This window comes from Pseudophryne corroboree, chromosome 6 (genome assembly GCF_028390025.1).
Source record: "Pseudophryne corroboree isolate aPseCor3 chromosome 6, aPseCor3.hap2, whole genome shotgun sequence".
Classification (NCBI taxonomy): domain Eukaryota; kingdom Metazoa; phylum Chordata; class Amphibia; order Anura; family Myobatrachidae; genus Pseudophryne; species Pseudophryne corroboree.
Window position 1 is genome coordinate 277,541,607 of NC_086449.1, and position 72,089 is coordinate 277,613,695.

A 72,089-nucleotide genomic window follows, 5' to 3' on the forward strand; every position below is an offset into this window, starting at 1 on the left:
AGCTTTTTGCTTATTAGTCAAACACTGAACACCAACATCCATAGAAATGTTAAATCTTTCCGAATCATTCTGCGTATGTTTCTCAGATCTGACCCTGAGCTACTCCCAAAATAGGGGAAGATTCAATTATGTGCAAGTTTTACTGTGTTTAAAGTGTTGAGACCAATGTACAGTAATTATTAATCCTGCAATGAGCATTGCGTTTGGAATAAGGTTTAGCATTTATCATTTATGTTTGCACTTTCGGAGGACGAGAGCCAAAATAGGGGCTTGAGTACTTCAGAAATGGAGATGGGAAACTCTGGCCTACACAGAGTTTTTTCAATATACTGCACAGTATAGAGAAAGGATCACCAACAACTATTGTCTTTCTTCTATAACTTACAGTAACTAACCCAGTGTGACCATGAAAACAAAAACTCACTGAATAAAATTTGGTTAGCAAATGTGGATGTTCTTAACTAAGAAAATGGTACGTGGTCTTTTATCCTGAGTGGCTGGATTATGTGGATGGTTGATAATCAAGTAGAACAATCACAAGCACTGATTGCAGTCCATTCATTCATCAGTGAGGTATCTGAACAAGACCTGCATAACATTTTCATGGTTAGAATGCTTTTAATAACAAAACAACAGTATTGGAATTGTCTGGTTGACATAAAGTTGTCGATAATTTAACTGTTCTGACTAGGGGATTATTGGGATAGAAAAACAGCTCAGAAATTTTCTGGAAGCAACCCTAATGGAGGTGGGGACTGTTGAGGTGGTAGGGTTTGTTAAGGGAGGCAGGATTTTCCTTACTCAGTGGGCCTGATTTTGAGTTAGATGCAGTTACAGCCTTCTTTGCATATTTTGCTTCAGTTGTTTAGCCATCTTTATGCTAATGCTGCTACAATGCCCTTCCATGGTATACATCCAGGTCTCCTAATGTCAAGGAATGAGATGACAACTTTCAATGTCTACAGAGGTTTCAATCATACTTTTTAAGTCTTTAGACCCCATTAGCGAGCCATTGAAACTTGCACTAGCCAATTGTTGACATTTGTTACTGCATCATTTATGTACTGCAGTACTTTTACCATAAAAAAAGTTAACTGAAACTTGTACCAGTCCTATACTAGGTGCAGATCATCCATCTGAGTATGGCCACCAATGTCAGTAATTCAGCATCTTTGCTCACAACCGCAATCAGCAACACACCTGTGTCGCTCCAATAACATGCCCATACTATGTTACATCTGCATCTGATTAGCCAACCCCCTGTAACACACTTCTTCTGACTCTGTACTGAGACTCTGTATGAACACCATTGGGATGCGTGCACAGACAAAAAATATTGCACAAAAAAATGAAAAAACACATTGAACCTTAAAGAACAAAAAAACACATTGTCCCCAACAGGAAAAAAAATAAAAACACTGTTCCAGACAGGATAAAAAAACAAGCACAATGGCCACAGATAGGAAAAGAAAAACAAGCACAATTACTCCCACAGGTTAAAAAAAAACACAATAACCCCAGAGAGTAAAAAAAGCAAACACAATGGCATCCACAGGAAAAAAAACACACTGGCCCCTGTAGGTAAAACATAAAACACAATCTCCCCCAAAAGAAAAAAAGAAAAAACACAGTGGCCCCCCAGGAAAAAACAGCAGACCCCACAGGAAAAAAAACACAGTGGGCCCCTCCACAGGAAAAAAATGAAAGCACAATGGCCCCCATTAGGAAAAAACCTCACTCCTCTACAGGAAAAAAATAAAACATACATTAAATGCTTCAGCCCTCCACAGAAAACGGACCTGTTGGTGCAGCAGGATGTGTGATAAACTGAAGAGGGGAGAGGGATTGCTCTGTTGATCCATTACTTGGACTGAGGGACCCCTTTGGAGAATGGCTCTGCACAACACCTACAGCTTCAATAGCATTTTGCCAGCAGCTGCCTTCAACTGGATGCTGGTAAACATTTCCCAGAGGCAGTACAGGCCCCAAAGCAAAGACACTCCCTGCATACATGATAGTTACAGTATGCAACCTCTGAGGTGCTTCCACTTTGAAAGTGACTCAGGGTCATGTGATACTTCTGGAGAGCAGAGAAGATACAGCAGAACATGCATATATAGTCGCACCTATAGGAAGCTACTGGGTTCCAGTGCCATAGATCACTTTGGTGATCTGACCAGTAACATGGGTGGCTCCATGTGAGAGAGAAAGAGAGAGATATAGAGGACTGGGGTACCTACAACCTGGCCAGCCCAGGGAGAATGGTCCCATGTTTCTGGTGGGCCAATTCGCCCATGGGTTTCACAAAGTAATTACTATATACATGACAATATCAACAACATTATGTCAATAGGACAATGCTGATACTTTTGTCATTGTATATATATATATACACTGTATATAAAATGCAGTGGAAAGGGAGCTGCACCTGTATGTCTAGCTGTTGTGCCCAATGTTAACAGGGTTTTGTTTTTCTACTGTACTCCCCTCATATCTCTGTTCCTCTTCTCCATGACTCTCTCTCCTCTTATCTAATTATGTGTCTCTCTGTTCCTCTTCTGCCTTCTCTCTTTCCTCCTCCTCATTATTTATCTTATTATATCTTTTTACTGTTGCAGAGATCCCCATAGAGCCCAGCTTTACTGCTTTGAGGCCACATACTTGATGGTGCTGGCTGAAGTGGAACTGCCAATGACAGATGGATTGTTATCAAAGGGCCTCACAGACCCACCATCTACAGTAGCTCTCATTACACATGTCAGGGATTGACAGTCTAGTAGAAGATATATATATACATGAAAAGCTAGATCAGAAAACCAAATAAAACCCAAGTTGCTTAATATGTCTAGGTGGAATTCCTTAACTTATTAATTAATTTATGTTTCCATTTGTAAATACCTCAAGTCTGGCTGGCAAGGTGGTAAATATCCCTTTACTGCTACAGCCAGTATCGCTTGTAACCTTTAATGAGAAATTGTGACAATAGTGTTTCTAATTCTATCACAGTTTGTTGGAAGGCACCAGGGTTGGATTACCAACAATGGACAACGTCATAAAGGCTGCCCGGCTGGCATGGAATTTGGAGGGAGTCGATCAGGGGCAGTGCTTTAATTAATTCAGTAAGGGGCTAAGTATTTATGCAGTTGCAGGGGAGGTCCCTGGAAATGAGTCTATCCAATGACACAGTGCACAATTTGCTTTATCAAGTCCCTCTTTGTAAGATAATTGCAATGGTAGGTTGTGTCTATTTGAATCTGCCCTATCCAGCAGTGGATATTTAGGGATACCATTTAAACCTTTTTCTTAATGATCACAAAATATGTGTTGCCATCAACCTCCTTGAAATGTACCAATATGAACCAGTTGTTCTTAGTATGAGCTCTTAAACAATATTGGTCCTAGCTACCATAGACCTGTGAGCAGGAGCTGGTTGGAAACTTTTAGCTTGGGGCAAAAACTCAAGCAAGTGGCCCACTCTTTTAAACCAGTGTGCCTCAATGGAAGAATTAAAAAAGAATGTTTTCTCTTTCCTAATTTGAGTATGACATCTAGAAAAATGTGTTAAGTATAAAATTAAGACTCAAAACCACCTACTATCTGACAAAGCATAGACTATTCTTATGACCTCTATTCAATACAAAGAGCAATCTAGCAAATCATAATAAAAATATGCAGAGCATTCTAGTGACAGATTTACAAATAATAGAAATTAATGACTGCACTAATACTGTATAGAGGTTTAAAAGATCTATTTAAGTGTCTTCCTCTCCAGAAATTATGTTTGTTTTGGGCTTTCAGAGCTTCTCTTCCACCGACACACATACTGTACTCATTACATATAAAAAATTATTGTATTTTTGCTTGTAAGTGTAAAATTTTTTGTTTTTTTTTAACTTACCGTAGATTTGTATAATTTACAGGGTAAATAGACTGAATTAGACATTTTTAGAAAATTTGGCTGTCTTTATGTTTGTTTCGAACTAGCTCAAAACTTCTCAACCAATTTTAATAAAACCTTCAATATTTTTTAGTCTGTATATTTTTTGGTCGCGTTTGAGAACCTCTGGTTTAAGCCATTCTTTAGAAGAAAAACTTAACAGTTTTCTGCAGAAAAGTGGATTTGGAGTTTGGTTTTCATATTATAGATCAGGGGTAGCCAACCCTGGTCCTCGAGAGCTAAAAACAGTTAACATTTTCCAGGTCTCCTCACAGAATCACAAGTGAAGTAATTACTGTAGCTCCACCTGGGGATCTTTTAAAATGAGTCAGTGAGTAATGAGTGCCCTTGTGCTCCAGCTAGGTGGTCTGGAAAACGTGAACTGTTAGTAGCTCTCGAGGACCAGGGTTGGCTTCCCCTTCTATAGCTACTGGATATACGTTAGTGAGGTTGACAAAAGACACACTTATTTTAATTTTATTTGCAATGATGCAGAAAACAAACCAAAACTTTTTCTATGGCAGATGCCATTTTAACTTTAATTTCCAATCCTGAATTCAAAATTGGCAATCAGAAAAAGTCTTTGGATGTAACACTCTAATAATGTTGCCTGCTAATTATAGCAGCTACAGGTAAAAAAAAAAATTAAATTCTGTGTATTTGCCATTGCAACATATGTGGTTAATATTTTCACAACTTAAGCATACAGTACTTACTGTATATAACCACTTCCAACAGTATGCTTACTATGAAAACATCCCTCTTCCATTTGCATTTGATGAACCATTGTTTACTGTATGGTCCTTGATAAGAAATGTTTATTGTGTATTGTTATATATTGATATCATATATACAGTATTTATGCATACTGTATTAAGTAGGTTAGCTCTATGATTCCTTTTTAAAAGATAGTATTGCACTTGATGTGTAAGACACTGGATTTGTTGCAATGGTCTGTAAGATGGATACCCATAAATACTAAATAATCCATTTTTTTTAAATGCTTATAGTAAGTATCAAGAGCTCACTAAGATTGCAGGTGACAAAACATAAATAAAAAAATTATACACATAAAAAGTAAAGGAGGACACTTTAAAGTATTGACTTACTAATTTTTCATTATTTTTCATTACCCTGAAAACCAGATCAAAGGCAATTTAAAAACAGTACAGCAAATTAATATATAAGTTTAATGAGTTAGCGTACCGTATTCACACCTAAGTGAAGTAGAGTCCACATATAAAGGTTTCTTTATAGAAACCTAGATGTGCAGGTCGTAGAGAATTCTACTGTAATTAGGGTATGCAATCCAGGGCCGGCGTTTCCATTAGGCAGCTTTAAGCAGCTGCCTATGGGCGGGGGATCTGAAGGGGTGGCTGCCTGGCATCAACAGTACTACAGTCATATTGATTAATTACTGTAGGTCACGGGCCCTAAAGAATAATGAAGAGGTGGTCCAGCTGGAGAAGAGAAGGGGGAGTACGATCACTCCACTTTCCTACCCTGCTCCTCTCTATAATGGATCCGTCGTGTCCCCCAGGGTGAAAATAGAAATGCAGTGGTGAGTAATCCGGCGACCGCACCATGGGTCTCCTCCCCCTACTTGTATTGGCCAGGTGTCGCACTGGCCTGTCCTCCCCTGCAGGCGATGTCCTCCCTACCCGCCCTCTTCCTCAGTCCCCCCACCTCTGCAGTCTGAACAGCCATAGGCATGCGCCCCCTAATCTCCGGCCCCACTCACACATGCATTGCCTGCTACTGCCGGCATGCACATGCTCATCCCCCCGTGTGCTGCGCATGGTCACGGTGGTCGGTGCCGGAGCTCTGAGCCACCTTACTCACCAGTGGTCTCGGCAACCTCCCTCCGGCAGCCATCCAGTCACAGTTCCTCGACTCCTCCTCCTGCGGCCGCGTCGCAATGGGGCTGCATGGTCACCGGAGCTCGGATTCTCCTGCTTTTGACAATCTCCTCGGCCTGTGGACATGGCAGTGGTGAGTGACTGGAGAGCCGTGTGTGTGTGTGACCCCCTCTACTCCACCTGACCATGGTGTGTGGCCCCCTGTGCCTACCTGCCTATACCCCTGTGTGTGTGACACCTCATGTGTAGCACACCATGTGCCCCCTGCCCCTATGTATTTGACACCATGTGCCCCCCACCCCCATGTATGGTGCACTGTACACCCCCTGCCCCTGTGTGTGTGTCTGTGTGTGTGTGTGACACCCTATCCCGCCACCCATGTGTGATGCACTTTGTACATCCCGCACCTCTGTGCATGTGGCGCACTGTGCCCCCCGCACACACACACACACACACACACACACACTCACACCTTGTGGGACACACTGCACCCTCTGCCTCTTTGTGTGTTACCCTGTACCAACCCCAGGGGTGAGTGTGTTTTCTGTGGAGGGGTTAAATTGGCATTTTTTTATTTTTTCCCCCACACTTCCACTCCCCACTCGTGTCCTATGTCCCTTTCCCCCAGTCGGCATCCACAGCCAGTCACAGTACATCACCCCACACCCTTTGCCTCCCCAGTCAGGGTCCATCAGCCCAAAGCCCCTGCCTTGCAGTCACAGCCTGACACCCATGATACGGAATGTCTTCACATCTGTCCCTCTGTCACAGCCCATCATCCTGGGACCTCTGCCTCACGATCACTGCCTGTACCCACACACCCTCTGCCACTGCTCATGGGCAGTCACCTCGCACAGTGTGCCACCCGCTCACACCATCTGTCCATTGGTTGCAGCCAGTTGCCTCACCCTCTGCCACTGCTCATGGGCTGTCACCTTACACAGTGTGCCACCCACTCACACCATCTGCCCACTTGTCATGGTCCAATGACCCATGACCTCAGTACCCTGGTCACAGTCTGTCACCCCAATGGCATCTGTCCACCGGGCTGTTGCCACATTGTCTCTGATACTTTTAGATGTATTTTTATGTGGATATGGCTTTTTATGTGTTTTTGGTGGATCTGACTTTGTTTTGGTGTATTTTTATGTGGAAGTGGATTATTTTAGATTTATTTTTTATATAGATCTAGCTTTTTTCAATGTGGTTTTGTATGAATCTGTCATTTTCAATATATTTTTATGTGAATTTGGCTTTTTATGTAATTTTAGTGAATCTGGGCTTTTTCTAGATATGTGCGGCGGGCCATTTTCGTGTTTTGTGTTTTGGTTCTAATTCCATATTTGTGTTTTGGTTTTGGCTTGGTTTTGCCAAAACCACCCTTTCATGTTTTGGTTTTGGTTTTGGATCCGGATGATTTTTGAAAAAAACATAAAAACAGCTAAAATCACAGAATTTGGGGGTAGTTTTGCTCCTACTGTATTATTAACCTCAATAACATTCATTTCCACTCATTTCCAGTTTTTTTTCTGAACACCTCACACCTCACAATATTGTTTTTAGGCCTAAAAGTTGCACTGAGGTGGCTGTATGACTAAGCTAAGCTAAGTGTGCAGCACAAACACCTGGCCCATCTAGGAGTGGAACTGCAGTTGCAGACATGATGTCACTATTCAAAAACTAGTCCCCAAACAGCAAATGATGCAAAGAAGAAATAGAGGTGCAATTAGGTAGCTGGATGGCTAAGCTAAGCGACACACGTGTGCGGCACAAACACCTGGCCCATCTAGGAGTGGCACTGCAGTTACACACAGGATGGCATATTTAAAAAATAGGCCCCAAACAGCACATGATGCATTGAAGAAAAAGAGGCACAATGAGGTAGCTGGATGGCCAAGCTAAGCGACACAAGTGTGCAGCACAAACACCTGGCCCATCTAGGAGTGGCACTACAGTTACAGACAGAATGGCACTTAAAAAAACTAGTCCCCAAACAGCACATCATGCAAAGAAGAAAAAGAGGTGCAAGATGGACTTGTCCTTGGGCCCTCCCACCCACCCTTATGTTGTATAAACAGGACATGCACACTTTAACAAACCAATCATTTCAGTGACAGGGTCTGCCACATGACTGCGGCTGAAATGACTGGTTTGTTTGGGGCCCCACCAAAAAAGAAGCAATCAATCTCTCCTTGCATAAACAGGCTCTACAGAGGCAAGATGTCCACCTCATCATCATCCTCTGATTCCTCACCCCTTTAACTGTGTACATCCCCCTCCTCACAGAGTATTAATTCGTCCCCACTAGAATCCACCATCACAGGTCCCTGTGTACTTTCTGGAGGCAATTGCTGGTAAAGGTCTTCCCAGAGGACTTTATAATTCATTTTGATGAACATTATCTTCTCCACGTTTAGTGGAAGTAACCTCCTACGCCGATCGCTGACAAGGTGACCGGCTGCACTAAACAATCTTTCAGAGTACACACTGGAGGGGGGCAACTTAGGTAAAATAAAGCCAGTGTGTGCAAGGGCCTCCAAATTGCCTCTTTTTCCTACCAGTATAGGTACAGACTGTCTGACATGCCTACTTGGATGCTGTCACTCATATAATCCTCCACCATTCTTTCAATGGTGACAGAATCATATGCAGTGACAGTAGACATGTCAGTAATCGTTGGCAGGTCCTTCAGTCCGGACCAGATGTCAGCTTTCGCTCCTGACTGCCCTGCATCACCGCCAGCGGGTGGGCTAGAAAATCTTATCCTTTTCCTTGCAGCCCCAGTGGGGGGAGAAATTGAAGGAGGAGCTGTTGACGGGTCACGTTCCGCTTGAGTTGACAATTTACTAACCAGCAGGTCTTTCCACCTCTGCACACTTGTGTCTGCCGGAAAGAGAGATACAACGTAGGTTTTAAACCTAGGATCGAGCACGGTGGCCAAAATGTAGTGATCTGATTTCAACAGATTGACCACCCTTGAATCCTGGCAAAGCGAATGAAGGGCTGCATCCACAAGTTCCACATACTTTGCGGAATTGCTCCATCTTAGCTCCTCCTTATATTTTTCCAGCTGCTTCTGCAAAAGCCTGATGAGGGGAATAACCTTACTCAAGCTGGCAGTGTCTGAACTGAGTTCACGTGTGGCAAGTTTGAAGTGTTGGAGAACCTTGCACAAGACGGAAATCATTCTCCACTGCGCTTGAGTCAGGTGCATTACCCCTCCTTTGCCTATATCGTAGGTGGATGTATAGGCTTGAATGGCCTTTTGCTGCTCCTCCATCCTCTTAAGCATATAGAGGGTTGAATTCCACCTCGTTACCACATCTTGCTTCAGTTGATGGTGGGGCAGGTTCAGGAGTGTTTGCTGGCGCTCCAGTCTTCGGCATGCAGTGGCAAAATGCTGACCAAATTAATTGTATGAGCAAAACATGGGACATGCTGGAATTTGCCCAGATGTAATGCACACACAATATTGGTGGCATTGTCCGATATCACAAATCCCCAGGAGAGTCTAATTTGGGTAAGCCATTCTACGATTATGTTCCTCAGTTTCCGTAAGAGGTTGTCAGCTGTGTGTCTCTTATGAAAAGTGGTGATACATAGCATAGCCTGTCTAGGAATGAGTAGGAATTTGCGAGATGCTGCTACTGGTGCTGTGGGAGGCCATACATCTACCCAGTGGGCTGTTACAGTCATATAGTCCTTAGTCTGCCCTGTTCCACTTGTCCGTGGTTAGAGAACACTGGATACAACCGCATTTTTTAGGACACTGGTGACTCTTTTTCTGACGTCTGTGTACATTTTTGGTATCGCCTGCCTAGAGAAGTGGACCCTAGATGGGATTTGATACCGGGGACCACACTATCTCCATCAAATCTTTAAGTGACTTTGAACTAATGGTGTATACCGGATGCACCTCCGACACCAACATAGCTGTCAAGGCCTCAGTTATCCGCTTTGCAAAAGGATGACTGCTGTCATATTTCATCTTCCTCACAAAGGACTGTTGGACAGTCAATTGCTTACTGGAAGTAGTACAAATGGTCTTCCGACTTCCCCTCTGGGATGATGATCGACTCCCAGCAGCAACAACAGCAGCAGCAGCAACAACAACAGCAAGCATAACACTCAAGTATCCTATGGAGGAATCCCAGTTAGGAAAGGACTCCTCAGTCTTGACAGTGACATGGCCTGCAGATCTACAGTTGTTCCGGACTGAGGAGGAAGTTGACGTTGAGGGAGCTGGTGGTGTGGCTTGCAGGAGCTTGGGTACAGGAGGAAGAAGGGATTTAGGTGTCAGTGGACTGCTTACGCTCTTACCCAAAGTTTCTGAACTTGACACTGACTTCTGATGAATTTGCAGCAGGTGACATATAAGGGAGGATGTTCCTAGGTGGTTAACATCGTTACCCCTACTTATTACAGATTGACAGAGGCAACAGATGGCTTGACACCGGTTGTCCGGATTTGTGGAGAAATAATTCCACACCGAAGAGGTGGCTTTTTTGGTAGATTGCCCAGGCATCACAATGGGCTTCTTCATCCCAAGGACAACCGGTGTCTCCCTGGTGCCTGACTTAAATATACCACCTCACCATCAGAATCCTCATCGTCAACTTCCTCCTTAGAGCCAGCAACACCCATATCATCTTCCTGGTGTACTTCTACAGTGACATCTTCAATTGAATATCAGTAACTAGACTCTGGGTGCTCCTTCCAGCACTTGCAGGGGGTGTGCAAATGGTGGAAGGAGCCACTTTTTCCCGTCCAGTGTTGGGAAGGTCAGGCATCGCTACCGCCGACACACTTGAACTGTCCTTGGGGATTTGTGATACCATCTTAGAGCGCACAGTTCTTTTCTGTGCTCTTTCCGGCTTAACTCTTTTAATTTTTCTAGTGGAAGGATGAGGGCTTCCATCGCCATGTGAAGCTGAACCACTAGCCATGAACATAGGCCAGGGCCTCAGCCATTCCTTGCCACTCCGTGTCGTAAATGGCATATTGGCAAGTTTACGTTTCTCCTCAGACAATTTAAATTTCTTTTTTTGGGTCTTTTTACTGAACTTTGGCTTTTTGTATTTTGGATTTTACACACCCTCTACTATCACATTGGGCATCGGCCTTGGCAGACGACGTTGATGGCCTTTCATCGTCTATGTCATGGCTATTGGCAGCAGCTTCAGCACTAGGAGGAAGTGGTTCTTCTTGATCTTTCCCTATTTTCTCCTAAAAATTTTTGTTCTCCATTATTTTTTGGGAGTTATATGAGGCAATATCCGTCACAGGAATGATTGGAATTACTGATGACACAGGACACTACCACTGGTCTGATGCAGCCCAACAGGTTCGTATAATTGTTATACTGTAGCAGTGGATATATAAAGCAGCAGTGTATATCGTCACTGGAATTACTGATGACACAGGACACTACCACTGGTCTAATGGAAACAGCCCAACAGGTTGTTATCATTGTTACACTGCAGCAGTGGATATATATAGCAGCAGTGTATATCGTCATTGGAATTACTGATGAAACAGGACACTACCATTGGTCTGATGCAGCCCAACAGGTTGTAATAATTGTTATACTGCAGCAGTGGATATGTGTAGCAGCAGCGTATATCGTCACTGGAATTACTGATGACACAGGACACTACCACTGGTCTGATGCAGCCCAACAGGTTCTTATAATTGTTATACTGTAGCAGTGGATATATATAGCAGCAGCGTATATCGTCACTGGAATTACTGATGACACAGGACACTACCACTGGTCTGATGCAGCCCAACAGGTTGTTATAATTGTTATACTGCAGCAGTGAATATATACAGCAGCAGTGTATATCGTCATTGGAATTATTGATGACACAGGACACTACCACTGGTCTGATGCAGCTCAACAGGTTGTTATAATTGTTATACTGCAGCAATGTATATATATAGCAGCAGCGTAAATTGTCATTGGTATTACTGATGACACAGGACACTACCATTGGTCTGATGCAGCCCAACAGGTTATTGTAATTGTTATACTGCAGCAGTGGATATATATAGCAGCAGCGTATATTGTCACTGGAATTACTGATGACACAGGACACTACCACTGGTCTGATGCAGCCCAACAGGTTGTTATAATTGTTATACTGCAGCAGTGGATATATATAGCAGCAGTGTATATCGTCATTGGAATTATTGATGACACAGGACACTACCACTGGTCTGATGCAGCCCAACAGGTTGTTATAATTGTTATACTGCAGCAGTGGATATATATATATAGTAGCAACGTATATCGTCACTGGAATTACTGATGACACAGGACACTACCACTGGTCTGATGCAGCCCAACAGGTTGTTATAATTGTTATACTGTAGCATTGGATATATATTAGAATGTAAGCTCTCACGAGTAGGGCCCTCTTCCCTCATGTGCTTATACTTTTCTTACTTTAATAATCCTCAACCGCCCAGATCCCACAGTTTTTTGACCACCTGGAACTTATCTCTATGTTTACTGGTGTAGTTATGCTTAGCTGCCCTGTACTTGTCCTATATTGTATTCAACTGTAAGTCACTGTTTTCCTATTTTTTATGTGCATTTGTACTCTGTAATCGGGCGCTGCGGAACCCTTGTGGCGCCATATAAATAAAGGATAATAATAATAATAATAATATAGCAGTAGCATATATCGTCACTCAGTGTACATGCCTGCACTAGTACATGCTTTAAACGTAAAACCTTATCTGTTACTACTATCTACAAGTCTTACTAGGTATTATCGTTATTGTAGTACTTGGGGTCAGCAGGTCACCATAATCTATATACCACTGTTGTATTTGCATTAATACTGGTGACTAACTAAATGGCATAGTGTATCAGCTCTAACCACCACCTCTACAAGCATTAACAAATGGGAAGAAGTGAATGGATGTTGAGGCTGCCCTTCACCAGTTACTCCTAGAGCCCCGTGCACCTCACATATATATACTAGGGCCTTAAGGGCTAGAGAGTTCAGTATCTTCTCATGGATCAGATTTTCCCCAACGAATTCCACATAATTTGATCATTGAGGCCCTTCGGTTTTGTTGTCTCGAGCTTGAAGATCCATCTTGCCTCCAGTTTCAACAATTTTCCATTCCTGTCACCCCCTCGCAAATTGCTGGGCACATGTGTTGTTTCACTAGGGGAAGAAACATCAAAGACAACGTGGTTCATGCTGACATCACAGGCTTTGGAACAGAGACACCGAAGAATTTCCTGAGTAAAGCACCAGGGTGCTATAAGTGCCTGAGATGCACAACCTGTAAATCTATGTTGGTGGGAACTTCCTTCAAGCATCCAAGTAAAGACCGTTCCTTCAAAATTAGCCATGTTCTGACCTGTACCACGTCCCATATTGTGTACCTCATCGTATGCCCATGTGGACTTGGCTATGTGGGAAAGACCATTAGAAATTTGCGACAACGGATGGCACTTCACCGTTCTGCCATCTCCGCGGCAATTAAGAGTGGAAGATCGGAGCAACCAGTTGCTCAACACTTTGCTGATAAACAGCACCCACTTAGTTCATTAAAACAGATGGTGATTGATCATGTGCCCAGCAATTTGAGAGGGGGTGACAGGAATGGAAAATTGTTGAAACTGGAGGCAAGATGGATCTTCTAGCTAGAGACAACAAAACTGAAGGGCCTCAATGATCAAATTATGTGGAATTCGTTGGGGAAAATCTGATCCATGAGAAGATACTGAACTCTCTAGCCCTTAAGGCCCTAGTATATATATGTGAGGTGCACGGGGCTCTAGGAGTAACTGGTGAAGGGCAGCCTCCACATCCATTCGCTTCTTCCCATTTGTTAATGCTTGTAGAGGTGGTGGTTAGAGCTGATACACTATGCCATTTAGTTAGTCACCAGTATTAATGCAAATACAACAGTGGTATATAGATTATGGTGACCTGCTGACCCCAAGTACTACAATAACGATAATGCCTAGTAAGACTTGTAGATAGTAGTAACAGATAAGGTTTTACGTTTAAAGCATGTACTAGTGCGGGCATGTATACTGAGTTTTTTTCACTATTGTCACTATTTTGCACCCTGTAGGCCCCGGCGCGTTAGCGCATTGGAAAGTGGCTACATTGCCTAGGCAACCGGGCCAGGAACCAAGCGTGATGCCATAGCAACGGGAGACCGGATACGGTGAGACGGCGTGGACGTGGCGTCACCAGCCCAGCGCCGGAAACCCCTTGGGTCCCGGAGCGGATGAGCAGCACGGGGAATACTCTGCCGCACATGTGGTGGATCACAGCTTTAAAGGTAAGAGGTTTGTCACTTTCACTTATTCACACCTTGACAAAGGGGCTGCGGGCCCCGAAACGTTGGAACAGTGATTTGCTAATACACAGAGTTTTTTTTACATAAGCCCTGGAGTGACGCTGTGTTTTGTTCGTATATATGTATATATATATATATATATATATTATCTCACCACTCGGCGGCACTCCGGACAAATAAATAGAGACTACAAGGTCATCTTGTATTAAATCAGATTTAATTTTAATTAATCCAAGATGACCTTGTAGACTCTATTTATTTGTCCGGAGTGCCGCCGAGTGGTGAGATAATATTTTGGGCTGCTGCAACACGGTCGTCACGGAGGGCACCTGGCAAGTTCTGCTGTGGGATAATTTGAGTGCCGGATCTGGTGGATGTATATATATATATATATATTGTGGGAATAACCATTTTATTAAAGTTAAGTTTTTTTTTTGCTACTATAATATTCATATATATATACATATATATATAGTTTGTAATACTTGTCTTTATTTTTACTGTGTTAATGTGTTAGGGTGCATGCTATTTAATTTAAATTATTAGTAATTTACTTACAGTAAAACATAAATTAGGTCTGATGAATTTATTATCTATTTGTCTTTAAATTACTTGCATTGCAATCAGTAATATTTTACGACTATATTCTTTAGGTTCAATTTCTTGCGAATTTTCATATGTTATCCATCTGCTTTTCTTGGTTGGCATCTGTAAGCTGAAATAAATATAACAAGCTTGTTTTCAGGAAAGCCAGGCTTCAGCAGAGATTCAGGCTTTAGTTCCCTCCATGCAAAATTTTAGAAAAGGTTGCATTATCATGCTAGACTATCCATAAACATGGCTTGTGATGTCAATGCTGTGACTGGATTTCCTGTGTATCAAAATTATTATTTTTGGTTTTAGTAGGTCTCAAAGACTCTTTGGTTTCAAACTGCTTGTATTTTAAATTTGGTTCATTCTCAAGATTGGAAGTAGGTTTACAAGAAACACCTTCAATGTCAAAAACTAGTTTTCATAATAGCCAGGCTTCAATATAATTAACGCTGTGATTGTTAACAGTGTTTTTCAGAAATGTCCAAAGAACGCCGCCATTTCACTGCCAGTAAAGAACAACAGGCAATGGCTTTATGACAGCCAGTTGGTGGTTCAGAAACACCACTTCAAAATACACAAGAAGAAGACCCAGATGAGGGACCAAGTGTCAGAGCTGCTAACTTCAGCAATGAAGAAAGTCTTGCACTGATCAATTCTGTAATTCTGTACAGTTCTTTTTTGTTTGGGCCACAGGTAACAAATGTACAGCTCAATAAATCTACTTAGGAACAGATTGTAAAAGCTGTGAAGGCCGCTGGAGGAAATTAGATGAGCATCAAAAGTTGCAAGAAAAGACTTAGAGATTGCAGACATATGACTCAATTGAAGATCAACTCAAAAATTAAGAAATTGAAGGCGTGGGAAAAGAAAACAAAGGGGTACTTCATGTTGGTTGAAGAAGAAAGTCCATTCATTAAGGAGAAGATGCAGAAAGGTGAAAGGCAAGAAAAAAAACACCCCATAAGAAAGGACAATCCACCTTGAGTGAAGTTTTACCACCAAAGAAGAGATGTAAACTTTTCTCTGCTGGCAAGGGGGATTAAACGTACAGTACACAAGCTGAAGGGCATGCCTAGGAGTCTGATATTGCCAGGCCTACTGGAGAGTCCAATATTTACAGGCCTGCTTGATTGCCCGATATTGCTAGGCCTGCTGAAGAGTCTGATATTGCCATGCCTGCTGAAGAGTCCAATATTGCCAGGCCTGCTGGCGAGTCCGATATTGCCAGGACTGCTGAAGAGTCCGATATTGCCAGACCTGCTGAAGACTCCTATATTGCCAGGCCTGCTGAAGAGTCCGATATTGCCAGGACTGCTGAAGAGTCCGATATTGCCAGGCCTGCAGAAGAGTTTCATATTGCCAGACCTACTGAAGAGTCTGATATTGCCAGACCTGCTGAAGAGTCCAATATTGCCAGGCCTGCTGGCGAGTCCGATATTGCCAGGACTTCTGAAGAGTCCGATATTGCCAAACCTGCTGAAGACTCCTATATTGCCAGGCCTGCTGAAGAGTCCGATATTGCCAGGACTGCTAAAGAGTCTGATATTGCCAGGCCTGCTGGAGAGTCCAAATTTGCCAGGCCTACTGAAGAGTCTGATATTGCCAGGCCTGCAGAAGAGTTTCATACTGCCAGACCTGCTGAAGAGTTTGAATTTCCCAGGCCTTCTGAATAGTCCGATATTGCCAGGCCTGCTGAAGATTTGCAGATTGATGACCATTTCATAACACTGAGCCTAGAAGATAGTGATATTGTCACACCAGCACATGAAGACCAGGTCCATCATGACACATATGAAAAAATACTCAAACCCTTGCCCCTGTGAGTGAACAAACTGCTGCAGCTGAGCAACCGTTAACAAATAGGGAATGATGGAACAGCAATTTTCCTGAATTACCCAGGAAGTTCAAACAGTGTCACTGAGGATGGATGAACTTTATTCATGACTGCCACAGAGGATGGACCGGATTCAGGAGACACAGAGTGTTCATGCCCAGTTGATGATCACAATTAGGTGAAGTATTGACTATCAGAAAGACAGGCTCAGTGGAATCCTCTGTTGGGTCAGCTTCATTTGGGAAAACTGCACCTCCTCAGCTGGCAACAACAAGCAAATGTGAACACCAGCACTGATTGCCACTAACATTCATCAAATGGCAGAAACTGGTAGAAGATCAGCTCATGATAATACAATGACCACACCAGAAGATTTGCCCAGAACATCAACTGAGACTGATACATTGGAATCTTTCAGAACCCCTCCATTTGACTTTGGCTTGTTGGATAGGATTCAAGAAGCATATGACAGATTGAGAAACAATACACATACCCCTGATCCTGACCCTAATCAAGAAGATACATGAATGGAACCCTAATGGTCATGAATGGACCCCTAATGGATGTACAAAATTTGGAAGCAATATACGGCAATAAATACAAAACACACACACCTGCCAAATAATACTAATTTATAAATTTTTTGAGATAGGATTACAACAATTTGATCCCTAAACTATGATTTTTTAAACCCATAGGACCAAACACAGTGTTGAAGTCAGCGTGAAAGCAGCATACTGGCCGGTACGTATAGTTAAATTTGTGGTTTTAATTATTGATTGTGGACATGTGAAGTGTGTAGTTGTAATGGGACCATTTCAGATGCTGATTAAATTTTATCCTTGCAGTGTCCTTGAAATAGTAAATTAAATTTGGATATTTAAATAACATTAAAACTTAAGCATTGAAAAATATAAAATACTAACTGCATACCTGTTCTTGGCAACGGGATGACTGTGTTAAATGATTATTACAGTTGTTCATTAATTTATGTTGTTTGAGGATCTAGTATATGGGCATATCTTGCTTCCCTTACCCACTTTGTGTAGTGTCCAGACCCCTTTTTGGTCCACCTAGTGACCATGCTCTTCCCACTATACAACTCTCGGTCTGTCAGTGTGTGGCTTCCTGCAACCTCCATCCCCCTCATAACATCTTGTCACTGCCACTGTCACATGCAGACCTGTCGTCCCCGGCATATAATGCATGTCCTGATATAGTCTGTGCTGCTGGCCCTATGTGTGCTATGGGTGTGTTACCCACATAGTGTTTGTTCACAGATTTTAAGTCTTATGTGTACCAGGTTTGTTGTCAATTGGACCATGTATTTAGGAGTTATGCTGTCTCCTTATATACTCTTTGCTCCTGTCACCATTGAGTCAATCTCCTTTTTTTGCCTATATATATATATATATATATATATAGATTGATCTGAGTTTACCAAAACAAATCTGAATTGAATGCTGATGCATTCTTTCAAGTACATCCAAGATGTAACACTATTTCTGTACGCCCTGAATCTGTGTTTTCAGATTTAAATTGAAAGATAATCTGATTTATTTTATCTGATAATTGTTTGGGGATAGCAGGGAAATTGAGTAACCAGTACATGTGTGTGTGCTTTACTCCAAACAAGTGCTCTATATGGATATTTGTATGCGTATATTAGTGAAGACTTGAGGATGGGAGCTGCAGCGACAGTATATGATGCTGATTGTTAAATGACAGACAGAACACTACTGTGTCTGCAGAGCTGCCTCATGTTTGTTAAGTGAAGACAAAATTATCAATCCTTGGAATAATGTGTAGTGCCTGTATTTAAAACTGAATGTGCATTTGCATCTCTACACTAGTGTGTCATGTTATAGCTTCACACTATGCAGAAATGTATTTAATTAGGGGGACTCTGAACATATGTTATGAATGTCCTAGTTATACTATGTTTAAAAAAAATTGGATAACATATATCTAATATATTTCTTAAATAATCTTAAAGTTTTTGAAGAGTAATGACAGTATACTGTGATTTATTCTAAGTAATACATTTAATTTAAAGATTACTATTTAAAAGACACTTTAACAGCTTATATCTATATTGACATTAGCTTAATCATTATTTATGTATTTTATAAATACATAACATATTTAACCATCAATAATAATAATATCTACATTTGAATGTTTTATTGTGTTGAATGATATATATATATATATATATATATATATATATATAGCACTAGGTGTAACCAGAATTTGTACATGTTGATAATATTAAAATAAATCTTAATGATGTTTTATGGCTTTTTTCTTTCTTTATTTTTCCATTCAGAATAACATCATTGACCCTTGCGGATGGACCTCTGTACAGAACAAACTGTGCGGGCTCAACAGATTATATTTGATTATAAATAATTTGTCTCAAGCATTCACATCCTCTTTCATTTACTATTTTGATAGTACAGTGCGGCTGATACAGTTGTCCTGTGTGTAAATTTTTATTCTATATACACTTGTATACATAGAAACAAAGAAGTCTGCAAAAGAATATGGACTACTTATACAGTTCAGTATGTAATGAACTATCAAAGCATAACTGAAGTCCGCTATCATAAGTGAACTATCAAAGCATATCTGTGTTAACAGTTGTTGATGCATTTAAATTGCTGGAAAAATATATATTTAAAAAGATATATATGCTTGTGTACATTTTCAAGTAATCATTCTTTTGGAGATAGACATATATTGCAAGATTCCTTTTAGAAATTTCTTGATTTCTTATTTCTTTCAAACTGTGGATATATAAATAAATATGAAATTATATCATTCATTATTTGATAAATGTTCTATGGAATCTAAAGATTTAATATCAAAAAATATTTCGAAACATTAATTAATAAAATATCTTTCTTTCATATCACTGTGAGATGCAAGTATCACTATATTTATGTTATATTTAAAAATTAACTATTCAGTTGAATATTTATGGAATAAGTAATGTTAATAAAGGACTATACAGTACTGAATATCATTGGGAAGAATATGGCTGTAGACCTTGGGTAAATAAATCCGGTCTTCAATAGAAACCAACAGGTAACGTCAACAAGATATCCGCACATAATCAATAGAGAATTAATTTAAATGTCCCATTAAGTAATGAATACACCAGTGCACTAGATACATTTGCTGGAAGATGTGAACTGTTGGTAGTTGTTGAGGACTACAGTTGGATACCTCTTCTGTAGACAATGGGATTCTCAGACACTAATGAGTAATAAATAAATTATTGCACAATGAGGACTTCATGTAATGTTAGAAGAAAATACAAATCTTGTCATGGTAAATGTGGGGATGATTCTCAGTTTAGAGAACAAGCAGGTATACTGTCTGCATAGTTAAATAGGGATTATAGAAGTCGTCCATTTTCATAGATCATAAACATTTCATGGATGAGACATTGTAGTACTATTTAGTAATAGAAAGAAAACAAGATTTAATTTGCTCTGGGGAAGAAATAAAGACAACTGTAATAATGTTTTGAGAAATTTGATTTTAAAAATATTTACACATACTGTATATGGAGCACTTATGAATGTTAGAATTTAAAAAAATGTTGATACTGTCTTGGTACCAAAAAATTATTAATTATCCATTACATGTCAGCACAAAAGCATTAATTTGCTATGTGTACTTACATTTTGTTAATTTTGCTTTTTATTACTGAATAAAGTGGATCTGTGAGATTTATTTAGATGTAATTGCTTATGAGAGAAATTTGTTAGGATGTCTTATGTCATACAAATGACATGTATTTTGTAAATTAATATTTGTAATCACATGTTGGAAACTTAGCTTTCATCTGGTCCCATACATTAATTAAATGCATGCACGTTTTTAAATTTCATATGTATCACATCACACAATTAAAAAAAAAACATTTCAACAAACTGGACACTGTATGGCTCACTTGACTAAAGCTTTACATATACTGTCATTGATATAAAAAATGCTTATTTGAAACTAATTTTAATCTATATCAAGAAATTAGAATATTATAAAACAGAATATATCTATATATCTCTATATCTCTCTCTCTCTCTCTCTCTATATATATATATATATATATATATCTCACTCTCTATAAATAAATTTATATAAATATTTATATATGTATATATATATATATATATACGTAGAAAGAAAGGATTTTTGAAGGCTTGAACAAGATGGACTTCCCTTTAGATACCCTAGTATATAGGGGAATAGAGGGGTTGTCACTGTTTGCCATTCACTAGCTCTGGTGTGCACGGCTTTAGCCTATGGTGACTAGATAATCTGTGTAGTGCCTATGGTGATTCTATACAATGGGGTCCAATTAATAGTCACAGGGGAACATAACCAAGTCTGGGCTTCTCTGTATTAGCACTAACCAACACGGTGGTGAATACTGTTTATGAGATATTGTTAGGTTGTGCATTAGCACTAACACAGTATCCCTCCCAGTAAGTTCCCCTTTCTATGTTCGTGCACTACAATAAGTACTTTTACTTTGCTTTATCAGGCTTAACTAGATTAAGTACAAATTGCATAGGTGCTCCACATTTTAATTCATTTCACTTGTATGTTTGTTTTCTGACAGCCCCGGCCAGCGCGATCTGACACGGCAGCTGCTACTATGGCAACCCGACGCATGGACACGTGACGTCATCTGTAGCGGACCCCGGAAGTCCAGGGAGCGCAGCGGAGACGGAGTGGCGGAGGCGTCCGTCCTCATCACCTTTGGCGGGTACTTCACGGCATATAAGGTAAGCTTTAGGCACTCATCACATACACCTTGAAAAAGGGGCTACGGGCCCCGAAACGTCGGTCACATGCTGTATTTTGTGATGTCTTAAATACACTTTTTACTATTTGAAAGTCCTGGAGTGCCGCCGATTTCTTTCTACGTATTGCTACTAAACCCCGGAGGGCACCTGGGCCGATCTTTGGACGCATTTAGGGAGTGCCAGGCTGCTTTGTTTGTATATATATATATATATATATATATATATATATATGCAAAAAGTGGTGAATAAAAGTGCCCAAGAGTGTAGAAAGTACAATAAAAATAGGAAAAAAACACATAAGAGGGATGATAAAATCGTCTCTGATCACTTATCTGGTGTAAGGAAGCTTTGCTCAAACAGCCCTCATTTGAAGCGTAGTACATGTAAATTAAAAAAGAAAAAATAGCAAACATAGTGTGTACCATTCAGAATATCATAATATGTCACTGCCTAGTCTCAACAGGTATCATTATGGAACAAGCTTATTCCCAATAAAAATCAAATAACAGCCTCAGCAGTGCAAATATTAAAATACATAAATTTAATATACACAATGACATGGGAATGGCTAGAAAACACATGTACAAGATTAAAAAATATATGAGGCTTATCTGTCCATAAAGGAGATGTCAGTAAGCAGTCCCAACGCGGTTCGTCCGTCAGTGTCTGGACTTCATCAAGGGGATGGACACAGTGAGTAGGAATGCTCTATTTATACTAAAGGTAATAATTGTCTATGGCCAGCACTGATGACATCACTTCCCATGATCATGATAATTCTTGAATATAATTTGAATAAAATAAAAGGGTCATACTATGAACTACCACCCAGTGTTTTTTAATTGATTCATTACCAAGTGGATCGACTAGATCAGAAAACGAACACAAAACAAACAGGAGAGATTCAAGAGAACAGCAGTGGAACAAATGCTGGAATGCACAGCTGTCTCTCATAGCAGTGGAACGCATGTGGAACGCTCCGCCATATTGATTACGTCTCTACCGTCATGAAGAACGGGGTGACCGGCAGAGAAAAGTGATGTAGATTAGAGTTTAAACCGCTGTGCTGTGACTCAAATAGAAATAGGTGGTGTACTGTGAGCTAGATGTGATTACTAGTGAATTCTAATATAGCAGTCAAACGCACTGCCATAAGAATGACATCACTTCCGCCAAAACCCCGGAAGTGACCGGATTAACTATACAATAAGAAAAATAGATTATTGTGAAACCAAATTATGTTATTGAGTGCTAATAAATGTAAATTAATATCATATACAAGGTGGTCCAAAATTGAATAAGTGAACTTTTATGGAACGCATCGCCAATCAAAATATCGGCGGTGGAGCGCATCAGAAAAAAGTGTTTATACTAACCATCTAATGAATGCCGCGACTAGAAAAAAAAAAATATAACTATAAAAGTGATGGTGCCCAAAAAACCCAATTTGGTGCCCAATTGTGATGGTGCCCAAAAAGACCCAAAAAATTCAATTTTGAGTAAATATAGATGATGTCCATTCATGATAGCCCACTTCCAGGGCATTTGTCCGAAAAGGGATATCCATTATTGAAAAATGGGGGAAACTTCCTTTATACGTCCATGGAGCCATGATGACTTGTTTTCTTTAGAGCCACATTGTTTTATGTTAGCATCTGACAGGTGGTTATAATTGCTTACTGCAAAAAAATCAGAAGATGGCTGATGTCTCCCAATTTTGGCTAAGTGAGAACTATCAGAAGATGTCTGAAGTTACCCAATTTTGACTAAGTGAGAACTAACACTATTATAGTGAAAGAAAAATAAAGGATAAAGAAGTTTAAAGTGTGTAGATTAAGGTAAGTATGTGCTGGGTCAAAGGAATGGAGAAATTTCAAAGGTTTCATTTAGTCCCAAAGGTGATAGGGTTTTGAGTTCATGGATCCAGAACATTTCTCTTTTGGAAAGCTTGTTGAGGATATCTCCCCCTTTTTCCCTGAGTTTCACAAATTCAATTGCTTTAAAGGAAATTTCTTCAGGCTTAGAATTATGTTTCTCTGTAAAGTAATTTGAGACTGTGTGGTTCTCTACTTTATTTTTAATATTTCTAATATGTTCTTGGATGTGTAATTTGAGAACTCTCTTTGTCTTGCCCACATATTTGCACCCACATGTGCATTCCAATAAATATATTACCATTGTTGAGTTGCAGTTTAGGTAGTCTTTGATACTATATTCCTTAGTGTTGTCATGATTGAAGAATTTCTTTCTATTTGGATGAAGATATTTACAGATGTTACAGTTTCCACATTTAAAGCACCCTTTACAGTTTATGAAGGTGTTGTTTCCTGATTTAGTTTTACTGGGTTAGTGACTTGGTGCCAGAATGTCCTTTAATTACTAGTTTTTTGGAATAAAATGTCAGGTTTGGATGGGAGAATTTCTTTTAGTATCGGATCCATGAGCAGGATACCCCAATGTCTGTTGAGGGATTGTGTAATGATGGATTCCTGGTTGCTGAAAGTGGTAATAAATGGGGTAAAGCTTTCCAGTTTCTTCTGTACTTTTTTGTTGAATAATTCTATTCTTTGTATGTTGGCTGTTTTCTCTAATGCTTTGTTGATGACTTGTTCTGAATAATTTCTATCTTTGAATCTGGTGGGATATGTTTGATCCTGTTGAACTAGGTATATTCAATTTATCAAGTCATGTTCTCAATATAGCAGAAGTTTCCCTCTTAAGTAAGGGCTTAACGATTGCCCCAACGAAATAGATGAACAAATTTGACACATTTATAGATCTAAATAAGTTCTCAAGATCCCTCACCTTGAAGAGGCATTTCACCAAAAAAGAACACATCTCTGAATTGACGGAATCTTCTAAATCAGGTCTCAAATGAAAATCCAAGTTTACCCTCTGGAATCAAAAGGTAATCATATCAATGTATTCCAGGAACTAGTGAAAAAAGATCTATGCAATACTGCACTTAAAACACCATCTCACTCCAATTTGAAGAACAAATAAAAAGAAGCCTTGAAGAATCTCCAAGAAAATCATGACATCATCATTAAGCAGGTGGACAAGGGAGTAGGCATCATCCTTTTAGATAGAGAAGCATATGAACTTGAAGCTCTCCGCCTTCTACATGATGAATCTTCATACAAGAAACTCTCACAAGACCCCACAAATTCCTTTGTAGAAGAACTAAGAATTATCCTTGTACATTATTTTCATAAGAATATTCTTGACAAAAATGAATTTCAGCACCTTATGATGACGTCGCCAGTGATTCCAACATTTTACTATCTCCCAAAGATACATAAGAACCTTACTAGACCACCAGGGAGACCAATCATCACAGGGATTGATTCCCTTACAAGTCATCTGTCAGAATATATAAATACTTTCCTGTGCAAATATGTAACTATGTTGCCATCGTTTTTAAGGGACACCAGTAGTGAAATCAATATTCTGTCTGAGGTGGAATGGAAGGACTCCTACCTATGGATCACTATCAATGGACAAAGCTTGTATACTTGTATCATCCATGAGAAGAGAATAGAAGCATGTAGAAGATTTCTCAACAGGGACCCGGATGTATCAACAATTCACAAGAATGCATTTTGTGATTTTATGAAATTCATCCTGAGTCATAATTACTTCATATTTCATGCGGATTGTCTTCTTGCAAATTTGCGGGACAATGATGGGCATGACATTCGCACCCAGTTTTGCTAATTTACTAATGGGTTCCTGGGAATAAGATTGTATCTACGATATCAACCCCTACTTGAAACATCTGATTGTGTACAAACAGTATATAGATGACATCCTGATTATCTGGGAAGGAGACGAGGAGTTATTCAGAGAAGTTTTCCGTTTACTTACTGTAAATCAATATAATTTGAAATTCACATACGAGATGATCAAAGAAAGCATACATTATCTGGATTTAACCCTTTCAAGTACCGAATCTCAGATCGTAACCAGCAATCACATCAAGGAGGTAGATACCAATAGCTACCTTCACTTCAAAAGCTGTCATGCTAGAAACTGGAAAACTAACATTCCATATTCTCAGTTCTATCGCATCAAACGCAACTGCAGCAATAAACAAGATTGTGAAAATCAATTAACAACATATGCCACCAGATTCAAAGATAGAAATTATCCAGAACAAGTCATCAACAAAGCATTAGAAAAAAACAGCCAACATACAAAGAATAGAATTATTCAACAAAAAAGTACAGAAGAAACTGGAAAACTTCACCCCATTTATTACCACTTTCAGCAACCAGGAATCCATCATTAGACAATCCCTCAACAGACATTGGGGTAACCTGCTCATGGATCCGATACTAAAAGAAATTCTCCCGTCCAAACCTGACATTGTATTCCGAAAAACTAGTAATTTAAACTACATTTTGGCACCAAAATCACTTACCCAGTAAAACTAAATCAGGAAACAACACCTTCATAAACTGTAAAGGGTGCTTTAAATATGGAAACTGTAACATCTGTAAATATCTTCATCCAAATAGAAAGAAATTCTTCAATCATGACAACACTAAGGAATATAGTATCAAAGACTACCTAAACTGCAACTCAACAATGGTAATATATTTATTGGAATGCACATGTGGGTGCAAATATGTGGGCAAGACGAAGAAAGTTCTCAAATTACGCATCCATGAACATATTAGAAATATAAAAAATAAAGTAGAGAACCACACAGTCTCAAATTACTTTACGGAGAAACATAATTCTAAGCCTGAAGAAATTTCCTTTAAAGCAATTGAATTTGTGAAACTCTGGGAAAGAGGGGGAGATATCCTCAACAAGCTTTCTAAAAGAGAAATGTTCTGGATCCATGAACTCAAAACCCTATCACCAGTGGGACTAAATGAAACCTTTGAAATTGCTCTATTCCTTTGACACAGCATACACTTACCTTAATCTACATACTTTAAACTTATTTATCCTTCTTTTTCTTTCACTATAATAGTGTTAGTTCTCACTTAGTCAAAATTGGGTGACTTCAGACATCTTCTGATAGTTCGCACTTAGCCAAGATTGGGTGACATCAGCCATCTTCTGATTTTTTTGCAGTAAGCAATTATAACCACCTGTCAGATGCTAACATCAAGCAATGTGGCTCTAAAGAAAACAAGTCATCATGGCTCCATGGATGTATAGAGGAAGTATCCCTTCAAATCACCACAATTTTTCAATAATGGATATCCCTTTTCAGACAAATGCCCTGAAAGTGGGCTATCATGAATGGACATCATCTATATTTACTCAAAAATTGATTTTTTTGGGTCTAAATGCACCATCACTTTTATCATTATATTTTTACATTTTTTTTCTAGTCGCAGCACTCATTAGATGGTTAGTACAAACACTTTTTTGTAATGCGCTCCTCCGCCGATATTTCGATTGGCGATGCGTTCCATAAAAGTTCACTTATTCAATTTTGGACCACCTTGTATATGATATTAATTTACATTTATTAGCACTCAATAACATAATTTGGTTTCACAATAATCTATTTTTCTTACTGTATAGTTAATCCGGTCACTTCCGGGGTTTTGGCGGAAGTGATGTCATTCTTATGGATGGTGCGTTTGACTGCTATATTAGAATTCACTAGTAATCACATCTAGCTCACAGTACACCACCTATTTCTATTTGAGTCACAGCACAGCGGTTTAAACTCTAATCTACATAACTTTTCTCTGCCGGTCACCTCGTTCTTAAGGGGGGTACTCACGGGAGAGATGTGTGCTGAGCGATCTTAACACAGACCGCTCAGCACACATCTCTCCCCACGCTCAGCACAGCGCGATGTGCTGAGCGAGGGGGAAAGCCGACGGGGGTTGCTCACTTCACACAACGGTGAAGTGAGCGACCCGCTAGATTGAGCCTGCATGCAGCTCAATCTAGCATCGGCGATAGCGATGTGCGGGGCCGCGCATCGCTATCGCTGGAGGGCATACACACGGCAGATCCGTGCTTAAAATCTAAGCAATCTAGCAAGATTGCTTAGATTTTAAGCACGGATCTCTCCGTGTGTACCCCCCTTTAGTGACAGAAGTGACGTAATCAATATGGTGGAGGGTTTCACATGCGTTCCACTGCTATGAGAGACAGCTGTGCATTCCATCATGCATTCCACTGCTGTTCTCTTGAATCTCTCCTGTTTGCTTATTGTTTGTTTTCTGATCTAGTCGATCCACTTGGTAATGAATCAATTAAAAAACACCACTGGGTGGTAGTTCATAGTATGACCCTTTTATTTTATTCAAATTATTTTCAAGAATTATCATGATCATGGGAAGTGATGTCATCAATGCTGGCCATAGACAATGATTACCTTCTGTTATAAATAGAGCATTCCTACTCACTGTGTCCATTCCCTTGATGAAGTCCAGACACTGATGGACGAACCGCGTTGGGAATACTTACCGACATCTCCTTTATGGAAAGATAAGCCTCATATATTTTTTTAATCTTGTATGTGTGTTTTCTAGCCATTCCTATGTCATTGTGTATATTAAATGTATGTATTTTAATATTTGCACTGCTGAGGCTGTTATTTGATTGTAATTGGGAATAAGCTTGTTCCGTAATGATGCCTGTTGAAACTAGGCAGTGACATATTATGATATTCTGAATGGTACACACTATGTTTGCTGTTTTTTTCTTTTTTAATTTACATGTACTAAGCTTCAAGTGAGGGCTGTTTGAGCAAAGCTTCCTTATACCAGATAAGTGATCAGAGACAATTTTATCATCCCTCTTATGTTTTTGATTCCTATTTTTATTGTACTTTCTACACTCTTGGGTGCTTGTAATCACCACTTCTTGCATTTAGTTATATGTGTACACCAAACACATATTTACGTTTTATAAGCTGCGACTCATATAACACATGAGAAGTGTCCTAATTGGTTCTAGGTGCTGACACATTTAATATTGTCTAGTATCACGAACTGTACCTAAGCACCGAAGTCTCCACTACTACAATATGTGTATATATATATATATATATATATATATATATTTTTTTAAGATTAAGCATATCATCACATCTGTAGATGTAGTAGGCATACTTAACAAATCTAATTCGAATTGTAAATTGCATTATAAGACTTAAGGGTTTTGTCTGAAAAAAGGGAAAAGGGTGGAGAAGTGAGACAATGGAGAAGTCGCCTATGGCAAGCAATCAGCATAGAAGTTAATATTATAATTTTTATACTATACAAATGTAAGGAAAGGATGATTAGTTTTCATGGCCTAATTCTCAAAAGGCTCACATCTCCAATCTTTTATATTCCTCAGTAATATAGCCCGTTTAATCAAGATAAAATGTCATAACAGTTTAATATAAATAAATAAATAATATTTTTTTGGGTATGAAAACTTACATGATTATAAAGAAATTCCTTTATCGTTCTAAACCTTCAGTATGGACAATCTGTATTGTCGAATTCTTTTTCAATTGTGTCTTTGAAAAACTGTGGCAATGTATACATAGAAGAGATTAAAAAAAGGGTGGTCTTCAGTATGCCGACTGATGGGATCCCGGCGCACAGTATACCAGCGCCGGGATCCCGACAGCCGGCATACCAACACTTATTCTCCCTCGTGGGGGTCCACGACCCCCCTGGAGGGAGAATAAAATAGCGTGATAGTGCGCCACCGTGCCCGTAGCGTGGCGAGCGCAGTGAGCCCGCAAGGGGCTCATTTGCGCTCGCCACACTCTCGGTAAGCCGGTGGTCGGGCTCCCGGCGCCAGTATGCTGGTCGCCGGGAGCCCGACCGCCGGCATACCACAGTGAACCCAAAAAAAATCATGGTTATTTTTTAATGGGGGTGTTTGGGGGAAATAAAAGTTAGAAACATTTCTTATATTGCTTGAAAAATTAATTGTTTATATGCAGTGGATTTAAGATTATTTTAATATAAATTTAAATAATCAGCTAATACAGTTAAGCACATAATTATAACTTTGAGATTGAACACGTAGCTAAGTGCATTTCTTTCAATGGAGATGGTGAAAAGTTGTGTCAGTTTCAAAGCATGATAGTCAAAAAAGGGATGCAGTCAGTCTTTTATCAATTAAATGCACTGTGGAACCTGTAGTCCACCTAGCTAAGCAGTCGGGCACATCCACTGTGGGAATGGGGTGTGTGGGCTAGGCGGCAGTCACTAGGTTTAGGCGGCAGCAGGGTGAAGAGGGGATAAGGTTAGCAGGGTGAAGGAAAGAAATATGGCAAATACAAAAACTAATGTATACAGTGTGGTAAAATTTAAAAAAAGCTGATATAAATATATTTAAGACTATCTACTTTAATTGTAATTAACATTTAAAGTATTAGATGATTAGAACATTTGATATTAGAAAGTATACTAATCAACTATAGAAGAGAAGTATTCAACCAACCATCCATCCATCCAGCCACCCATGATTTTTAAATGGAAATGTTGGAGAATTCAAAACTTAGCAAAATCAATTGTTGAATCCAATATAACTGTAAAAATTACAATGTAACACAACTTTAGTTAAAGAAGTCAAACTTGTCTAAATGAGGAAATAAGAACTCAGTCTAAACGGAGATGGAAAGCTACTGTATGCCCCGGAGATAATCCATACATGGGACAATTCCAAGCTGGGCAACACAATCTGGATAGATTCTTCCCTGGTTTTGATTTTGCGCTTGGTTGGTGTTCTCAGGACATTGGCATTTTCTTTTTCAAGGAGTATAGTTGTTACCTGCTGTTCTTTATGAAAACATTCAATTACACAATATACTCCTAATTTCTTTTCTCCAAGGATGGTATTCCATCTTTTATGCCATCCTTCCAATTTGTTCTGTGTTCTTGGAATACCTCCAAGAATATTTTCATGAACAGACCAAATACTGGGTGGAAATAGTGGGGGAGATCTGGTCTGACTTCGGGCAGTTCTGATACGACCTAATACTTAGGTCTCCTCGAAGTAATTGAGAACCAGTGTGGCATTAGTAGGCATTTTATCTTTCAATTCCTCGAATGCTGCAGGAATATCTCCAGATGGGAGAAATGCAAGGGCTTGCAGGTGCCTCAATAGCAGTGAAAATTCCATATCTTTGCCATATTTGGTGGCAAGTCCCGATGTTTGTATTTTGCGCCATTTGTATTTTGCGCCATATGTTTGGTCCAAAATGAAATAAGCAACATTTGTGTGTGCTGGACAGGAAAACACGTTTGGAGGCTTGGATAGCAATGTTTTCAAAGTCTGTTAGAATATACAGCAGGGCAAAATCTAAGTTAAATTTGCTACCATATTCCTGCAAATCTTTCAAGAAGCGGATATAGCAGTCCTCAGTCTTACTACTTAACAATCCATAGACTACTAGAGGCAAAAATCTCTTGAGTTTTTTCCATCAGTGCCAACCATATAAGGCCCGCAAAGCCGTTTGGTCCGGCCCACCCGCTTCTCTGTGAGACACGCCGCCGCTCAGTCCGGTGGCAGCGTGTCTCAGCTGTCAGGACAGGGACTCAGGAGGAGAGCGAGGCTGACAGGTGGGAGCGGCGGCGTGTAGAACTTGAAACCACCCGCCGGTTCGTGAGCCAATCAGAGCTCGCGGACCGGCAGCCAATCAGGAGCCGCAGCTGCCGGTCCGCGAGCTCTGATTGGCTCTTGAACCGGCGGCTGGTTTCAAGTCCTACACGCCGCCGCCCAACATAGCCACGCTCACCTCCATGTAACGCCGAAAGAAGCAGCAGTAAGCAGCACGGGGGGGGGGCATCTGTATACCTGGCACTGTGGGGACATCTGTATACCTGGTACTGTGGGGACATCTGTATACCTGGCACTGTGGGGACATATGTATACCTGGCACTGTGAGGGGCAATTGTATACCTGGCACTGTGGGGACATCTGTATACCTGGCACTGTGGGGACATCTGTATACCTGGCACTGTGAGGGGCAATTGTATACCTGGCACTATGGGGACATCTGTATACCTGGCACTGAGGGGGCAATTGTATACCTGGCACTGTGGGGACATCTGTATACCTGGCACTGTGGGGACATCTGTATACCTGGCACTGTGGGGGGCATCTGTATACCTGGCACTGTGGGGGGGCATCTGTATACCTGGCACTGTGAGGGCATCTGTATACCTGGCACTGTGGGGACATCTGTATACCTGGCACTGTGGGGACATTTGTATACCAGGCACTGTGGGGGGCATCTGTATACCTGGCACTGTGGGGGGCATCTGTATACCTGGCACTGTGGGGGCATCTGTATACCTGGCACTGTGGGGGCATTTGTATACCTGGCACTGTGGGTCAATTGTGGATCTGGCATTGCACTATTGGGGGCATATGTGTATCACGTCCCATTTTAACTGGCCACACCCATTTTTTGGCACGCATGCCTCCAGCGCGCGCACACAGTGCCTCTAAGGGGCAGACCTACTGGGGGGTAGGGTAATTTTTTAAGTTGAAAATTTTTGTATGGCCCCCCAAGGATTTTAAAATATCCAAATGGCCCTTGGTAGAAAAAAGGTTCCCCACCCCTGGACTAGAGGCAAAAATCTCTTGAGTTTTTTCCATCAGTGCCAACCATAGAGTGAATTGAATAGATCTGATGAAATAGGGTGGGACAAGTCTTGAATGTTCCATCCATCACCCAGTATGCGGCCTCATGCAGTTTTTTTTACTTTTTCGTCAGTCTTAAATAGCAATGTTCTTTCATTATGAAAAGCACTGTCCTTCACTAAAAATTCCACGTCATTTATAAAGGCAAGATTTGGGGGAACATCTATCTCCTCCAAGGTACTGGGCTCACCAGGGAAATCATCTCTCCTTGCCCTTTTGACCATTTGACGGAGGGCTTCCCTGTTTGGCAGATATGCTGCACTTGTCAATGGCATCTGAGACGTTACCTGTTGGATGATTTGTGAAGGGGGATCATTGCTTTGCCTTGAACGTTCTTTAATAGACACTTTAACAGTGTTGATAACCTTTTTTTCTGGTTGTGGAGGATGGTTATGGTCTCCATGGGTATTCAATTGGTGCTGTCCGTTAACAATGGTGGTCTTCGCAAAACAAGGACAATAGCTTGTCTTGCGCTCTGTGCAGTGCCAGTACACTACATCAAGACGCTGCTTATTCTTTACGAGAAGGTATCCACCCACATTTAAGAGCATTCCTCGATGAGAAGGGAACTAGATACACCCTGCATGATCAGCCATTGTCGATAAATTTGAAATGTTGAAATATTCTGAAATCTCACCGAGAATAGATTTGGGTAATGGTTTGGTAGCTAAGGGTTTTATTTCTTATTTTTTTTTATTTGGGCCAATTACAGTTCTTGTATTTAAATAAAATAAACATGTGAACTTTATGTTTGGAAGGAGACACAGGGTTCATTTACAAAACAAAGGATTTATATCAGACATATGGATGCCAATACCAAACTTTAAATGAACTTATATGATAAACAGGCCAAAGGTTTTTTTAGATTACATTGAATAGTGTCCTTATTTAAAAAAAAAAAGTTGTTTCAGTAACATCGAGCACAACATTAGGGCATTTGTGATCCTCTAGTCCACCTGGGAATGCTGGCGGCAGACACCACTGTATTAGTGGGTGACAGCTAGGTGGTAGCGTATAGGGATAGACGGCTGGGTATAGGGGGGTGCATCTTGGGGTAGACGGCTGGGGATAGCGAGGTGCGGGGAACTGTTTGGTACAGAGGTGCTTAAGTGCGTATAGGGGAAAGGTTGGCTAGGTGGACGGTAGTAGCTACAGTATTAGGGGAGGTTGAGGGGGCATTTCTGCACCTGTAAAGCCACGGGGAATGCTGTTAGGCGCCTCCGCTATATTACCAGGTGACAGTCTGGTGTGGGCGGGAGCATCTAGGGATAGACGGCTGGGGATAGCAGTGCGCGTATAGGGTTAGACAGATGAGGATAGTGGGGTGCGGGGGACCGTTGGATGGCGGGGTTCTTAAGTGGACATAGGGGCAAGGTTGGCTAGTTGAACGGTTGTAGCTATAGTGTTGGGGAAGGTTGTTATTGCATTTTTGCACCTGTAGTCCTCCATGGAGTGATGGCGGGTGACTACGCTATATTAACAGGTGACGTTCTAGGTGGCAGCGTATAGGGATAAACGGATAGCGGGTTTACAGCAGATAGGCAGATAAAGGTCACATGATAGAGAAATGGGTTTAGTGGGGAAAAATTGATATTGTGGATAATGTGCAAGTCGATTGACTACTGTATCTGTGTGAGCTATGGATTCTGAGAATATATGGCAATTATCAAAGGAGAAAAGTAATTTGCAGAGTGGTATTTTAGTATTGTTTTGTTCTGGTTTGGAGTTAACAGGATACATTTCCAATGACTTGCTACTGACCTTCTGTTATCTGACGCTAGGGTCCTTTAGAAAAATTAAGTTACTGATAATAGCAGACTGTAAAGTGCTCAGGGCTGTTTCTAGCCAATTTGGCTCCCAGTGCGAGATTTAAAAATGCGCCCCCCCATTGACATAAAAAAAATGCGCCCCCCCCATATAGATATAAAATGAAAAAGTATGTGCACGCCGAAGGCGCGCGTGTTCCCGGCAAGGGTGTGTGGCCTCAATAAAATGGGCATGGTCTTGTTAAAATGGGCCTAGCCTCGTTTGCAAAGACTACCTTACACCCCAGTTTTTTGACCTTGCACCGACAGATCACGGCAACCACAGGAAAAAAAAGGAAAAAATTATATTATGCCATACACCGCAATGCCCTTGATACATTAAATCCCCATTTTACACATTACGGCAGGCAAGTGTCCCCATTTTACAGATTACGGCAGGCAAGAGTCCCCATTTTACACATTACGGCTGGCAAGTGTCCCCATTTTACACATTACGGCAGGCAAGTGTCCCCATTTTACACATGACTGCAGGCAAGAATCCCCATTTTACACATGATGGCAGGCGAGTGTCCCCATTTTAAGCATGACAGCAGGCAAGAGTCCCCATTTTACACATGACGGCAGGCGAGTGTCCCCATTTTACACATGACGGCAGGTAAGTGTCCCCATTTTACACATTACGGCAGGCAAGTGTCCCCATTTTACACATAACGGCAGGCGAGTGTCCCCATTTTACACATTATGGCAGGCAGGAGTCCCCATTTTACACAATACGGAAGGCAAGAGTCCCCATTTTACACAATTAGACAGCCAAGTGTCCCCATTTTACACATGACGGCAGGCAAGAGTCCCCATTTTACACATGACGGCAGGCGAGTGTCCCCATTTTAAGCATGACGGCAGGCAAGAGTCCCCATTTTACACATTAGGCAAGTGAGTGTCCCCATTTTACACATTACGGCAGGTAAGTGTCCCCATTTTACACATTACGGCAGGCAAGTGTCTCCATTTTACACATAACAGCAGGCGAGTGTCCCCATTTTACACATTATGGCAGGCAGGAGTCCCCTTTTTACACAATACGGAAGGCAAGAGTCCCCATTTTACACAATTAGACAGCCAAGTGTCCCCATTTTACAAATTAAGGCAGGCAAGAGTCCCCATTTTACACATTACGGCAGGCAAAAGTCCCCATTTCACACAATACGGCAGGCAAGTGTCCCCATTTTACACATTACGGCAGGCAAGAGCCTCCATTTTATACATTAGGCAGGCAAGTGTCCCCATTTTACACATTACGGCAGGCAAGAGTCCCCATTTTATACATTAGGCAGGCAAGTGTCCCCATTTTACACATTAGGAAGGTGGCAGAGGAGGAGGGGGGAGGAGAGAGAGAGAGATAGAGAGAGAGAGAGAAAAACTTACGTTTGAAGAGGTTCTTCCTGCTCTTTGGCCCGCCTCTCCCACATCACGCCGGCCCTTCCTGCTGTAGCTTGGCTCCCCCTCCTCCCTCTTCCCAAGTACCCAGCTCAGGGGGGGCAGAGTTTCGTGGAATGACGCGATTGCGTCATTCGGTGAAACTCTGCCCCCTGAGCTGGGTACTCGGGAAGAGGGAGGTGGGGGGAAGCAAAGAGCATCAGAAGTGCCACGTCGGGCGCCCTGTGTGGTTGCACGGCTCGCCCGCCAGAAGAAACGGCACTGAAAGTGGGGTGAAGGGAGGTTCATGGGTATTCAGAAAAATAAAATTACTGATAATAGCAGAGTGTAAATTGGGTTGAAGGAAGGTTCAGGAGTGCTCAGCGGCAGTAACAGTGGGTGAGAGTAGGGAGATATGGTAACCTGGGGGATGTATTAATGGGGTGACGGTCTAGGTGGACGCGTCTAGGGATAGATGGCTGGGGATACCGGGGTGCGGGGGACCGTTGGGTAGAGGGGTGCTTAAGTGCGTATAGGGGCAAGGTTGGCTAGGTGGATGGTAGTAGTGTTGGTGAAGGTTGTGTGGGCATTTTGGCACCTGTAGTGCCACGGGGAATGCTTGCTGGCACCTCCGCTATAATATTGGGTGATGGTTTGGTGTGGGAGGCAGCGTCTAGGGATAGACAGTTGGGCATAGCGGGGTGCATCTAGGGGTAGACGGCTGGTGATAGCGGGGTGCGGGGAACCATTGGGTGGAGGGTTGCTTAAGTGCATATAGGGGCAAGGTTGGCTAGGTGGATGGTAGTAGCTACAGTGTTAGGGAAGTTTGTGGGGGCATTTGGGCACTTGTAGTACACCGGGGAATGCCGGTGGGTGCATCCGCTTTATTACCGGGGTGGGGGTGAGGGTCTTGTCGTCAGCGACTAGGGATTGGCGGCAGGAGAGGGAGACTGTCGAGGGTTTATTTTGTGGCTAATGACTGTTGTCGAACATATTAATGTCAATATACAGTGTTGTCTTACTTGTGTCTGTCTATTTTTAGTATGTCGATCATTAGTTCTGTCGATGCTGACTATTGTCGATTATATGGTAGTGTCGATGTCTAGTGGAGTCTCTCGGGTGACTGGCGATGTTACTTTTGTCGATCATTTATTCAATCGATTATTCATTTTGTCGATCATCTGCATATCGATTTATAGTTTTGTCTGTCTGGTGTTTGTCTATGTCCCATCTGTATATCATTTGTCGATGATGACTATTGTCGATCGTATGATTTGGTCGATGTACTGTGTGGTCTGTCGAGTGTCTGTCGATGTTCCAATTGTTGAGCACTTGTTCCGTCGATGTTGATTGTTGTTGAACTTGTTTGTGTCAATGTACCTTATTGTCTGTTGACTGTCTGTCGATGTTTAATTGGTTGATCATCTGTTATGTAGAGTTTTTATGTTGTCGATCATATGTCTGTCGAACTGATGTTCGTGCTTATGAGTTGTCGATATGTTTATTGTTTACCTAACATATGTGTCGATCATTTAATTGTAGATGTATTGTATATGTAAATCTTTAGGATGTCGATCTTTGCATTGTCGATCTTGTGTAGGTCGCTCCATCGAACGGATACCCCCAAAAAATGCTCAGGTCCATAAACATTGGCATTGTGTATGACTCAGAATCAGGCCTATATCTGCTGGGGTTATCCACCCAAAGTGGACTTGGGCTTCATGTAGGGTGGCTAAGCTTTGCCTAAGTCACTTGAGACCTTGCACAGGCAGGAGGTTTCAGGCTGGGCCTGATGGAATTTTGGTAGTGGACAGTTCATGAAAATCTGAAGATGACAGAATTTAGGAAAACAGTTACAATGCCTTATGTTTGCTTATAACATTGATTCTACATGTAGTTTGGAAATACACAAAAGTAAAAAGTAATTAATTTGGCTTAATGATTTAATTGAGAAGGAGTTATTTTCATATCTACCTCAGGTTAAATTGTTCTTTGCAACTTCCGCTTCCGGGTGCATGCAGGAGGCAGCGTGATCTAGCTGCTCCGTTCTACACCCACTGCACAAACCTTTTCAAGGCAATTTCAAGCCTCCAAAGCCTCACAGATCCCTCTCTACCCCTGCTGGTGCCCCAGATGGTGAAGTTTTTGGCTTCCCCACCTGCCGCCAAGCTGCTACAGTCCCGGCAGGAGAAGCGCCGTGCAGAGCAGAACATGGCGCCAGACGCGGACACAGCGCCCAGCCTCCCTGCACATAAGAAAGCTGCTGCTGCAGGCCCGGAGGACACTGACACTCCACAGGTACAGAGATCCCCTGATTCCCCTGTCACTTACAGGGACATTGTTGATGCAATTAAAAGCACCATGACTCCTCTACTAACACAAGCTGTGTCAGACATTACACACCAATTGCAGCATCTGCAGGGAAGAGTAACTGACACTGAGAACCACATTGGGACAGTTTGTCATGATTTAGCTGATGCTCAGTGTTCAATCCTAAAGCTTCAGAAAGAAAATTATCAACTTTGGAATAAAGTTGATGATATAGAAAATCGTTCCAGGAGATGCAATATTCGAATAGTTGGGGTACCGGAATCCGTGAAGGGCTCAGACCTGATGTCATTTGTCACTAGCACACTTCCAAAGCTTTTGAAAATTGAGACAGAATGCAGAGAATTAGTGTTAGAGAGAGATCACAGAGTTGGGCCCCCCCTAAATCCCACGACAAGAGGCCACGAGTTATAGTCTTCAAGTGCTTAAATTATCTACACAAAATTGCTATTTGGAAAGCATCTCGTCAAATACAGGATTTGACATGGGAGGGCAAACGTATTCACCTCTTCCAGGACTTTTCAGTTGAGCTCAGCAGAGCAAGAAAGGCATTTTCTCCTATATGTTCAGCCCTTGTCTCAGCGAAAAGAAAGTTCGCCCTTGTGTACCCCGCCTGCCTGCGTATTTTCACTGCAGACAGACATTATGACTTCAACAATCCAGAAGATGCCCAAGCCTTTCTACGGGATGAAAATCAACTGATTCCTGAGGATATCACTGACCCCACAGTTACAGAATAGTAACCTTTGCCCTATTATGCCTCTTCCATCCTATATTTTGATATGTGACTTTGATCGCTTTCTCTAGAACTTTATCTGACTTACTGTAATATATCTGATTTCTTGTCTCATATTAGTCATCCTATAATTCTGTCAGATTGACCCTTCCCCCCTAGAATAATATCCCCCCCCCTCTCCCCCTTGCTCTCAACTGTTCCCCTGGGATCCTAGTTGTTCCTACTGTTTTGAATTATATTAACCTCTGTTAATTGTTCACAACTAACATACTTCCTTATTAAGAGGCTATATAGCTATTGTTTTTTTAGGGTGTTAGAACACCTGCTGTGCTCCGATATGTTCTCTATTCTACCCTCGAGCACTGTACTTGGTGTCGAATTGTTTTATTACTGTTTTTATTCTTTACTGCGGGAGCAAAATGCACGTCTGCATAATGACCTAATGTCAGTCATGTGGTCCATACCCATGGAAAGTTCGATTTTTCTATTTGTACTATTGTCTTGTCTCCCACCACCCTTCTGTTTTTCCCTCCTGTTTAACCCTTCTCTTTCCAAGACCATTTACGTTCTCTCGAGTATATACACCAATCTGATGATGCCACATTCCCGTAACCTACTGTGCCTACTGTGACTACCCTGAAGATTGGCTCGATTAATGTAGGGGGTTTCAACTATCCTGGCAAGCACCACAAGGTACTGACGTACTAGACATATTTTTTATTCAGGAATCCCATCTCACTCAACAGGAAACTGTTAAACTCCAAATGCTAAATTTTGCTTGCTTCCTCATCCTATAACTCAAAATCCAGAGAAGTAGTTATATTAGCATCCAAATCACTCCCACTAGAGATTTTGACTACTGAAAGTGATCCAGAGGGCAGATTTATCTTGCTTTCTATCAAATTATACTCAACTGTATACACTTTATGTACTCTCTATGCTCCCAACTCCTACTCCAAACGTTTCTTCCAAACTTTGATAAAAAATTGCTCCCCTATGCTTCTTCTAATCTTATTTTAGGTGGAGACTTTAATTTGATCTCCCACTCTTATCTAGACAGATCTTACCCCAGAAAAACATCTCAATCCTTACCTAAGCTAGGCATCTCTTCTCTCTTTTCTATTTTACAATTAACAGATGTATGGAGAGCTTTTAACCCAACTGAGAGGCAATATACCTGTATGTCCTCTGCTCACCACACTCTCTCTCTCTCGCATTGATTGTATCTCACTGTCTGCTAATCTTTTCACCCATATCACTGATTCTGGAATAGGACCAATAATAGTTTCAGACCATGTGCTTGTATGGTTGATTATGAAAACCCAAAATTAAAAATCTACACATAGAACATGGAGGTTCCCAGCTCATCTATGCAATTCTTCTAAGTTTAAAACATTATTAGAAAACACCTGGGACGAATACCACGAGACCAATAAACATTTTCTTGCCTCCAACCCATCTCTATACTGGATGACAGCGAAAGCTGTAATGAGAGGCTCTATCATCTCATATGAATCTGAAGAAAAGAAAAGATGTTCCCAGTCATATATCTCTCTACAACAATCACTTTCTAATGCTTATTCAGCATATAGCTTATGTGAAATTCTATTAAATTCTCCAATCCCTAACTGATAAATACCAGTTTTCTTCTAACTACCGCTTCCATAGATACGGTAACAAGACTAGTAAGCTTTTATCTAATATTTTAAATGGTACTACTAGACCCCAGATGAGAGTTCATCCCTTTCTCCTTCCTGATGGCTCACATACTTCTTCCAACAAACAGATCACCCACATAATGCGAGATTATTATGCTGATATTTACTCTCAACCCCAGTCTACTACCCCTCCTGTATCTCCTGCTCCTTCTTCCTCCTCTTTTAATTTCTCTGCGTCGCTCTGGTCTACACTTCCCTACCCTCAGCTCCCTAATGAACTCACTGCTGCCTTGACTCAACTAATCACTATAGATGAAATTCAGCAGGCTATCAAATCGTTAAAACTAGCTAAGGCCCCTGGCCCTGATGGATTCTGTGGGGATTTTTACAAATTATTGGAAACAAGGCTCAGTCCAGTTTTGGTATCCTTTTTTAATTATATTTTATTTAATGAAACTCTCCCTTTATATTTCAACTCGGCAATCATTAAACTACTACTGAAACTGGGTAGAGACCCCGCCCTCCCTGGTTCATATAGACCCATCTCACTATTAAATTGTGATTATAAGCTTCTTACCAAAATTCTTGTGACTCATTTAAATCCCCTCCTAGACTCAGTAATCCATCAGGACCAAACTGGCTTGTCAAGGGCAGATATTCTTTTACAAACATTCGCAAAGTTTTGGCTGCGGTTCAGGCAAGCTATGGGGGAACAGGTGCGACCAATGGAAATATTATTCTATCAATTGATGCTGAAAAAGCTTTCGTTTTAGTACATTGGTCGCATCTGTTCCTCACTATAGAGCGCTTTGGATTCCCTCCTACCTTTATTTCTTTCATTTAGACAATCTACACCTCCCCATCCTCCCAAATCTCATGTAACGGTTTCCTATCTCCTCCCTTCCCAATTCTGAAAGGGACAAGACAAGGCTGCCCCCTTTCACCCCTTCTATTTGTCTTAGCAATCGAACCCCTTGCAATTGCTCTTCGCTCTTCCTCAAAATTTCTATGTATTAATATTTTCTCTTCAGAAATGAAAGTCTCACTCTTTGCGGACAATATGCTCCTTTTTATTTCTGACCCGCCCAATTCCCTCCCAGCTGTTTTAGGCATAATTTCCTCCTTTAGCCCCATCTCAGGTTATTAGATTAATATATCCAAATCAGAGATTCTCCCCATCCCCACTCTACCTTCAGATCTACGCTCCCTTCCCCTCATCGCTCAATTTAATCTGCAAACCTCCCAAATTAAATATTTAGGTGTTCAAATCCCTAATAACCCTCGATCACTTTATTCTGCTAATTTTACTTCTCTTTTTTCTAAAATTTTCACTCAACTAGATTCTTGGTCCAAACTCCCATTGCCTTTATTTGGTAGAGCAGCTGTCCTAAAAAGTATTATCTTCCTTAAAATCTATTATTCCCTACAAATGTTACCATGCCTCATCACCAGGCATGATATTTCCAACCTTGAAAAAGCCATTTCGACTTTTTTATTGAATGGAAAATGACCGAGAATGGCCTTAAAAAAGCTATATCGACCTAAAACTAAAAGTGGTCTCAGTATCCCAAATTTTACTTTATATGCACTCACCTCACATTTCTGAATAATTGCTGATTGGCTTATGGACACATCAGTCTATACAGATAAAACTCTGGAACAACATATCTTCTACCCGTTCTCACCTGGAGCTTTACTACACACGCCGATCAACCTTATACCTCCACATGTTCTAAATCATATATTATTTAGAGATACTTACAATAGTTGGATCCATTTAAGTAAATCTCTTAAATTCCCTCATACTAGTTCATCCTTCACACCACTTTGGGGTAATCCCAACTTTACTCCATCTCTTTCAAACCCTGCTTTCCGCCTATGCTATCGGAAAGGGCTCAATCTAGCCACAAAACTCTTTGACTCTGGAGGTTATATATTACCCTTTTCCTCTCTAAAAGACACTTACAATCTCCCCAACTCCCACTTTTACCTATACTTACAGGTGAGACATTTTGACCAATCTCTATCTTCCTTAGCCCCACCACACAATCAGAATCACCCTCTGGATGCTTTGCTAAAATCTCTATATACACAAAAATGTCAAACTAAATACCTATACTCACTCCTCCTCAACCCTCATTCCGAGGATCACCTAGATATACATGCCTGGAGTGATGACATCCCTACAGTTGCTCGAGCTGACTTTCTCCCATCCCAATCACATAGGATTATGAGTATCCTCCAATCAGCTTATTTACAGGAGGTACACTTGAAATCAATACACAGAATTTATATTGCTATGCATTTGAATTCTCTCAGCTAGATCCCAGCACCTGCAATCTCCACCGCCCACACCTTCATCCTCAATATCCTCACTAAAGATCAGAGGTAGTCCTGCTTCAAATTTGAAAAGACTGACTCTTCCACTATCCAGGTTTCCTCAGAAAATTCCTTGAGCACTAGGCCTGCTGCTGCTGCTGGGGCTGGATTATCATCCCAGAAGAGGACCAAGAAGGCTACTAGTTGTATTAAAAAAACAATTGACAGTGAAACAATCTTTTGCAAGAGAAAGCAAGTTTGACAGCTGTCACTCAGTCACACTGCGGATCACCGACGCCATGACAGCGATGCTAGTATTAGATGTGCTTCCAAAAGCCACCATTAATGCAGCGGGTTTTAGACAGTTAATTGAGGGCCTGTGTTCCCGCGGCCAAATTCCATCTCGGTTCCATTTTACCCGAAAAGCAATTCCTCACTTGTACCAGTATGTAAAAATATAAACTTATTGGCCTACAAAATGCCATTGTACCCAGGGCTGGTGCAAGGTCTCTCTGCACCCTAGACAAAGCTTCAGCCTAGCTCTCCCTAACCAGCAACACCTCTCACCCACACACACACACCTCTTGGAGAGGAAATGAAGGTGGCCACTAGGTGGGCTGGGGTGAATTACATCATTATACATATACTGAGAAAAGGGACAACACTCAAGGATGTTTAAAGTGAAAAAGTGGATTGTAAACAAAGTTACAAAATTTGGGGACTTTGGGCCCAATTCCATACCTCCCAACTGTCCCGATTTTTGAGGGACGGTCCCGTTTTTTTGGGACTATCCCGCTGTCCCACCCACAGGCCTCAGTGTTCGTCAATGCAGGGTGCAGTTGAGAGCGGCGAATAGACGCTGTGCACATATGCACAGCATTGATTCACGAGAGTCAGAGGTATTGAGGGTATGCTAGCAGCTCAGAGCGCTGGCCATGCTCCCATAGCGACATTAAACCGGGACATGGCTCGCAGTTGCACCACTCCTGCAAGGCCACATCCCATTTCATGTAGGCAACGCTTCTCTTCAGTCGGGAGCAGAAGTTGGGAGGTATGCCTATTCAGTAGTGAACACATCTGAGATGCTTTTGAATTCTCCCCCCGTGGTTGTGTGCACCTGCAGGATGTGCACTGCACGTGCACGGGCCAGGGAGATGCAATAGTATCTCAGTGATGTGGCAACACAGTGTTGCGGGGGCGGTGCAGGGAAAAGGAAACGAAGCAGCACCATTTTCAGGTGATCATGTGGCATCACACGGGGCCACTGTGACATTGAAAATGGCGGCAGATCGATGGCAGAGGCAGCGGGCTTCACTAATTCAGCGATGCTATCACATCGCTGGCCACTATTAGCATGCTGGGTGGCCTTGTCCTGTGCTGGACAGCCCCCAGCATGCGAGTGATAGCAGTTGTAAAACTGCAACTGTAGCAGAATGAGGACCCTTATTCACAATATACTGTATGTTCACTTTGAAATCCTTGAGCGACGACCATTCTTTCTGCATGTTAGGAAGTGTATATGACACTGAGGCCAATTTCAAATTTTTGCTGCGTGCCGGGATAAGATACAGTATATAATATACAGGTAGCAGCAGAGTTGTTAACAAAAAGACAGGGGAGTACAGAAGATGCTATCGGTGGGCTGACATTTTTTGAAGACATTTTTGGCATTCAGCTGTTGCATGCGAAGATTGCAGCACCTGCAAGAATTGCTCAGATATGTTGTCACCAACTGAAGCAAGAGGTGGACTTCCACTGTTTATATGCTTTAGTGGATGGAGGAACAGCAAAAAGCCATCCAAATCTACACAACAAGCCATGACATTTGAGAGGAGGGGGAATGTACTGTATCTTTATCCAGTGCAGTGGAGAATACTTTCCATTCTGTGTAAGGTGCTGAAACCATTTGAAGTAGTTCAGACACTGCCAGCTTGAGTCAGGCAATTCCTCTAATTAAACTTTAGGAGAAACTGCTTTATAATTTTAAAGGAGGAGATGACTCAAAGCGATTCTGCTAAGTATGTCACACATGAACAGTGGATTAAGGGCCTAATTCAGCATGGATCGTAGATGTGCGAAAAATCGCACATCAACGATCCATTACACTGACATGCAGAGGAACACCCTGCACAGGGCAAGTCCACCCTGCATGCTGGGTCCTGCCCCTCCCCCTCCCCCTCAAACATAGAACATAGTAACATAGTTGAAAGCATGCATGGCGACAATGCTTTCGCATGTTTAGGGTAGCCATCTGCTTATGTATCAGTGTGTGCAAGAGGAGTGCGGCTGCTGAGCGTGCTGAGCATGCGCACACTTTACAAGGCTTCCATGCTGAATTAGGCCCCAAGTCCTTTATTTGCTTTACCAGGATCCAAGGGTTATCAATATCATACATTTTAGAAACCATGCATGATCCTAGGATTAAGTAATACATCATGTCTTTCTTTCTAACAGACCCAGATCTTAAGAGATGCAAAGAGCTCCTGGTGAGCAAGTTGTAAACTTAACTGGCACATGACACACCGATGTCTCCTCTTTCAGTTTCTCCGGCAACTGCTGCTGCCAGGAAGAAACTGAGCTTTCCCAAAAGACCCACTGGTGATATAAAGGAGTAGACACAACATATTGACATCTGGTCGGGTCTAAAAGAATTGCCCAAAATTAGTGACTATAACTCCATCTGATGCGGTCACCATCCATAGAAGGGATGGAGTGCAATGGTAAAGGATTATTTAATGACAGTGTTTAAATAGGCATGTCAGACAGACCCTTTTACTACTGGAAGGGAAAAAAAGCAATTTGGAGATCATTGCACAAACTCCCTTTGCAGTACTTAAGTTGCCTACCCTCTAGTGTGTTTTCAGAGTTTTCAGCACAGCAGGGAACCTTGCCAGTGATTGGCATAGGAGGCATCCTCAAAATGTGGAAAAGATGATGTTCATCAAAATAAACTACAAAGTCCATGAGGAAGACCTTTACCGGCAATTATGTCTAAGTACAGAGGCTACTTTGGATTCCAGCAGGGATGAATTCATATTTTGTGAAGATGATGTAAACACTGATGAGGTTGAGGATGATAATGATGATGACGACATCTTGCCACTGCAGAGATCATTGATAGCACTGTTAGCTTTGCTGCCTTAAGCCCATCATTGACAATAGAACTATTAGCTACTGTATCATTGCCAGCTTGTTTTGTGAGGGTCCAATCAAACATTCAGTTATAAAATGTTTTAAGGTATCTAGTAGTTACAGTACACAGTAAACTTTTCATAAAATAGTTGAAAGAAACCATAAATGAATTACTTTTCTATGTTAATGCATACGCACAGATGTTGTTAAATCTGCAATTTAATTACAGCCCATTCATACATCACGCATAAGTAATATGTTCAATATTATCTGCAGCACAGTATTTTAGCCAAAATCTCCAACCAAATGCAATTTATAGTACTCTGGTTTCTCTGTGTACTTTAGTTCATTATGCTCATTTCACTTTAGACATTTTGGTATGTTTTCAGAAATTACACAAGTTTAAATATGTGTCATTTGGGATTTTAACTTCAAAGGTCAGTTAGTCTTGAAGGAGCAATCACGTTTTTTAATAACAAAAATGATCTGTGCATTAATTATAAATTGCAAATGAAAGAGAGTTCAAAGGCGTTACATTATCACTGGCAATAACATTAGTGATATGTATTTGCATATCAGTTCTCCCTTTTGTGCCATAAAAAGTGAATTCTGTATAACATGAGAGGCTTGATTGAACCTTTATGTAGTATGTTTAATCAAGATAATGGTCAATTCCTTCCTTTAAAGCTGTAAATAGTTTTATGGGCTGTTAATAAGCATCTGTTGATAAAATATTTATGTGCAGCTCAGAAACAACCACTGTAATTGAACCATAAATTGTTGTATTGTTGTTCTAATCAGGTAAAAGGGTTTTGTTCTTTATTAATTGTGTACAATGGTGGTCATTCCGAGTTGTTCGCTCTGTAATTTTCTTCGCATCGCAGCGATTTTCCGCTAATTGCGCATGCGCAATGTTCGCACTGCGACTGCGCCAAGTAAATTTGCTAAGAAGTTTGGTATTTTACACACGGCATTACGAGGTTTTTTCTTCGTTCTGGTGATCGTAATGTGATTGACCGGAAGTGGGTGTTTCTGGGCGGAAACTGCCCGTTTTATGGGAGTGTGTGAAAAAACGCTGCCGTTTCTGGGAAAAACGCGGGAGTGGCTGGAGAAACGGAGGAGTGTCTGGGCGAACGCTGGGTGTGTTTGTGACATCAAACCAGGAACGAAACTGACTGAACTGATCGCAGTGGCAGAGTAAGTCCCGAGCTACTCAGAAACTGCAAAGAAATTTCTATTCGCAATTTTGAGAATCTTTCGTTCGCAATTTTGCTAAGCTAAGATTCACTCCCAGTAGGCGGCGGCTTAGCGTGTGCAATGCTGCTAAAAGCAGCTTGCGAGCGAACAACTCGGAATGAGGGCCAATATAAAGTAAATGGGCATAGGTTGAAAAGTGCAAGAGAGGATGTATGCAATTAGTGTAACGTATATAGTGAAAATAGAGAAATGTAGCTCATAAAATTTTTTATTTCATAGTACAGAATTCATATTAATGTGGGAATTTAATGTTGCATTGAGCACATTACCACTTAATATAATAGCCATAACATTATTACGTCAACAGTGCATGGTTACTGTAACCTATATAGAACCTACACAGTGGCACATGCAGGGGGGTTTCCAAGTATCTGGAAACCCCCCCTCCCGATGAGCTGACTCTTTTATTTTTGAGACGCAGACACAGCTGTCTCTGTCTCAGTTAAAAGCCGCGATCGCGACTGCGGAGCTGCTGCACTGATGCAGCATCAGAGAGCTACAGTTGCTCTCTGCTTGTAGAATGTCCAGAGGGGTGGAGGGGGGAGCGGCTGGCTGCGCATGCTCAGCCACAGCAGCTCTCTCCGTCCTCACATTGCTGCCTGTCTGCTCCCAGCCCCTGATGGAACGCTATGTATGTGTGTACTGTATATACTTATTTGTAGTTATATATGTTTGTATGTATGTATGTATGTATGTATGTATGTATGTGTGTTTGTGTCTATCTGCTTGTCTATGTATGTATGTATGTATGTGTGTAAGTATGTATCCATATATGAATATGAGTGTGTGTGTGTACGCGCGTGCAGCAGTCTTTGTGAGTAGATTAATGTATTAAAGTACAAAAGGCATAGTGAACCGACGTTTCAACGCTGGGCCGGGCATTTTTTTCAAGGTGCTATGCTATAGGCTTGACAAAAACGCCCTGCTTGGTGTTGACACGGTACAATATGCTTTTTGTACTTTTATACATTAATTTACTCACAAAGACCGCTAAGTGCCTCCTGGTTTCCACTGCACGGAGAGGGTGTATGTATATGTGTGTGTGTGTGTGTGTGTGTATATACATATATATATATATATATATGTGTATCTATATATATATACACATATATATATATATATATACATACATACACACACACACACCCAAGCACCCACCCTCCCATGGAAAACCCCCTTACTAAATCCTGCGTTTGCCCCTGCCTACAGTACAATATGTGGCTATTTACTATTCTAGATTTGTTGCACCCTGCTGAAAGTGGGGATTTGGTTGGTCTGGAGCATGTTCAAGTTGGAGTTACCTCTCTAATACTGTAGTTTGACCTTCTGGCTTTTTGTTTGGTGGCAACTTCCAGCTTAGACTGTGACCCAGCAGAGAGGCAAGAGTTCTTCCACCAAACAGTAAATGCAAAACCAGGCTAGCATGCACAAGAATGGGATATTTAATTTAATTGACTCCAGCTGAAGATTGGGATGTGAGAGCAAGATGGTTGTAATAAATGAAAGGAGATTTACTTTACATTAACAATACACTAAATGCAGTCTTACAAAGACTAGTAGCTTTATCACTAATAAAAATTGAGCTGAAATTGTAATGGTCTTTCTATTATCAATCCAAGGTAGTAAGGAACCTATAAACCAATTAAATATCCCTCAAAATATTATTAAACAACTAAATAATGTTTCGTTAAGACAAATTCTAGAAACCTACACAAAACTGGATTCACATAAACCTAACAAAATATGCATTCTGATAGCACTCTACAGTAGTTACTTTAAGTAATGGTGGGTCCTTTTAACCCAAATACCAATGTCAAGAACACTATGAAATCTGATGAATACTCTCTAAATACCTTGAATGCTGGTAGTCTGGCTCAAATCTAGGGGGTAATTCAGCCCTAATCGCTGCTGTGCGTTTTCGCACAGTGGACGATCAGATCTGAACTGCGCATGCATATGCACCGCAATGCACTGGCGCGTCAGATGACTGCACTGGGCATCGGTGCCTAGCGATGGGATGGTGCTAAAAGAGCGATCGCACTGGCAATAGCATGGTGATTGACAGGAAGAGGTCATTTATGGGTGTCAACTGACCGTTTTACAGGAGTGTCCAGAAAAATGCAGGCGGGACCAGTCATTTTCAGGGAGGGTGTCTGAAGTCAGCTCCGGCACCCATCAGCAGGATTACATCGCCAGACCCTCCAACATGACCAGCCCCACTAGGTACAAAATGCTCTGTTTCTGGACTTCCCTCTTAATTTATGATTTCCATCACCTGTGTTGAACTAGTTACATGATAAGAAAGCTGTTTCTTCACAGGTGATGGCAATAATAAATTAAGAGGGAAGTCCAGAAACAGAGCATTTTGTACCTAGTGGGGCGGGTCATGTTGGAGGGCATGCATCGCAGAGGGACAGTAAGTCCTGGGCTGAGCTGAGACTGCACAAACTGATGTTTGTGCAGCTCTGCTACAAATGCAATCGCACACCTGCACAGAACTATCCCCCTCCCCCTGTGGGCGGTGACTATCTGATCGCAGGGCTGCAAAAAACACACCCTAGCAATCAGGTCTTTATTACCTCCTTAGTCCGTCTCACATCTGAGCCTTTATGTACATTTTTACACTATTAGCAGTCAGATAGAAACTTTGCCGTGCTGATATAATGAAAGGTATCACACACTGGGCTTGATTCAGGTTTGATCGGTGTTGCAAGGTTAATGCAATATGGGTTCTGTGTCCTGCCACACAGTGAGACTGCGGATGCCAGGTGATTGGGGGCAGGAAGGGGGAAGTAATGGGCGCGTCTCACAAAATGGAGGCATATCGCTTCTGTTTTGTAAGAGTTCCAAGGCAAGAGTCGCTTTTCCAATGTTGATTTCCTAGCTTCAGTGCCGAAGCTGCAGCGGCCAGTGTGCATAACTTGTGGGTTACTCAGATGGCTGAGGGTGTCTCAATGGTGCACCCTCAGAAACAGCAGTGTATTACACTTGCATGCAGGAGGTGTTTATTTATACTGTACCAGATGCCTCCCACTGCATTACAACATGATAGCTAACTCATACAACATGATAGCTAACTCATTCCGCACCTGAATAAGGCCCACTGTGCCAGTTCCACAACAATGGATGCTTATGGACAAATAAATGGGTTTATTTCACCAATGTAGTATACTGAGTCAGGATACTACTTAAACTCCCAAACATACAATAGGTACAGCTCTCACTTCAGCAGGTCTCTCTTTATGAAAACACAAGTCAGCCAGTCTGCTTGTTGCAGTCTGTCCCTCTCAGCTGCTTATCCCTTTATCTGTGTCACACTGCTCTATGTCATCTCCCAGCTCTCCTCTCTCAGTGGCTCCAACTGTCAGCCCTCCAACTGCTCTTGTTTTTTGTTGTTGTTTCTATTTTCTTAAATCAGCTTTGTTTAAAATGGCACTGACCTTTCTTTCCTTTTTCAAAATGGCCAAATTATAGATATGTGACTTGACATTGCTAGGAGTAAAAATGGAAATTACTTTGGCTTTTTTCTAAGCAATATAATAATAAAAATAATGAGATTTATGGTAAGACTTACCAATGTTAAATCTCTTTCTGCGAGGTACGGTACACTGGATTCCACAGGAAATAACATCAGGGTGTAGAGTTGGATCTTGATCAGAGGCACCAACAGGATAAAGCTTTTGCTTGTCCCAGGATACACTGCACCACCTCCTCTATATCCCCGCCTTCAGGCACTGGAGCTCAGTTTTGTTAACCAGTCCAATGCAGTAGCAGGTAAAAAAGACGACAGTAGTTAGTAGCCACAGACAACCACATTCTCATGACAGGAGAAGGTACCAGCGGCTAATGCCATACAATCCCAAAGAAGCTAAGTACGTCAGGGTGGGTGCCCTGTGTAATCCAGTTTACCTCGCAGAAAGAGATTTAACAATGGTAAGTCTTACCATAAATCTCCTTTTCTGCAGCGGGGTACACTGGTATTCCACAATGAATAACATCGGGGATGTCCTAAAGCAGTTCCTCATGGGAGGGGACGCACTGCAGCTGGCACAAGAACCGGCATCCAAAGGAAGCATCCTGGGAGGCGGAAGTATCAAAGGCATAGAACCTGATGAATGTGTTCACTGAGGACCATGTAGCCGTCTTGCACAATTGTTCTAGGGATGCTGCCCAAGAAGGTCCAACAGACCGAGTAGAATGGGCCTTGATAGTAGCAGGAGCTGGAAGTCCAGCCTGTACATAAGCTTGTGCAATCACCATTCTAATCTATGTGGCCAAGTTTTGCTTATTCGCAGGCCAGACAAGTTTGTGAAAACCAAAAAGGACAAAGAGAGAATCAGATCTCCTAAGAGAGGCGGTTCTCTTCACATATATAATGAGAGCCAATACCACATCCAAAGACTGTTCTTTGGAGGACAAACCTGGAGTGATAAAGGCCAGAACCACAATCTCTTGGTTAAGGTGGAAAGATGACACCATCTTAGGCAGATAACCAGGGCGAGTTCTAATAACCACACGGTCACTGTGAAAAATCAGAAAGGGTGACCGACAGGGTAAGGCACCCAAGTCTGAAACCCTTCGAGCAAAGGCAATAGCCAGCAAAAATAAGACCTTAAGTGTAAGCCATTTCAGGTCCACAGACTCAAGAGGTTCAAACGGAGACTCTTGTAGGGCATCCAGAACAACCAACAAATTCCAAGGAGCCACAGGAGGGACATAGAGAGGTTGAATCCGTAAAACGCCCTGAGTGAAAGTATGAACGTCAGGAATAGAGTCGCAATTTTTCTCTGAAACCGTACTAACAAGGCAGAAATATGAAGCTTGAGGGAGGCCAGAAGGCCTAAGTCCAGGCCCTGTTGCAGAAAAGCCAAAAGTTTGGCAATACTGAACTTGTACGCATCATAATTCTTAGCCGCACACCAGGTGAAGTAAGAATTTCAGACCCTATTATAAATCCGAGCCAAAACCGATTTACGGGCTTTCAACATAGTTTGAATGACCGCCTCAGAAAATCCCTTGGCCCGCAGAACTGAAGCTTCAAGAGCCACGTCGTCAAAGCCAGTCGGGCCAGATCCTGGTAGACACAAGGGCCCTGAACAAGGAGGTCTGGGCATTACAAAAGTAGAAGAGGATGCTCTATCAAGAGACCCTGCAGGTCTGAGAACCAATTCCATCTTTGACACTCTGGAGCGATTAGAAATAGTAATCCTCCTTCTTGCTTGAACTTCCTTATAACCCTGGGCAGGAGTGACACTGGAGGGAACACGTATGGTAGCCGAAAGTTCCATGGAAAAGATGGTGCGTCCACGAACGCTGCTTGAGGATCCCTTATCTTTGCTCACAAGCCCGGAACCTTGTGAATGTGTTGATTCGCCATCAGGTCTACATCTGGTAGGCCCCACTTGTCCACTAGGAGTTGAAAGACTTCCGGATGAAGGCTCCACTCTCTGGCGTGCATGACCTGATGATTGAGGAAGTCCGCTTCCCAGATGAGGACCCCCGAAATGAACACTGCCGATATGGCTGGCAGATGGCGTTCCGCCCATAGAAGAATATTTGACACTTCCATCATTGCCATGCGGCTTCGAGTGCCACCTTGATGATTTATGTACACCACCGTGGTGACGTTGTCCGACTGTACTTTAACAGGCCTGTTTTGTACCTGAGGCAGGGCCAGGTTCAGAGCGTTCAACACTGCTCGCATCTCCAGAGTGTTTATTAGAAGGAGAGATTCCTCCCTGGTCCACCAACCCTGAAGAGAGTGTTACTCCAACACTGTGCCCCAACCCCACAGACTGGCATCCATCATTAGGAGGACCCAGTTGGAGATCCAGAAGGGATAACCCCTGCTCAATTGTTGGCCCTGGAGCCACCAGCTCAGACACAGACGGACTTCCAGAGTCAAGGAAATCATGGGAGACCTGATCAGGTGAGGCAGGCCATCCCACTTGGAAAGGATTAACCACTGCAGAGGGCAAGAATGAAATTGAGCGTACTCTATCATGTCGAAAACCGACACCAAGAGATCTAGTACTTGCATCGCCGAGTGTATCGACACACGAGGGTGAGAGAGGAAGCATCATATCATAGTAACATAGTCTTTGAGGTTGAAAAGAGGCATAATGCCCATCGCGTTCAACCTGTATTTTGTATTAAGTTGAGTTGATTTTACTGTACCTACTGAAGAATGTTTTTTGACTAGTTAACAACTACAAATCATATTACACCCAGATTAACAACGTCAATATTTTAAATGTTGTAACCTTTGATATCCCTTTCAATCAGAAATTCATCTAATCCCCTTTTAAATGCATTTACAGAATCCGCCATTACCACCTTCCCTGGCAAGGAATTCAAAATCCTTATTGCCTAACAGTGAAGAACCCTTTCCTCCATTGCGTACAGAATTTTCTCTCCTCCAGCCTCAGCGAGTGCTCACGTGTCCTAAACAGAGTTATTTTAATAAATAATTCCTCTGATAACTCTTTGTAGTGCTCCTTTACATATTTGAAGACATTAATAAGGGCCCTCATTCCGAGTTGTTCGCTCGGTATTTTTCATCGCATCGCAATGAAAATCCGCTTAGTACGCATGCGCAATGTTCGCACTGCGACTGCGCCAAGTAACTTTGCTATGTAGAAAGTATTTTTACTCACGGCTTTTTCATCGCTCCGGCGAACGTAATGTGATTGACAGGAAATGGGTGTTACTGGGCGGAAACACGGCGTTTCAGGGGCGTGTGGCTGAAAACGCTACCGTTTCCGGAAAAAACGCAGGAGTGGCTGGAGAAACGGTGGGAGTGCCTGGGCGAACGCTGGGTGTGTTTGTGACGTCAACCAGGAACGACAAGCACTGAACTGATCGCACAGGCAGAGTAAGTCTGGAGCTACTCTGAAACTGCTAAGTAGTTAGTAATCGCAATATTGCGAATACATCGGTCGCAATTTTAAGAAGCTAAGATTCACTCCCAGTAGGCGGCGGCTTAGCGTGTGTAACTCTGCTAAATTCGCCTTGCGACCGATCAACTCGGAATGAGGGCCAATGTCTCCTCTTAGACGCCTCTTTTCCAGTGTATACATGTTCAACCTAGTAAGCCTTTCCTCCTAATCCAGTACCTCTAGCCCTTTGATCAATTTAGTAGCTTGCCTTTGAACCCTTTCGAGTTCACCAGCGGTGCAAGTGTGTGGGTACGGGTGGGTACGGCGTACCCTTAAGAATTTAGCCGTGGGTAAGCCGTACCCACACCGACGGGCTGCCGCACCTCATCCCTCCCTCCCTCCCTTTGCTGCTCACCAACGCTCCCCGCCGCATCGCCGCTGATGTGAGGGGAGGAGAAATCAGCCTGCCCCTCTCCTTCCCCTCAGTCTCTGGTGGGTGTGGGTGTCTTTGTTCAATTCAGCGCCGCCCGTGACCCAATCAGAGCTCGCACCGCAAGCTCTGATTGGCTCACGGATCGGCGTTGAATTGAACTGAGACACCCGCACCCACCAGAGACTGAGGGGAAGGAGAGGTGCAGGCTGTGCTCCTCCTCCCCTCACACAGACATGACAGCAGCGGTGAGCAGCAGCAGTGAGCAGGGGGGGCATGTCCGGCACTGGGGGGCATGTATACCTGGCACTGGGGCCATATCTGGCACGGGGGGGTAATCTGGCACTTGGGCATATCTGGCACTGGCGGGGCATGTATACCTGGCACTGGGACCATATCTGGCACTGGGGGCATATCTGGCACTGGCGGGGCATGTATACCTGGCACTGGGACCATATCTGGCACTGGGGGCATATCTGGCACTGGGTGGTCATGTATACCTGGCACTGGGAGCATATCTGGCACTGGGGGGACTTGTGTACCTGGCACTGGGGGGATATCTGGCACTGGGGGGATATCTGGCTCTGGGGGGATATCTGGCACTTGGGGGACATGTGTATCTGGCACTGGCGGGACATGTGTATCCGGCACTGGGGGGACATGTGTACCTGTCACTGGGGGGACATGCATATCTGGCACTGGGGGGACATGTGTATCTTGCACTGGGGGCATATCTGGCACTGGGGGGACGTGTATCTGGCACTGTGGCCATATCTGGCACTGTGGGAACATGTGAATCTGGCACTGGGGGCATATCTGACACTGAGGGCATATCTGACACTGGGGGGACATGTGTATCTGGAACTGGGGGATATCTGGCACTGGGGGCATATCTAGCACTGGGGGGACATGTGTATCTGGCATTGGGGGATATCTGGCACTGTGGGCATATCTGGCACTGGGGGGACATGTGTACCTGGCACTGGGGGGACATGCATATCTGGCACTGGGGGGACATGTGTACCTGGCACTAGGGCATATCTGGCACTGGGGGGACATGTGTACCTGGCACTAGGGCATATCTGGCACTGGGGGGACATGTGTATCTGGCACTGGAGGCATATCTGGCACTGTGGAGGCATTTCTGTATCTGGCACTGGGGGGCAATGTATATCTGACAAGGTGGGGGCATTTGTGTATCTGACACTGTGAGGCAATGTATATCTGGCACTCTGGGGGCATTGTGTATCTGGAACTGTGGGGTAATATGTATCTGGCACTGTGAGGCAATGTATATCTGGCACTCTGGGGGCATTTGTGTATCTGGCACAGTGAGGCAATGTGTATCTGGCACTGTGGGGCAATGTATATCTGGCACTGTGGGGCAACGTGTATCTGGCACTATTGGGGTCATATGTGTATCTGCCCCTCCCCCATATGTGTATCATGCCCCTATTTTCATTGGCCATGCCCCATGTGGCATTTGGCCACACCCATTTTTTGGCAGTACCCGTAAGACATTTTTTCTACTTGCACCACTGGAGTTCACCAATATTTTTTTAATACAGTGGTGCCCAAATCTGAACACAATATTTCAGATGCGGATGTACCAATGATTTGTACAGCGGCAGAATTACATCCTCGTCCCTTGTCTCAATTCCCCGTTTTATGCACGCTAACACCTTGCTTGCCTTCTTTACTGCGCTTTGACATTGTATACGGTTATTAAGTTTATCAATGAGTACCCCCAAATCTTTTTCCAAAGCTGTTACCCCTAGACTTTACCCATTTAATATGTAGGATGCAAGTTTGTTTAGTCCTGAAATGCATAATCTTGCTTTTTTCTATATTGAACCTCATTCTCCATTTAGACGCCCAGATTTCATGTTTAGATAAGTCATTCTACAGAGACTCCACATCTATTTCTGAATTAATTACCCTACACAGTTTAGTATCATCTGCAAAGATTGACACTGTGCATTCCAGGCCTATTTCTAGGTCATTGATAAATATGCTTAACAGTAGTGGCCCGAGTATGGACCCATGTGGTGTTCCGCTGACTACTGATGTCCAGCTTGAGGACTTCCCGTTGACCACTACTTTCTGTACCCTGTTTTCCTGCCAGTTACTTATCCATGTACAAACAGTTTTTCCAAGCTCTTTTAATTTGATGATTAGACTCCTGTGAGGCACTGTATCGAAGGCTTTTGCAAAATCTAAGTAGACCACATCCACTGCTTTTCCTTGGTCAAGATTGTTGCGCATTTCCTCGTAAAAGTTAACTAAGTTAGTTTGACTTGATCTGTTCCTCACAAACCCATGCTGGTTCTTGCTAGAATTCCTTCCAATATTTTCCCCACTATAGATGTCAAACTAACCGGCCTGTAGTTTCCCGGAAGATTTTTGGATCCCTTTTTGAATAATGGTACTACCTCTGCTATACGCCAATCCTTCAGTACCATGCCAGATGTAATTAAACTATTGAAAATCAAGTATAGGGGTCTTGCTAGTCGTGACCTAAGCTCCATAAGAACCCTCGGATGAAGTCCGTCCGGGCCAGGTGATTTATTAATCTTTATTTTGCTTTATTTTGCCTGACTACTTCTTCACTTAAACAAGTATCTAACCACGAATCCTTACTGTCACTATCGCTATGCACTACTCCCACCGTCAGTTCTTCTCTGGTGAACACTGTTAAAAAAAATGTGTTCAGTATTTCTACTTTTGATTCGTCATCAGTTAACAATACTCCAAATTCATCTTTTAATGGACCTATGTTCTCCTTTTTTAGCCTTTTACTGTTTATGTATTTAAAAAAAAATTAGGATTGGTTTTACTCTCTATAGAAATTTGCTTTTCGTTTTCAATTTTAGCTGCTCTTATTTTTGCATCTTTTATTGCATTCCTTGTAGTGCTGGAATGAATCCTCCTTTCCATTAGATTTAAATGCTTTGAAAGCACGCTTCTTTTATCCTGACTTGAAGTTTCAGGACCTTCTCCGGAGACAAGAACAACAGTTGGTTGTGTGTGTCCAGTAATGCCCCCAGGTGTACCATTGTCTGAACAGGAACCAGCAAGGATTTCTTCCAGTTGATGAACCACCCATGGGCCTGCAGGAATTGGACCATCAGTTCCAGATGACGGAGGAGAACCTCTGGAGAGTTCGCCAGGATCAACAAGTCATCCAGATACGGCAGGATCCTGATACCCTGATACTGGAGAAGGGCCGTCATGACCGCCATGACCTTGGTGAAGATTCGTGGAGCCGTGGTCAGTCCAAAAGGCAAGGCCTGGAATTGATAATGTAGGTTGCCAATAACAAACCGCAGATATTGCTGTTACGACATCGCAATAGGTATATGTAGGAAAGCATCCTGTATGTCCAGGGATACCATATAGTCCTTGGGCTCCAAGGCCAGAGCAATAGAGCGAAGAGTTTCCAATACGGAATTTGGATACCTTTACAAAGTTGTTCAAAGACTTGATGTTGAGAATGAGCCTTGAGGATCCATTTGGTTTTGGAACTAGAAACAGCATTGAATAGTACCAGAGGCACCGGCACTATCACTCCTGTGTCAAGGAGGGATTGTACCACCAATTGTAGAGTTTTTTGCTTTCTACGGATCTGAAGGGATATTTGTCCAGCAAAACTGGCAAGGGGGACGTGTCTTGAAAGAGATGGCGTATCCGTGAGTAACGACTTCCCTCACTCAGGTGTCTGAAGTGGTCTTTAACCAAACCTGGGCGAACCGCAGAAGTCAGCCTCCCACCCTGAGGTACCCCCGGGAGTGGCCCGCCCCATCATGCAGCAGGCTTTTCTGGTTTGGAAGCAGGCTGACGGGCAGCTCAGAAACGTTTAGGTTTGGGCTTAGAGCTTTTGGAAGTGTGAGCCTGTTTTCGGGTACGCCTGACCCTTTGCTTTACTTCGAGGTCTAAAGGAATGAAAGGTGGTACTTTTAGCCTTCGGAGCCAAAGGATTAGTACTCGGCAGACATGCAGTTTTAGCAGATGCTAAGTCAGCAACAATCTTGTTCAGATCTTCCCCATAAAGGATGTTTCCCTTAAAAGGGAACACCTCCAAAGTCTTTTTGGAGTCCAGGACCACAACCACAGAATCCGGCGAACCAGAATTGATGTAGTAGATGCTTTGGCTGCCAGAACAACGGCATCAGAGGCCACCTCCTGTATGTAATTAGAGGCTGTGGTAACATATAAAAGACACTGTCTGGCATTATCAGAAAAATTAGGCGGTAGCTCCACTTCAACTTCTTGAACCCAGGCTTCAATAGCTTTTGCAGCCCAAGAAGCCACTATAGTAGGTCTATGCACAGCACCTGCAAGAGTGTAAATAGACATCAAGCAACCCTCCAACGATTATCCGTTGGTTCCTTCAGAGAGGTGACGGTAGTGACAGGCAGAGTAGAAGACACCACCAGACATGCAAAATGTGAGTCCACTGGCGGCGGTGTTTCCCAATTTTTACTTAACTCTGCAGCGAGGGGATAATGAGCTGGCATCTTTTAGACAGGGAGAATTTCTTTCCTGAAGACTCCCAGGATACCTGACGTATGTCAAATACAGTCAATGGTCAGAATGTGGCAAAACTAATTTAGTAACCTTCTGACATTTGAACTTATCTGGTTTCTTTGACGTATCTGGAGGTTCAGTTTCATCATTGATCTGAAGAATCAGTTTGATAGCCTTCAAGAGGTCAGGAACATCCTCCTGTGTTGTAGGTTCACCATCATAAGCATCTGCGTTAGTGTCTGATGGGTCAGTATATACGCCATCTTCATCGGATGAAGTATCCGAAACATGCATGGTTTGTGATGAAGAAATGGCCCGCTTAGATGACCCTTTTGTCCTAGGGGGTGAGGGTCAGGCCTTTGTTTAACCAAGGACTGATTTAACTGCTGTAACTGAGTCGACAGAGAATCCACCCACGGTGGATTTACAACAGGGACGAAGGTGGTCATTCCGAGTTGTTCGCTCTGTAATTTTCTTCGCATCGCAGCGATTTTCCGCTTATTGCGCATGCGCAATGTTCGCACTGCGACTACGCCAAGTAAATTTGCTATGCAGTTAGGAATTTTACCCACGGCATTACAAGGTTTTTTCTTCGTTCTGGTGATCATAATGTGATTGACAGGAAGTGGGTGTTTCTGGGCGGAAACTTGCCGTTTTATGGGAGTGTGTGAAAAACGCTACCGTTTCTGGGAAAAACGCGGGAGTGGCTGGAAAAACGGGGGAGTGTCTGGGCGAACGCTGGGTGTGTTTGTGACGTCAAACCAGAAACGACAAGCACTGGACTGATCTCACTGGAAGAGTAAGTCTCGAGCTACTCAGAAACTGCAAAGTAATTTCTATACGCAAATTTGAGAACCTTTCAGTCGCAATTTTGATAAGCTAAGATTCACTCCCAGTAGGCGGCGGCTTAGCGTGTGCAATGCTGCTAAAAGCAGCTGGCGAGCGAACAACTCGGAATGAGGGCCAATATGTGATTGAACAGGCACAGGAGGTCCCACAGGGGGTGCAAGTCTCATTGCTAGCTTAAGAATTCTCAGTAGATGATGTTATTGTTTGCGCCAAAAACAACTGCAGCTGAGGTCCCTTCTCAAGGGTACCAACACTTGAAATAATTTAGAACAACAAACAAAAAGGAATGGACCACCAGCGCTGTTGTTATTAATTAAATGTAGAGAATCTTTCAACGAATGTTATTCTTCAAACCACCAACAGGGATGTTTTCAATCAGAATATTTCTTGTTTGATGTACCTCACTCACCGCTGTACAGCGTAATTTCCTCCTATCAAGGTATCTTTTCCTTATACAATTGGGGTCAGCATGACATAAATTCTTACACCTTTATAAGTAACGGAAGATAGCTTTTGGATATACCTTACTCACTGTCATGACTGAGGTTTTTGTGAACCCGGTGTAGTAAAGTCTGTGCGGGCGACTGGAGGATTATGTGAATACTACCACTGACCTGGTTTGGAAATGCTGTGGACTCTGGGTTTCCTCCGGAGACTGGGGAGAGGAACCGCAGCAGAGATGGCCGAATCTAGGTTCTCCTCATGCAGGATTAGGTCGGCAGACAGGAGGCATGCTGAAGGTCTCCTGAAAGACAGAACTTGAAAGGCACTGATGAATCAGTGAAGAATACCAGGTATAATTGTGCTAAAGGGCACGGGGTGCTTGCGGACACTGAGGTGCTTGGAGACACTGAGGTGCTTGGAGACACTGAGGTGCTTGGAGACACTGAGGTGCTTGGAGACACTGGGGTGCGTAGGGGTGCTGAGGCACGGAGGTGCTGGAAGCACGGAGATGCTGTGGCACGGAGGTACTGAGGCACGGAGGTGCTGTGGCACGGAGGTGCTGGAAGCACGGAAGTGCTGGAAGCACGGAGGTGCTGGAAGCACGGAGGTACTGAGGCACTGAGGCACGGAGATGCTGAGGCACTAAGGTGCTGAGGCACGGAGATGCTGAGTCACGGAGATACTGAGGTGCTGGAAGCACGGAGGTACTGAGGCACGGAGGTACTGAGGCACGGAGGTACTGAGGCACGGAGGTGCTGAGGCACGGAGGTGCTGTGGCACGGAGGTGCTGTGGCACGGAGGTGCTGGAAGCACGGAGGTACTGAGGCACGGAGATGCTGAGGCACTGAGGTGCTGAGGCACGGAGATGCTGAGGCACGGAGATACTGAGGTGCTGGAAGCACGGAGGTACTGAGGCACGGAGGTACTGAGGCACGGAGATGCTGAGGCACTGAGGTACTGAGGCACGGAGATACTGAGGTGCTGGAAGCACGGAGGTACTGAGGCACGGAGATGCTGAGGCACTGAGGTGCTGAGGCACGGAGATACTGAGGTGCTGGAAGCACGGAGGTGCTGAGGCACGGAGATGCTGAGGCACGGAGATGCTGAGGCACGGAGATGCTGGAAGCACGGAGATGCTGAGGCACGAGGTACTGAGCCCTGGAGATCCCAACTACAACAGTAGTAAAACTGAAACACGACAGCTGTGGTTTTCAGTGGAGAACACGGAATTCAGTACTGTGCCTTTAAGACGAAACATTGCAGCTGTACCTTTACATTGAGACTCAGGGAAATGGTGAAATCAAATGGCAACACACAAATAAACCAAACGGTAACAAGGGAACAGAGTTTCCACAGGAACTTAGGTACAAAGGTTACCTTTAGGGAGCTCAGCTTAAGACCCACACAAGGCTGTATGTGACACAAGGAACTGGCCCAGATTCCAACTCAGCCTCCTGATTTATACTTCCTGGTCCTTGATGATTGGTGGGCAGGATTAGGTGATGTCACTGTCATGTGACTACTCTAGCCAAGGCTGTGATGTAGAATGAGGCCTAGCAGGCCAAGAGAACACTGAAGCCTGGACTTCTGCAAAACACAGGATGCTTGCTTTTAGATTACTGAATTCAGCCTCACACAGGAGATCACCACAGGTGGAGCTAATTAACTATTACCTCTCAGGCAGAGAACTCAGGAAAACTGACAAGCTGTTTAACTCCGTGAGTGAAAAGACACAGGATCCAGGACAGATGGCAGGGGTAAGTCACCAAATATAAAACCTACAGTCAGGATTGTGACAGTATCCCCCTCTTCAAGGGTGGACTCCGGACACCCATCTTGAATCTTAGAGGAACTTGAGAAATTCATACAGAAGAATTTAGGACCTTCGTTGATGCAGATTCCAAAGGTTTAGGACTAAATTCTTTAACTACAGCGTTACTGAAAGTCTGTAAGTCATGGAACACAGGATCATTACTCTCAAAGAGCATGTTGGCCCACTCCAAAGCTCTTCCTCTGAATGCCAGGAACAGATATCGAGTAACGTTGGAAAGAGTTACTGCACCTGAAGGATCAGACTCCATCCGAGAGAGAAATTGTTCAACCAGAGCGGCATATTGCAATAAATCTCCATCAAAGTAGATAGGTGGAAAACCATCAGACGAAAGCTTAGAGGATGAAACTGAAGAAAGCTTTGGCTGGACGAGTAGGACTGGATTGGATCCAAGGATACTTGAATTGGCTGGAGCCAAAGGAGACGGACCAGGCTGGTCCTGGAGTATTGCTGGACCGGCTGGAACCGGAACGGACTGGCCAAGCTGGGCCTGGAGTATTGCTGGACCGGCTGGAACCGGGACGGACTGACCAGGCGGAGCCTGGAGTATTGATGGACCGGCTGGAACCGGGACGGACTGACCAGGCGGAGCCTGGAGTATTGCTGGACCGGCTGGAACCGGGACGGACTGACCAGGCTGGGCCTGGAGTATTGCTGGACCGGCTGGAACCGGGACGGACTGACCAGGCAGGGCCTGGAGTATTGCTGGACCGGCTGGAACCGGGACGGGCTGAGCCCTTTCTTCACAGGGCTGGGCTGAGGCAAGAGCCCCCACTCACGGGGCTGGGCTGAGGCAAGAGCCCCCTCTTCACGGGGCTGGGCTGAGGCAAGAGCCCCCTCTTCACGGGGCTGGGCTGAGGCAAGAGCCCCCTCTTCACGGGGCTGGGCTGAGGCAAGAGCCCCCTCTTCACGGGGCTGGGCAGCACTCTGTAGAATCTCTGGCTGGGCAGCACTCTGTAGAATCTCTGGCTGGGCAGCACTCTGTAGAATCTCTGGCTGGGCAGCACTCTGTAGAATCTCTGGCTGGGCAGCACTCTGTAGAATCTCTGGCTGGGCAGCACTCTGTAGAATCTCTGGCTGGGCAGCACTCTGTAGAATCTCTGGCTGGGCAGCACTCTGTAAACTCTCTGGCTGGGCAGCATTCTGTAGACTCTCTGGCTGGGCAGCACTCTGAAAACTCACTGGCTGGGCAGCACTCTGAAGACTCACTGGCTGGGAAGCACTCTGAAGACTCTCTGGGGCTGGACGCTCTGAAGACGCCCCTCCTGGGGCTGGACGCTCTGAAGACGCCCCTCCTGGGGCTGGACGCTCTGAAGACGCCCCTCCTGGGGCTGGACGCTCTGAAGACGCCCCTCCTGGGGCTGGACGCTCTGAAGACGCCCCTCCTGGGGCTGGACGCTCTGAAAACGCCCCTCCTGGGTCTGTGGACATGGACTCCTCTGTGACTGTAAATGGCTTGAACATTCTTCTCTGGACACCCAACTTGGGATAAGGTCTTTTAACCACCGGACCCCAGTCATAAATTTGAGTCTCTCTCAGAAGAGTAGCCTTCTTGATACCCCCGTCAGCAGCAGAAGAATCGGATACTGTGGATGACTTGTAGACATGAGCACTATGATACTGAGATTTGTCACTATTACCTGGCTTGCGAAGAATGCAGTCTTTAACAAAATGACCAGAATTTCCACAGTAAAGACAGAGATGTAGCTCCTTACGCCGCTGACGTTCAGCTTCAGAGAGCTTGGGCCGTGGATAGCTCTGATGAAAAACTTTCCCTTGCGCAGAGGAAGAGACTCTATTAACTGGATGGGACAAAACAGGATCAACAACGTTGGTAGTATTCCTGAGGAGATCAGGCATCACAGAGAGAATACTAGACAAAAGTTCTTGTAACTGTAGTAACATCTGGTAGAAAATCTGCAGTTGGTCAGGAGTCTTAGAGCAGAAGGTCATAGAATCTCTGGAGGACGAATTCCGCTGCAGACACTGTGCCAATCGATGCTGAGTCGACTCCAGACCTTCCAAGCGTCCTGCAATATTGCTTAGGAGGTCATGCGTCAGACTAACACTTTCGGCCGGGTCCATGTGGCCAGTTCCTACTGTCATGACTGAGGTTTTTGTGAACCCGGTGTAGTAAAGTCTGTGCGGGCGACTGGAGGATTATGTGAATACTACCACTGACCTGGTTTGGAAATGCTGTGGACTCTGGGTTTCCTCCGGAGACTGGGGAGAGGAACCGCAGCAGAGATGGCCGAATCTAGGTTCTCCTCATGCAGGATTAGGTCGGCAGACAGGAGGCATGCTGAAGGTCTCCTGAAAGACAGAACTGGAAAGGCACTGATGAATCAGTGAAGAATACCAGGTATAATTGTGCTAAAGGGCACGGGGTGCTTGCGGACACTGAGGTGCTTGGAGACACTGAGGTGCTTGGAGACACTGAGGTGCTTGGAGACACTGAGGTGCTTGGAGACACTGGGGTGCGTAGGGGTGCTGAGGCACGGAGGTGCTGGAAGCACGGAGATGCTGTGGCACGGAGGTACTGAGGCACGGAGGTGCTGTGGCACGGAGGTGCTGGAAGCACGGAAGTGCTGGAAGCACGGAGGTGCTGGAAGCACGGAGGTACTGAGGCACTGAGGCACGGAGATGCTGAGGCACTAAGGTGCTGAGGCACGGAGATGCTGAGTCACGGAGATACTGAGGTGCTGGAAGCACGGAGGTACTGAGGCACGGAGGTACTGAGGCACGGAGGTGCTGTGGCACGGAGGTGCTGTGGCACGGAGGTGCTGGAAGCACGGAGGTACTGAGGCACGGAGATGCTGAGGCACTGAGGTGCTGAGGCACGGAGATGCTGAGGCACGGAGATACTGAGGTGCTGGAAGCACGGAGGTACTGAGGCACGGAGATGCTGAGGCACTGAGGTGCTGAGGCACGGAGATGCTGAGGCACGGAGATACTGAGGTGCTGGAAGCACGGAGGTACTGAGGCACGGAGGTACTGAGGCACGGAGATGCTGAGGCACTGAGGTACTGAGGCACGGAGATACTGAGGTGCTGGAAGCACGGAGATGCTGAGGCACGGAGATACTGAGGTGCTGGAAGCACGGAGGTACTGAGGCACGGAGATGCTGAGGCACTGAGGTGCTGAGGCACGGAGATACTGAGGTGCTGGAAGCACGGAGGTGCTGAGGCACGGAGATGCTGAGGCACGGAGATGCTGAGGCACGGAGATGCTGGAAGCACGGAGATGCTGAGGCACGAGGTACTGAGCCCTGGAGATCCCAACTACAACAGTAGTAAAACTGAAACACGACAGCTGTGGTTTTCAGTGGAGAACACGGAATTCAGTACTGTGCCTTTAAGACGAAACATTGCAGCTGTACCTTTACATTGAGACTCAGGGAAATGGTGAAATCAAATGGCAACACACAAATAAACCAAACGGTAACAAGGGAACAGAGTTTCCACAGGAACTTAGGTACAAAGGTTACCTTTAGGGAGCTCAGCTTAAGACCCACACAAGGCTGTATGTGACACAAGGAACTGGCCCAGATTCCAACTCAGCCTCCTGATTTATACTTCCTGGTCCTTGATGATTGGTGGGCAGGATTAGGTGATGTCACTGTCATGTGACTACTCTAGCCAAGGCTGTGATGTAGAATGAGGCCTAGCAGGCCAAGAGAACACTGAAGCCTGGACTTCTGCAAAACACAGGATGCTTGCTTTTAGATTACTGAATTCAGCCTCACACAGGAGATCACCACAGGTGGAGCTAATTAACTATTACCTCTCAGGCAGAGAACTCAGGAAAACTGACAAGCTGTTTAACTCCGTGAGTGAAAAGACACAGGATCCAGGACAGATGGCAGGGGTAAGTCACCAAATATAAAACCTACAGTCAGGATTGTGACACTCACCGACGTCAGGTGAGTTTTCCTCCTATAAAGGTATCTTTTCCTCTAGCATACACATCAACATCTATAATGCGCATATGGTCATGAACTCACCATTAATCTACGCCCTATGTTCATCCAAAGGTTTCTTTATAACTGCAGCGTATATCACTCCCAAAAAACAGCCAGTAGGATTTTGCAATAAAAATATGGATAGGAATTCTGGATTCTTCGTAAAAGAATCCAGAATTCCTATCCATATTTTTATTGCAAAATCCTACTGGCTGTTTTTTGGGAGTGATATACGCTGCAGTTATAAAGAAACCTTTGGATGAACATAGGGCGTAGATTAATGGTGAGTTCATGACCATATGCGCTTTATAGATGTTGATGTGTATGCTAGAGGAAAAGATACCTTTATAGGAGGAAAACTCACCTGACGTCGGTGAGTAAGGTATATCCAAAAGCTATCTTCCGTTACTTATAAAGGTGTAAGAATTTATGTCATGCTGACCCCAATTGTATAAGGAAAAGATACCTTGATAGGAGGAAATTACGCTGTACAGCGGTGAGTGAGGTACATCAAACAAGAAATATTCTGATTGAAAACATCCCTGTTGGTGGTTTGAAGAATAACATTCGTTGAAAGATTCTCTACATTTAATTAATAACAACAGCGCTGGTGGTCCATTCATTGCTAGCTTAGTCAGTAATTAGAAAAAGCAGCCCAAGGTGGGTCTTGGTGTGCCACCGGTGCTGCAGGCTTACCTAGGGGTACAGAACCCCCAGTACCTGGACCATCAGCTGGAATATTTTCATCAGATAAATCAGCGGCGTCAGCACTGCATGATGCAAGATCAGCAACAGATCTCCCGCCCTGTGATGCAGACATTATTGGAGAATGTAGCTCTCGGGCGTAACAGTACAATATAGCCAGACACAGTACCTGACAAAAAAACGCTGTGGAGTGTGAGTGCAATGCAGAACACAAACAAAGAATTTAAGTGGTATAAGGTGACTGGAATACAAAGAGAAAAATACCAAACAGTATATCCTGTGAAACACTATATATATATAGAACACTGATGCACTTAGCCTCCGTCAAGGTACAGAATATAGGTATAGCAATATGTGTGAGATACACGGACTATGAACCACACAGCAGCTATTGGCACACACAGTCATATGGACAATGCAGAAATTATTACAAACAACAATAAAACTGCACTGGACTAGCAATACTAAGTAAAGCTATATATGTATATAGATATAACAATGCACAGTAAATACTGGATGTATATCACAGGATGCTTGTACTAAATATCCCTATAGTTATGAACTTGTTATTAACTAACACTGTCTAAACAACATGTAGAATACTTAAGTGTCCTGTAAATAAACATTGCGGATGAGGCAGATGGCTTTACAGAGTAGTCAGTGCCCAGCAGTCCCAGAATCAGCGCAGCTCTGTGTAATGGCGCCCAAACGCTGACAGGGAGTGAGGAAAAGAGAGAGATGCAGTTCCAGGGCGGGAACATCTGCTGTAGATGGCGCCTTGGGCTGGGGGAGGGGCTTCAGCCTTATTCCCTCTGCTGGACTTCACCACCGGGTGCTATGGAGCCTGTACTAAACGGATTTTAGTAAATCAGACCTGTGCTCCTTGCCCTGGTGGATATAGTGGGGTCCCTGCATGGCCACAGTGTTCATGCCAGCGGCATGGTCCATCTCCGGAGACCGCGTCTGGATCGCAATTTTGGCGGGTCCCACCTGGGGGATCCTCTTACCTCCTCCCTATCGTGCGGCCACGCGATCCAGGAGAGCAGTGGCGGTATGTGCGCCTGATGGGACCGGAGTGTAACCGCTGTAAGTACCTGACAACCAGGGCGCGGGAGTATACAGTGCCACTGGGGGAGGTGAGGGAGCCGCAGCAGGATATGTCAGTATGACATATCGCACCAAGGCCCTCATTCCGAGTTGATCGCTCGCTAGCTGCTTTTAGCAGCATTGCACACGCTAAGCTGCCGCCCTCTGGGAGTGTATCTTAGCATAGCAGAATTGCGAACGAAAGATTTGCAGAATTGCGAATAGAAATTTCTTCGCAGTTTCTGAGTAGCTCCAGACTTACTCAGCCATCGCGATCAGTTCAGTCAGTTTCGTTCCTGGTTTGACGTCACAAACACACCTAGCGTTCGCCCAGACACTCCCCCGTTTCTTCAGAAACTCCCGCGTTTTTCCCAGAAACGCCAGCATTTTTTCGCACACGCCCATAAAACGGCCAGTTTCCGCCCAGAAACACCCACTTCCTGTCAATCACACTCCGATCACCAGAACAAAGAAATTTCTTCGTTAAGCCGTGAGTAAAATACCAAACTTTTTAGCAAATTTACTTGACGCAGACGCACTGCGAACATTGCGCATGCACAGTTTGCGACAAATCGCTCCGTTGCGAAAAAAACTAACGAGCGAACAACTCGGAATGAGGGCCCAAGTGCCTATGCTGCGGCCCTTGAAGTCTTCTTTCTTGTCAGAAAAGCTCTTTTCAGGGCTTCCTAGCGCAGTACTCCGTTAGCGGGTTACGGTCGTTAGGTTGACACAACTTAGGTCGACACTCATTAGGTCGACCACTGAATGTCGACAATGCCATTAGGTTGACATGCATTAGGTCGACATGGCTGTTAGGTCGACATGTACTAGGTCGACAGCTCAAAAGGTCGACATGAGTTTTTATTGTTTTTATTTTTTGGATTTTTTCATACTTAACGATCCACGTGGACTACAATAGCAACAGTATTCTGCCCGATGCATGGCGAGCGAAGCGAGCCATGCGAGAGGACACGGTGCACTAATTTTGGTTCCCCGTCACTTTACGGAGAAAACGAAACCAAAAGTACATGTCGACCCAATGACCATGTCTACCTATTGTCCCTGTTGACCTAATGCATGTCGACCTTCCATGGTCGCCCTAATGACTGTTGTCCTAAGTTGTGACTATCCAACGACCCATACCCCTGTTAGCTGCCTACACTGCAGGCACCAACTTACAAACTTCAGTGTCTGGAGGCGGGGATATAGAGGAGGCAGTGCAGTGCATTCTGGGAACAGTCAAAATGTTATCCTGTTAGTGCCTCGGATCAAGGGGGTAATTCTGAGTTGATCACAGCAGCAAGTTTGTAAGCAATTGGGCAAAACCATATGCACTGCAGGTGTGGCAGATATAACATTTGCAGAGAGAGTTAGATTTGGGTGGGTTATGTTGTTTCTGTGCAGGGTAAATACTGGCTGCTTTATTTTTACACTGCAATTTAGATTTCAGTTTGAATACACCCCACCCAAATTTAACTCTCTCTGCACATGTTATATCTGCCCATCCTGCAGTGCACATGGTTTTGCCCAATTGCTAACAAAATTGCTGCTGCTATCAACACAGAATTAGGCCCCAAGATCCAACTCTACACCCCGATGTTATTCCCTGTGGAATACCAGTGTACCCCCCTGCAGAAACATATTTACTTGAGGGAGACTAGAGTTTTGAAATTGCATGTACCATGTAATATAATTACACATAAAGGCCCTCATTCCGAGTTGTTCGCTCGCTAGCTGCTGTTAGCAGCATTGCACACAATAGGCCGCCGCCCTCTGGGAGCGTATCTTAGCTTAGCAGAATAGCAAACGAAAAATTAGCAAAACTGCTACTAAATAATTCTTAGCAGTTTCTGACTAGCTCCGGACCTACTCACAGATTGCGATCAGTTCAGCCCGTTTAGTTCCTGGTTTGACGTCACAAACACGCCCTGCGTTCGGCCAGCCACTCCCCCGTTTCTCCAGACACTCCCACGTTTTCCCTGACATGCCTGCATTTTTTTGCAAACGCCGGGAAAACGCTGAGTTGGCGCCCAGAAATGCCCCTTTCATGTCAATCATTTACCGAACAGCAGTGCGACTGAAAAGCGCCGCAGGATCCACAGCAAAACTGCTAAGTTTTGTGTTAAATAACTAAGCACATGCGCCCTGCGTGCCTTGCGCATGCGCACTTCCCAACAAATCGCAGCATAGCAAAAATCGGCAATGAGCGAACAACTCGGAATGACCCCCAAAATACAGACACAACAACAAAATAAAAATTCATTTATTTTAAATACAAATATCTGTTGTGGTTTCCTTTAATGATCAAATGGAAACCTTCATTCCTGCAGCAATCTAAAGGTCAGTACTCACTGGCAGATGTGGGGAGAGATGTGTGCTGTGCGAACCGCTCAGCACACATCTCTCCCCTCGCTCACCACAGCGCGATGTGTGCTGAGCCTGCATACAGACCAATCTAGCACCAGCGATAGCAATGCACGGGGCTGCGCATCACTATCGCTGTAGGGGGTACACACGGAGAGATCACTGCTTAAAATCTAAGCAATCTAGTCAGATTGCTTAGATTTTAAGCAGCGATCGCTCCGTGAGTACCCCCCTTAAGTGAAAATTCACTTACATTAAACAATGTTAATAGTCAGCCTCGGCTTCATATCATGTAACTGCAATGTTAATGATTTCAGGACTGTTAACTGGAGAGGTTAGTTTGCAATTGATTCTGATTCTGCTGTCAGAAGGGGCTAGCTGGTAGCTTAAGGTTGCTATAATGGGGGTCATTCCGACCCGTTTGCACGCAGCGGTTTTTCGCTGCGGTGCGAATGGGTGCGGAATGTGCATGCGCGGCGGATGCTGTGCGCGAGCGCGACGTTGCCCGACGACAGGGGTCGCCGGGTTACGTCGTGGCTACTGTCGGAAGCGGTCGCAGTGGCTACTGCTAAGAAGATTGACAGGAAGGAGGCGTAGATGGGCGGATCTGGACCGTTGGACAGCGTTTTCAGGGAGTGGTGAGTAAAACGCAGGCGTGTCCAGGAGAACGGAGGGCGGAAGAGTGATGTCAAAGCCGGGCCCATCATCGCTGGATCCATCGCATAGGGTAATGTCATGCCCTAGTCTACTTCTGCTTGAATTTTTTTTTTGCTTAGCAGGGCTGCACAAGCGATCGCAGTCCTGCTGAGCTAAAATACACTCCCCCATAGGCGTGGACTATTGATCGCAGCAGCAGCTAATAGTTGCTGGCTGCAATCAACTAGGAATGACCACCAATATCCCTTTAATCAGGGACACATATGAATTACTAGTTTCTGTGGCTGATTAAACCCATGTGCAATGTAGACTTGAAGTCCACCAGCAACAGAATCTGTTTAATAACCTTACTAGCAGTGTATTTTGTGTTACCCCTTTAAATGTTACCTATACCTAACAACTATTTAGAGTATATCAGGGACGTGCGGTGAGGTACAGTAAATAGCTGAGGAGGCACTGGCTAGTACCGGAACAAGAAATACACATAATAAATGAGCCAAAGGGTTCAAGTGGGCATTATACACAGGTGCAGCAGTATTTACATATGGGCATTATACACAGGTGCAGCAGTATATGCATATGTTATACATAGAGATGAGCGGGTTCGGTTCGTCGAGATCCGAACCCCCCCGAACTTCACCTATTTTACACGGTTCCGAGGCAGCCTCAGATCTTCCCGCCTTGCTCGGTTAACCCGAACGTGCCCGAACATCATCATCCCGCTGTCGGATTCTCGCGAGATTCGTATTCTATATAAAGAGCCACGTGTCACCGCCATTTTCCACTCGTGCATTGGAGATTGAACGGAGAGGACGTGGCTGCGTTCTCTCCCTGAAAAGCTCCGTAATCTGTGCTCAGTGTGCTACAAATATCTGTGCTCAGTGTGCTGCAAATATCTGGGCTCAGTGTGCTGAAAATATCTACATTCTCTGCCAGAAAACGCTCCATACCTGTGCTCAGTGTGCTGCAAATATATGTGCTCAGTGTGCTGCATTGTGGGGACTGGGGACCACCAGTATTATAGTAGTACAGTACAGTAGGTCATTGCTGTGTATCTTGCAGCTCTGTGTCAAGTATACTATCTCTGTGCTGCATTATTGTGAGCAGTATATAGTAGGGCAGTGCAGCATTTTGGTGACCAGCAGTATACATATATAGTACAGTGCAGTAGGCCATTGCTGTGTATCTTGCAGGTCTGTGTCAAGTATACTATGTCTGTGCTGCATTATTGTGAGCAGTATATAGTAGGACAGTGCAGCATTTTGGTGACCAGCAGTATTCATATATAGTACAGTACAGTAGGCCATTGCTATTGATATATTACTAGCATATAATTCCACACATTAAAAAATGGAGAACAAAAATGTGGAGGGTAAAATAGGGAAAGGTCAAGATCCACTTCCACCTCATGCTGAAGCTGCTGCCACTAGTCATGGCAGAGACGATGAAATGCCATCAACATCGTCTGCCAAGGCCGATGCCCAATGTCATAGTAGAGAGCATGTAAAATCCAAAACACAAAAGTTCAGTAAAATGACCCAAAAATCAAAATTAAAAGCGTCTGAGGAGAAGCGTAAACTTGCCAATGTGCCATTTACGACACAGAGTGGCAAGGAACGGCTGAGGGCCTGGCCTATGTTCATGGCTAGTGGTTCAGCTTCACATGAGGATGGAAGCACTCATCCTCTCGCTAGAAAACTTAAGAGTTAAGATGGCAAAAGCACAGCAA